The 72,089-nt window shown below is 41.2% G+C and overlaps 2 pseudogenes; one reads left to right on the forward strand and one right to left on the reverse strand.

The window, feature by feature from the left end:
* Nucleotides 1-5,064: 5,064 nt before the first annotated feature.
* LOC127190063 (squalene synthase-like) lies at nucleotides 5,065-6,301 on the reverse strand (annotated as a pseudogene).
* A 26,611-nt stretch (nucleotides 6,302-32,912) lies between these two features.
* On the forward strand, nucleotides 32,913-33,834 carry LOC127189853 (calponin-2-like; annotated as a pseudogene).
* Nucleotides 33,835-72,089: the final 38,255 nt, after the last annotated feature.

Genomic DNA, 72,089 nt, shown 5'->3' on the forward strand with positions numbered 1-72,089 from the left:
TCTTGGGACATTCTTGGAGATCTATTAACTATATTGCTTCAAAATCCAGGATCCATTTTTTGGGAAGATAATTCAAAGTGGGAAAAAAGGTTTAAGACCATATTACCTAACCCTGAGGACAAATACTGGCATTTTGCATAGTTTTCTCATTTAAAAACAAAGTAACCCCCAAAGCTACTGTGAACTTCACTTGTTGGAGAGTCTCTTCCTGCCAAGCTTCTACTTATGTAAACCAAAGGATTGTTTTTCTTTTTCTGATACATAGCACATGAAGACTGCATCCTGCTAGAACACCCACGCCCTTTGCGTTCTAATCATAGATTACTACGAACAGGGCAGACACACCCTATCTGTCCTCTTGCCACCTAGGACTTGGGTCCCCTCTACTAGGTTGCACATTAACCAAGCCCCACCCCCATCTAATAAAGAGTGATGCCTGTAGTCTAGGTCACAAGTACCCTGTTACCCACCTTCTGTTACATAGCATAGGTCACAGATTGACGAAGCCTCTTTCCTTGCAATCCAGAACCCCTCTTCTCTCAGGCTGTGTCTGGCAGGACCTAAGCCCTTTCTTCAGAACCACACTTTGTCGTGCTGCCTGTCTGCCTGCCAGTGTTCATAAAAGTTTTCTGTGAAGGGCGATCCAATTCCTGTGGAGCTTGTTTCTTTTCTCCCTCTCCAAACTGACATGCCCCGTGCGGCCATCATTGCCCATCAGCAGACAGAGCACATGCTGGGGGAGTTGGATGTTTAATTTAAGCAAATCACCTCTTTTGTGGTCTACATCAGCATGAACAAACATCAGTGTGAGGCCTGCAGGTCAGGACCTATGCTAAAGATAAATGTTGTGGCTAGTATCCCAGCAGCTGAGGACAGACAGAGGCAAGGGGCTTATCACAAGTTCCAGACCAGCCAGGAATCCATGGTGAGACTCTGTCTCAACAAACAAAAATGAACAAGCAAAAAAGGGCTTAGATCATCGCTACTTTGAATGTGTGCCTCCACTTCCTTGAGACCACAGCCACCAGTTACGACTACAAGTAACAGCCACCACCATCTCCACAGGTTGTTGCTTAGACCGGATTTGGGCAAGAAGAGGGAAATAAAGTGGATTTCATTGAAGTTTCTTTTGTTATGAAACTGCACACACACATGTGTACAGACATGCACATATATGTTCACAAACACCCATACATACACATGCACATAAACGTATACATATGCAGGCACATACAAACACTCACATACCAATATATATGTGCATGTACATACCTACACATGCATGCACATTCACAAATATAAACACACACAAATACAATAATGTCCATGTTTTTTCTTTTTTCTTTTCATAATATTTTTATTGATATTTTACATCTTGAACCCTGATCACTTCCCAGACCCTTGTGACCACCCAAAAAAGAGAAAAGAGGAAGAAGAACGAGGAGGAGGAGGAGGAGGAGGAGGAGGAGGAGGAGGAGGAGGAGCAGAATGATGCTGCTGCTGCTGATAATAATAATAGTAATAAGCAGCAGCAGCAGCAGTAGCATCAGCAAAATAAGCCAAATTTGTTTTGTTCATATACTCACTGGAGCATGGTCAAACTCCCAGTGGCCAGCCCCTTAGAGAAAACTGAATCCTTGCCCACCCTCACCCACATCCAGGAGCTATCAGTTGGGGAGAGCTACACTTTAGCATCCTTATCAGAATTAAAAAAAAAATATTTATTTATTTATTTATTACATAGTCAGTGTTCTTCCTACATTATGCCTGCAGGTCAGAAGAGGACACCAAATCTCATTATAGATGGTTATGAGCCACTGTGTGGTTGCTGGGAATTGAACTCAGGACCTCTGGAAGAGCAGACAGTGCTCTTAACTGCTGAGCCATCTCTCCATCCCCACCTTATCAGAATTTTTATTATTTCTTTTGCATGGCTTTCTCTCTAGGCTGTTACTGTTTGGGGGGCGGTGTGGTGAGGGTAAGGTTGTCATACAGGCCTTCTATGTCCATGTTTCTCAACTGTGTCTACAGTAATCAATACCATGGCAAAAGCACATCTATATATTTTTTTTTAGATGTCAAGACAAACTATATTTTTAATACATTTTTCCTTTTGAGGATTGGTTTATGATAAAATTAGTCTGAATTTTTTAAAATTAATGGTGAATTTTTTTTCCAGATGAGTTAAAGTGTATAGGAAAACTGAGCAGAAGGTTTATAGTCCCTACTTATTCCAAATTCCCAAACACAGAACTGCTGGACTCCTCATCAACATCCTGCTCCAGGGCAGACCTACACTGGTGCATCATGGTTGCCCAAAGCTGTATGTACTTTTCCTTTGGCTCTGCTTTGGCCATCTATGTCCTACAGATTTTGATGAATATAAAATGACAGATAGCCATCATTATCATATCGTACAGAATAGTGCACTGTCTTACAGACACTCTGTGCTCTGCCAGCTCATCTCTCTGTTTTAGTTTCCTGTGTTTTGCTTTTTTCCAGAACATCACAGAACTGGACAGGTGTGTATGCAGCCTTTTCAGCTGCACATTGCTTAGTGAGATACAGTCTAGCTTCTTTAGTCTTTTCAGGGCTGGGTTTCTTTTTATATGAAGATAGTGAAAACAGAAGTTAGCTTGCAGGAGGGTGGACTGTGTGGTCTCTGGTCACAGGCTCCATGCTAACACACCTTAGGTTTTAATAGTCTACCAACATGCTAGTTACTTTAATTCTGTTTTGTCATTGTGATATTCACATTTGTTTGATGTTCCTCTATTGCTTTTTATTTTAGTAAGTAATGATTATTTTGGGTGGGTTGTTGTTAAAAGAGGGGTTTTATTTATTTCCACTAACACACACACACACACACACACACACACACACACACACACACACACACACAGACACACATCAAGTATCACAGGAGTGCTTTTCTTTTTTCTGCTCAGACTATTCTTTTTCTATCTAATTCTGGCTTTCTGTTTCAGCAGAGGGCACTCTGACCTAGTCTAGAACCTAGTGGTTTTTTTCATTTGGCCAGCTGTGGAAAGTAGCTAGCATCTTTTAGTCCTTTAGAAAGCAGTGGTCATACATAAAACTCTGGCACTCCAGACTCAGGATGAGTTGTCCCTGTGTAATGCTGAAGCCCTTGTTTCCCTTTCCCCCTACAAGGGCTACTGTTCTCCACTGTAATTTTGCACATAGTCTTTCTGACTAGCCTAGGAGCTCTTCTGGCTTAGAGTCCCTCTTTCTCACTTAGGGTGTAGCACAGGGCGTGACAGACACTATCTACTCAGGAAAGGTCTGCTGACTAGTTGGAAGCTGGGGAAGGGGTTGGGTCTGACTTGTTGCAACGGACAAAAGAAAGCTTCTATGTCTGTTCATGTTTCTGTAGCAGCCACCACTCTGCCATAGGTACTTACATCCATGCTGGGCATTGCTTTTTGCTAGATGGCAAAAACGGTATCTGCCTTAACTTCAGACCAGAAGAGAGCAGCCTGTCACCCCACTATGTGGTATTGTGTTGGAAGCCCAAAGCAGGCTAGATATGACACACTGTATAAGTGTGTAAAGGTGCAGACACAGATTCAAATCAAATCTAGCTAACTGACTTACACTTTCCTGATCTTAAAGCTCTTTTCTCCATCTCCAAATATTGAAATCCTCACTAATATTCAATCACCAGCTACTATAGTACTTTAGTAGCTCAGCCAACAGGCCACAGTGACCGCTTTTTCCGGTCCCATTTTTCTTTTTTTAACTCCCTGAGTTAAGATCTGGCCATATATTTTAGGTTGGCCTTGAACTTGACATAAGCCCAGCTGGGCGTTGAACATTCATTCCTTCTACCGTCACTTCTGAGTTGTTGGAATGTCACATGTTTATATCCATAGCTAATCTTGCACATCTTATCTTCTGGGATGTTTCTCCCTTTAGGAAAGTACTTGTCATTCTTGAGTGGCTGTTATATGCGTCATTTCACCTAGCTTGTACAGCGTCTCCCTAGGAGTTGTTTCCACCCTCGTCATGCTCACAGGACACTGGAACTCAGAGATGTCAAAGATCCTAATTATTATTAGCCAACTGGCAAGTGATTAATGGCCATTGTAGAATCAATTTGGCCAGGGGCCAGGTCCTTGTTTTCGCTATTATGTGACACTGCCAAAGGGCAGGATCCAGTAGTGCCATGAGATGGCTGCATTCTGCACAATGTGGGAAAGTTAGAGCCCCTTTAATTTGCTTTGCTTGTAGGCTTTCAATGTTAATATGCTTTTCTTGATAACCTACCGAAGACAACCTGGTCATAAAGGAGAATCTATGAATCATAAATTCATATTGCAACAGTTTTAAGGTTTTAGAATTGATATATACATTACAGTAAGGTTCCAAAGTTTGTGTATGTGTGTTTGGGGGGGGGGGTGGCAACTTGGTGACGTTTCACTATCAAATGAGAAAGACTGAATGTGACTGCCATCCTTAGGAAGACATACTGGCAGGGTTGGTCCTTGACTTGTGTCTGGGGCTTGGAATTTCAGGAGGGTTCCTGCTGGTAATAATGGCTTATGGTATGTTCTTCCAGACAGTATAGTTATGCTGAACACTGTCTTTCCAGAAGTCTCAAATGTTGGTACCTGCTAGACAGAGGCTGCCCATATGACTGGCTCTCAGTGAAAACCTTGCCAATGGGTTTCTTTTTAAATTTTTTTTAAAGTCACTTCACTTTCTATTATGATAGGTATTCAAAGGCTGTTTCAAGTTAAATAAATTCAGTCAGCGCTCTAGCCAGGTTCACTAGATCTTGTGACCATCCCTGTGGCCACTCCATCTAAAGTGCAGCAGTGGGTTAGCATGCTGCCAGTGGCTACAAGAGACAGAGGGATCACAACTCAGCAAGCACAAGGCTGCTGAGGGCAAGGCATCCTTTTCTCTGCACAGTTCCTAAAGGTTCCATGCACAGTTCTCTGAAAGATGAAAGCAGGAAGGAAAACGAAAGTGAAGTCAAAATTCAGCTGGAGGCAAAGGAAAACCCATTTTATTTGAACTTCGGCTTCCGGCTAAACAAAATCAGTGTTCTATCTGGACATAGTCTTCTGTGACCTGGCATTTGGTGTTCAGGGACTGCCAGCTCAGGGCAGCCAAAAGCATGACAAACGACAGGTAAATGGGGGTGTAGTGGCTTCAGGAGATGAGCTGGCAGTTGGGAAGGTTCTGAGTACTGATGGTGAAGATAATATGCTATGGGTCTGAGATGGGGATATAGTGATAACTCTCTTCTATATACTGGTATATGATAGTTTTGACAGCTGGCATGTTGGTGGTATCCATCACGAGGGTAACTGCTGGCCCCTTCCAAATCTTCACTACCCCTTTGAATGCCTGATGATTATTGTAGCAGGCAGCCAGTGTAGCAATGGCCATCACCTGTGGAATAGCACAGAAGTTAAACACACTTTGGTTCTGGAGCCTTGACAGGTAGGTGATGACGTGGGGGATGTGTTTCAAGCCATTGGTTATGAGTTCGTTCAAGTACTGCATGGCCACATCTATGCTCTCTGGCTTAGCCAAGTCTTTGGGCTTCTTAACATACCTGCCCCACATTTCTTGAGGCCAAAACTCTCTTCCTTCTTGATGGTCTTCCAGATAATCATGAATGATATTTGCTTTCTGCAGGAATAGACCCATTGAGTTGGCACCCTCTGTGTCTTCACCAAGTAAGGGATCTTCAAATTCTGAGGCCCAGAACAGATAAGAAAGGCCGATTCCCACCAGCCCAGCAACGTAGTGACAATGCTTTCTTGTCCCACTCCTGTTCGGAGGTCACATGCTTGTCCACAAATTTTGCCATCCCATATCCCATTTTGTGGCAGATGTCAGTAATCACTTTGATATTTCTCAGCCAAATTTCTAAACTCCAGGGAGATCGTGGGGAAGTCCTCTAGCACTTGGCGGTCCTTCTCCTTGCTCTCTGTGAACTGCCACTCTGGCTCATAGAGGAAAGTGTGAAAGTTATGCAGCAGAGGGATCTTTTCTACGCTGATAGTCATGTCATCCTCCACAGTGTCCAGAGCCCGGAGAACCAGATAAAACACACACACACCACATGGCGCATTTCCCCATCCAGGGCCTGGATAACAGCAGCGAAGCTGCAACTGGTCTGATTCAGACACTTGTAGCAGGTCTTCAAGTTGCTGCTGAGCGAGTCCTGATCTATCTTGGGTATGAACTTCCGCTGGCCTCCCATGCAGAATCGCAGCAGGTTATAGAACTCCTCCGGGTGGCCTAGGCATTTCACAAACTCCATCCTGGTGACTGTCAGGTATGGGGTTCACCTGTTGGGATCTCCCATTCCCATGGGTGTCTAGATGCTGGAAACCCTCAGAACAAGGAAGCGGGGCCAGCACCAATGTGCTTCTAACATTAGTTTTCTGAGAAGCCAACACTTGACATGTCACAACTCCTTGCTGTAGGAATTAGCATCCTGTGTACATCACTAAGACAAGAAGTTTGTCTACTTTATACAAATTTGGCTCACTCACTTTTCTCTTTATTTTACTTTGTATTTTTTTTTTCTTTGTTGTTTTGTTTTTTGAGACAGGGTTTCTCTATGTTATCTTGGCTGTCCTGGATTCACTTTGTAGACCAGGCTGTCCTTGAACTCACACCGATCCGCCTGCCTCTGCCCACCTCCCCCCTCGAGAGCTGGGTTTAAAGGCATGTGCCACCGTGCCCGGCTTACTTTGTAATTTTTATGTACTAAATTATAGCTACTGATATGATTGTTTTCTGATATGACTGTATATTGAGCCTCATGAATCTTTTTGTAAGGCACCATACATGGGCATGGTCTTATGAATTCCTTACATGGCTTGAATGTGGTTTATCATTTCAGAAACTCTTACTGAAGTCCAATGTCCATTTCACAACATTACAAGGATGCAATTTAATCCCAATATAGTGTTTGGACATATGGACTTGGAAGGTGATTATGGCTAGATAAAATCATCAGCATGGAGCCCCAGTGCAGATTTGGATTATTGGTGGCTTTGGTAGAACTGCAAAGGGGAACAATGACAGATTTCTATCCTCAAAGTTCTTCCATTATCCCATGTGCTGTCCTGTGCTGCCGGGGAATCTACCAGCAAGGAGGTCATCACAAGATGCGGCCTCTCTTTTCTCTAATTAGTAAATTCCCACCCAAGTTCATACCAGCAATTTTAATAAAACTCAGTGGGTCATACACAAAAATAACTCATGAAAATAAGGAGGGGCCATTTTTGGAAAGAAGAAGGGTTCAAGGAGGGCATGAGGGTGATAAAGGGTAAATTACTAAATAACTAATATGTATGAAATGGTCAAATAATACAATTATTAAAAATGAAATCTCTCCCCAACTTTTGACAATCACTCTGAATGTGCTTGTTCTTGACTGACCCTGCATACGGGAGAAACTTCTCATTGTATAATAAACACTACTTACAGTTTATAACAACAACCACAACCACAACCACAACAGATGTGGCTTCTTGGCCTTAGACCCAGACCGTGAGCTAACTTAAAAAAAAAACTCAGCTGGTATGTGGCAACAGAAAATGAACTAATGTGACCCCCAACTCAGGTAAGTACACACCAGTGTAATCACATTGCAGATCTTGTGTAGAACATTTCTATCATTCTATAAAGTTGCTTTGTATCCCAGTAAATCTTCTCACTTCTAAAAGAGGTAACCATCCTTCTGAATTGTGTTGGCATATACATATTTTTGATGTTTGGTTTATTTTTGAAATTTGTTTTAGTTTCTGTTATTAAGTTTTTGAGGGTCTTAATAGGTAGCCCAAGTGAGACTCAAATACATCCTTTCCTTTCATCTCTGACTTCTGAGTGCTGGGATCCTAGAAACTCACTGTCATATTTAGCTCAAAGTTCTTTAAAAAAAAAAAAAACCCATGGCCTGTGGCTGCTAACAAGCATTTTAACCACAAACCATACCTCTAGTCCATAGGCTGTCATCCCCTCACCCCACTTGAAGACTTCAGAACATTATGGTAATAAAGCTATGAGCTCAGGTCTATTTCTTTCTCTCCATATATTTTCAAGATTAATGTATAATATAGTATATTCGAAATTGGTAAGTGTAGGCTTGGGCTATTGTAAATGAAAGCCATGAAGAAGATTCTTATACATAAACCTTTGAGAGGTTTCTCTAGAAAACTATTTAGAGGTCAAATTGTTGGATTGTAGATGCATACCCACCATCCCACACATTTGTTTTGCCTTCTAATGACTATTGATACTGAGCATCTGTCCACATTTTTTTTGGAGCATGTAGATACTTTCTTCTGGGAAGTGATTCATATTAGATTTCGAATTTTTTTTTTATTTAAAATCTCAAATTCTTGCTTTTGTTTATCTCATACTCAAGTTTTTTCTTCCTAATTCTGATTCATCTTTTTCTTTCATATAATGCACTGTGTAAACTTTTCATTAGTTTATTTTAAATTATTAAGTTGGCATGGCATGGTGGCCCAGCACTGGTTGCACAGTCTTGATGACCTGAGTTCAATTCCTAGATTTCATGGTTAGGAAAGAATGAACTCTCTTTTAATGTTTTTTCTTTGCTCTGTACATTTAGTGTTTTTGATTATTATGTGATGGGAGGATTTTCTTTTCTGGTCTACTCTACTTGGTGTTCTGTAGGCCTCTTGTATGTTTATAGGCATCTCTTTCTTTAAGTTGGAGAACTTTTCTTCTATGATTTTGTTGAAAATATTTTCTGGGCCTCAGAGTTGGCAATTTTTTCTTTCCACAATTCCTATTATTCTTAGGTTTCATCTTTGCATGGTGTCCTTGATTTCTTTTTGTGTCGGTAATTTTTTAGATTTAACAGTTTCTTTGATGGTTGCATCAAATTCTTCCATTGACTCTTCTATGCCAGAGATTCGTTCTTCCATCTCTTGTATTCTGTTGAAGATGCTCCCCTCTGTAGTTCCTGTTTTCTTGTCTAAATTCTCTCTTTCCAGGATTTCCTCAGTTTGTGTTTTATGGTTTCCATTTTCATCTTCAGATCTTGAACTATTTTATTGATTTCCTTCACCTGTTTGTTTTCCCCTGAATTTCTTCCAAATATTTATTCATTTTCCTTCTATAGGCCTCTGTCATGGCCTCTCTCAACCTGTTTGACTGTATCTTCTTGTATTTCTTTACAGATTTTATTTGTTTCCTCCGTTACCATCTTCATAAGGATTCAAAGCCATTTTCTTGAGTTTCAGTTGAGTTAGTGTCCAGGTATAATTGCTTTGGGATAATTGTGTTCTGGAGATGCCATATTGCTTTGATGTTTGTGTTTTTATGCTGGCCTTAAGCCATCTGGCTGTCTCTGGCATTGTGTGGTAGTTTCTTGTGCCCTTCACTGGTCATTGGAAGCAGCCCATAGGTGAGGGGCTATAAGCTGAGACCTGGAGACTGCTGGGATCAGGGAACCCTTCTGTGGACCAGCTGGGTGACCTGAGGTTAGAACCACCTGTGTTCCACACCATGGTGATTCCTGTCAGCAGAGAGACTCAGCCCCTGGTGTTCTGTGACCTGCAGTTCAGTCTGAGACACTGAGTGCAGTGTGCTGTGTGCCAGCATGTGTCTAGACACTGGAGACCTAGCCCATGCCTGTGTGGACCTGGGAACTCTCTGTGGATTAGCCGGGTGATCTGGGGACAGATCTACTTGTGTATAACACCATGGGGTCTCCTTTGGGCTAGGAGACACAGATACTGGTATTTTGTGGCCCACAGTTCAGTCTGAGACATTGAGAGCAGTGTGTTGTGCACCGGCATGTGGCTAGACACTGGAGACCACACACACACCTGGTAGGACCCAGGGACTTTTCTGTGGATTAGCCAGGTGACCCAAGGCCAGACCCACCTGTGTTCCATACCATGTGGTCCCCTCTCACCTGGGTTGGAACCCACAGTTTGGTCCTTCAGTCACTGTGCTGTCACTTTATCCTGTTTATCAGACACAGTAAGTGACTGGTACCTCCATCTTGGATGTCCTTAATAATATTCTATTAGTCACTAGAATTCCAGTTTTAGGATCACTCTTTTCATAAAGATCATTATAAAAAGTGTTTTTAGTTGGGTCTGCATATGCCTTTTACCCACTTCAGACCTCCTATTTACATTACAGAGTAGCAAATCTAATAGTTTATGGAAGAAATTAGTATTCATAAAAATTATTTTTAAAAGAATATATTTTTTATCCTTTGATAATTTATGCATTAATATAATATATCTTGACCATACTAAAATAAAAATTTATCATCTGAATACATTATACAAGGCAAGGCAAGCATTAGCCGGAAGCATGTGGGTTCTCTTATTTTACAACATTTACAGACACTGCAGTTGCTAGGTAGCACCCAGCACTCTTATTGAGTGGACCTTAAGACCAATTAGATGGCTGTTGATTGTCCCCAAGGTTCCACCCTTGAATGATATCTTGATATCGAACCCTTGGGAGATGACTTGCCATACTGGTCATTGCTGTAGTGCGTAGTAGGGTAGGACTACTCATTGCATTTCTCCCTTGGCAGTTTGCATAATATCTTCTGATACTCAGAGAGAAGGCTTCCTTATCGGTTTCTGATGGATTCCTATGTCCAAAATGTGTAGTGTTGTCAGCACTAGGATCTTATCTTCAAGTTGCGGGAAGCAGTCAGAAACAAGAACTCCCCTGAAATACAACTCAAAGCTTTGGGATTTTTGTTAAATAGTTTATGGCTCTTAAGGGTAGCAGTATCACCTCATTTTTTTTACTTTGTTTAAAAAATATTACACATAAATATATATATGCTTATATAATGTACTTATTTTAAGTAAACACAAAATAGTATTTCCCTATGACTTTCCCCAAAAGTCTTTAGCATTATTTATCCTTCTTTCCTCCCTCTCCCACCACACCTCACTTTAAGGTAAGAAGTGCACTGGTTTAAGTACAGTTTGTATCTTCTGTAATTATCTTCAAGTATAATTCCTATTGTGAGAGAGATGGAACCAGGTGGAAGCTTGAACAAATGATTATGCTTCTGTCCTTGTGTATGAATTAACAGGTAACAGTGCAGCCAATTGGGTGAATGGATTATTTTAATAGCAGTTTGTTATAAAAGCCAGTTTGACTAGGTCTCTAGTGCATTCTCTGTCTCCTAACACATGGATTCCTATGCTGATCCAGGACTCTGCCAGCAAAGCAGCCACTGTCAGCTGCAGCCCTTGGCTTTAGGTCATGACTGTGCTCCAAAAGGAAAACCCTTTCTTTATAACTTACATTCTAAGTGGAGGTGTAGCATTAGCAACAATAAAGGACTAAGATAAAGGGCTGAGGAAGAACACATACCTCTATTTTTAGTTCTTTTCCATGCTTTTAAAGATTTCTAAAAAGTATCCAGCCTTGCTTCTACTTGCTTTCAATGCCTTGATTTGAATTCCCAGGTGTGTGTTTTGCTGGCTCCTTATGTAAGCTGTAGCTTTACGGAAGGATCTCTGCACTTCTCCCCACCCCCTTCCGTTCCCCAAAGAGACTATTGGCAAGTGTCTGGATCTCAATTCACATGTCCAGTGGCACTCAGAGAGACTGAGATCATTGCATAATGAAATTTCCCCAGGGTCACATGGATGCTTCAATGTGCCCCTAGGACTCCTTCCCTGCTGAATTTGGATCATTGGACTTTTGGGGAGGGGTTAATTTTTTTCTTCTTTTGTGAGTTGGTGACTAATTTTAAGTACACCAACTAGAGTAACCACATAATGAGATATTTCCCCTGCATAGTCTTGCTAAAAATCGCCTGGGTGGGCTCTGAGTCGCATAAATGAGAGGTTAGAACTAAACCTTGTAGTCTAGGCCCAGGAATCTGTGTTGGATACGCATGGGATGCACATACATGTGCACTAAATGTAATGCAGTGTGGCTGCTTGGCCTAGGGACCACCACATGTTTAGATCTATTAGCAATTGCCAAAAGCATTTTTAGAGAGCAAATAAATCAATGAACTTTGATAACTATATTATCTACAATAGGCAGGAAGGTTTATGAAAGAAATGGTCTATTGTGAACATGCCATTTATCTGCTTTTTTTTTTTTTTTTTTTTTAAACGTAAAATTATCAGAATGTCTCAGGGTTTGGACCCGGTACTAGAGTTCTGAGGGGAATAATAGACAGACCCCAACTTCATGGCTAATAGGAAACTAGCATGCAGAGGAGCAGTTTCCACATGATCTATAGAAAGCAGCAACACACTTGGCACTCTTCAGAGGTGTATCGGCAACATTGAGGTTTGTTGTCTACCCCCCCGCCCCCCGTCCCCCGACAAGCCCCAGTGTGATCAAGAATGAAGAGTGACAATTTCAGCCAGACACAGACAAGGCTATGGCACTGTCCCTCTTATGACCAGACCTCACTACTCTAGTTTTGCTTTGTTCAGTAAAATCGTCTCTACCGGTCACAATTCTGGTCTAAGAGTATAAACCCACAGTTCTCGAAGTTTGTGTAAGCTTAAACTTGTGGTAGGAGAGTGCTTTTCTGTATTATCAAGTTTATCAAAACCCACATACCAGACCTTGCTGAGGCATGTCAGGAGAAGATCTGCTGTTGCCCATGTGTATCCGTCTCCCGAAGAGTGGTCCTTCCTCATGACCATGCTTTGCACCAAACAGCTTCAGAGGAGTATCTGTACTCCTCAGGAGAGTGATCAGTATGGCCATAAGGAGGCCCTCCATAAAGGACTTTGAGTGTTGAGGGTTAATGTGGGAAAGGGCAGGACATCCAGGCATATGGAGTGATATGGACAGTGTGGTGTGTGCTGGAGAGATGGCTCAGAGGTTAAGAGCACTGATTGCTCTTCCATAGGTCCTGAGTTCAATTCCAACAACCACATGGTGGCTCACAACCATGTATAATGTGATCTGATGCCCTCTTCTGGTCTGTGAGTGTATATGCAAGCAGAGCACTGTATACGTAATAATCAATCAATCTTTAAAAGAAGCCAGCATGCACATGCACACACACACACACACACACACACACACACACACGCACACACACACGCGCGCACGTGCGCACGTGCGCACACACAGAATCTGGAGACAGTGGAAACCAGATAAGTTCCTCCTTCCACTGTAGAGAAAACGAATGCAATGGAAAAGTTAAACCTCTTTTTAAGCGTAGAGGAAATAAAGACAGTTTCTGAGGCTCAAGGAAACAAACTGTGCCAACAGTTAGTAGGATGAAATATCTCAGAAACTTCAGTGAAGGTGGCTGGTTGACTTTCAGGGATGAGTGAGATACAGTTATTCTGGTCTTGAAGTAGATGATATTTAGAGCCACTGCCTAGGTCTCTGACTCTTTGATGTACAAAATATATTTAGTATTTGGGGCATGAAAAGGAAAACAAATACTCTGTGGACATTTCTTTATATGTAAAATAAATCTGAGTAGACTTTAAACACTAAGGAAAAAAAAAAAAAAAGGAAGAAAGAAAAGAAAAACCCAAAACCCTGTATTTCTGGCTGTAAGTTCAACATACACTGTAAGTCTGGAGCTATATTCCTTGACAAAGAGTCCTGCAATTACCCAGTTTCTCATTAAGTGAACTGCTGGAGAAGCCTTTGTTTTTTTGGGCAGCAAAGCTTGCTCTTGGTCAACAGATGTAATAATTGGGCATTCTCATTAGTGATGTCTCAGAGTTCACAGAAAGAAAACAGCACACGAGGAAAAACATCCACAGTGTGGCCCTGGTGGCTTCCAGGTCGCTGATCTTCATCTCTTTTCTCAGCAGGATGGATGAACTTTCTGGAAAGGAAAAAAATGAGAAGTACATTCAAAGAAAGCCAATCTGTGTGTTTCTGAAGAAAAACATAATGCCCATGATTACCAAAAACTTTTCTGATGAAAGACAAATTTTCCTGCTTTTTTTTTTTTATCCCTTTAATGGCTACCATGTAAGGCTGGATCCCAGAGTGTTTTCATGCTTAATAAAAAACCGAACTCCTCAACAGTGGCTAGCACAGAGCTGTGTATAAATAGCCCAGTGCACACTCTTCAGTTTTTAGCACAGGTTGACAGGGCAAACAGCCCTGCAGGTTCAGCTGCAGAGCAAAGCCAGGGGCTCTTTATTTGCTAAATTGCTTTGGTAAATGAATTTGTCACAGAAATCCTCTCTGAAAGGAGCAACTCAAATCCACTGGCTTTTCTTTATATATTTTATGTCATTAGGGATATAGTTTGATTCTGGTTCTTTCAGAGAGACCTCTCATAGTTTCTCTAGCCATCCATTTCTTTATGAAATTACACTGAAGGTCTACCATGTGCCAAGGTGCAGACTGGGAGCTAGCTGAAGACTTGTCTTGAGGACCCAGCCCCACCCCAGAAATTAGATAAGTAGACCACATTATCTCCCCCCCCCACAATTATCTTAAGGTGGAAAGGGTAGTTTAATGGGAAAAGTCTCCCAGGCAGAGCCACTGTGAGCTGACAGAGCATTCCTTAAGGTCAGGATGATCCCTTGAAGGAGAGGAGGGTACCTAGGTCAGGAAGTGAGAGCAATTGCAAACTCACAGGATTCCTATGACTTTACAAAAACATAGGGAACTTGGACTGGGCTTGAATTGGTCCAGGTGGTTCTGGGAGTTAAAGAAGGAGATGCAGGAATGGTCACACGGTGGCCTACTTACGGTGGCATGAGGAAAGCTCATGTCATGTCTTAAGAAGATCTGTGTTGATGCGTGGGCCTGTCATATCTACACCACACACTTCATTTGTGTAAAAACAACAAAAAATGTGCTTATATCATGGGATTTCTGTGAATACTAAATGAGACAATGAGTGCCAAGCGCTTAGCCTGCTCACGGGAATTTTCTATTGTCCTTACCTGTGGCACTGCAGTGGCAGTAGTGACAAAGGCTGTTCTCATTGGTTGTGTATCCCAGGGGATTTCTGGAAAGATGTTTTCTCTGTGTCTGTCAACAACTGTAGGAGACCTGAACAAGAAACTCAGAGAGTCCGTCATAACAGACTCAGGCCCATGACTGGAAGGGTGTGTTAAGTCCTGACTGGAGAGAAGCAGTGAATTCTGGGTCCTTTCTGTGAGCACGGGCTTGGGAGGAAGCTGGGACAAACCCTGCATCTTCAGTGGAGGACCATAAGGTTGATGGGAAAGGCAAGAACGAGGAAGTTAGTTTAGTCTCCAAGTCTTGCCCCAGCTGGCTTCGGTCCACCCTGACACTGCTCTGACAGCGCTCTCTAGTGGCCCATGGGAGTAGAACATTTCCCATGGCTAGAGTAGGATAGTATCTGTAGCCCAGAGAATACTACACAGTCATTTAGGGAATCAGCGAGAGTCATCCCAGCGGCCCTGGAGGAAGGTCTATGATGGACCAAAAGAGAAGCAGGATACAAAATCCTTTAAGAATCAGAACCTGTTCCTGTATGACAGCTGGTAAAGAAGGTATCCCATTATGAATGCCACATAGTTAGACTATAGGATTAGGTAGAATTATGCAGACACAATAATACATAAATGGGTATCAGCTAGGCTGTTGACGGGGAGTTATGGCTGATATATGTAGAAGGAAGAAAAGAAATTTCAAAAGTCAACCAAAACTGAAAAGAAAAGCTTCACATTGTGCAAAACTGTGTCTAAATATGTATATTTGAAATAATACCCATTTACAAGTAAAATTATCCAGATGATGAATGTTCTGAAAGCTTTCTCAGTAAAGGGAAATTTTAAGACCAACTATCTCTTCATATATATATTTATAGAGTATTAAAATGTGACTTTAAAAAATCTAAAATTACTCCTTGAAGAAACTATGTTTTTACAAAAGTTCAATGCACATAATAAGATTTGTAGAGCCCTTTCAGAAGCCTTTATGGTACAAAGGCTGTTTTGGGAATTCTCAACTTTTTACCAGGGAACTTGGAAAGAATCACAGATCTGACCCTGACATTGCAATTGTTTCTACTGTTGAAACATTTTCTCGTGATCACACTTTCTGAAGGCTTGCTTGTCTTACTGGGATTTCATTTTAGTTCATGTGAACAGCAGTAATGGTCTAGCTGAAGCTTCTGGCTGAAATATGCAATGGTGCACTCTTTTCTTTTCCGTTACTATGACACCATACCACAGGTAGAGCAGCGTGTAAAGAAAAGATTTTTAAAACTCACAGTATCAATGCTATGGAAACTGATTGGAGTCTACCAGGGTGACCCCTATTAGTAATGGAGGATAGAGAGCCTGAACCAGCCATCTTATATATACATAGCCAGGCAAGGCTTCCAGTGGGAAGACTGGGTCACTAACCAGTCACAAGACTTCGACCTACAATCCCTGCAAGATGTGCTGGGAAAATGATGATGCAGAACTCTTTGGGTCGGCCAACCAATGATTGGACACTATGAGAGGGAGCCCATATCTGACACTGCCTGGATGGTCAGGAATAAGAGTCTGGATAGTCCAGAGATCTAGGATTAAAAAAAAAAAAAAGGGAAATGAAATGATTCTTAACAATATTCTGCTGTACTTATAGACTGGTGCCTAGCCCAACATTCATCAGAGAGGCTTCATCTAGCAACTGATGGCAGCAATGCAGAGACCCACGGTCAAAGATTAGGTGGAGCTTGGGGAACCCTGAACCAGTGGGGTCAAGAACATCATGAGAATATGGCCCGCAGAATCAACCAGCCAGGGCTCCTCGGTGCTCACTCACAGAGCCTGTGTGAGTCTGAGTTAGGTGTTGGGCATACATGATATGGCTGTGTAGCTTGGTGTTCTTGTGAGACTCCAAACAGTGGGAGTAGGAATTGTTTCTGACTCTTTTCCTTGCTCTCGGGACCCTTTTCCTCCACCTCCTAGGTTGCCTCATGCAGCTTTGGTATGAACACTTGTGCCTAGTCTTATTGTAGCTTGCTATTCAGAGTTCAGTTGACATCCCTGGAGGCCTGCTCTTTTCTGAAGGGGAACTGAGGAGGAGTGGATCTGGACGGAGGATAGGTGGATGGGGAACTGGAAGGAGTAGAGGGAGAGGAGGCTGCAGCCAGGATGTAATGGATGAGAAAATAATAATAGGGGCTGGAGAGATGGCTCAGAGGTTAAGAGCACTGTCTGTTCTTCCAGAGGTCCTGAGTTCAATTCCCAGCAACCACATGGTGGCTCACAACCATCTATAATGAGGTCTGATGCCCTCGTCTGTCATGTGGGCAGAATACTGTATAAATAATAAGTAAATAAATCTTTTTTTTTTTTTTGGTGGCACAACATATCTTTAATTTCAGCACTTGATAGGCAGAGGTAGCTTGAACTTTATGAGTTTGATCCCAGCCTGGTCAACAGAGTGAATTCCAGGACAATCAGGGATACACAGAGAAATCCTGTTTTTAAAAAAATGTAATTACTACTACTACTACTACTACTACTACTAATAATAATAATAAATATCAATTGTATTATCTTATAAGATACTATTAATATGAGCATATATATATATATATATATATATATTTAGCAAGGAGAACAATCCAAGCATATACGTATGCATGAATTGATGTAAATAAATCTTTTTAAAAAAGAAAGAAAATAATAATAAAATAGTCATGATGATGATGATGATGATGATTCCCAGATAGGCAATTGCACTAGTTTGGCCTGTAGTGTGGTTCTTCTGGCTGTATGGTAACATGATGAAAGATTTGGTGGGGGTCTGTGGAAGTGTGAGCAGAACCTGGTAAAACAGGAAGCAAGGGAACAAATTCTCTGAGATTGTCAAGAGAACTTACTCCACAAGAGCAGCATTGATTCCTTCAGGCATGGCCCTCCCAGGACCCAATTCCCTCTTATGGTCCCACTTCTTCAATACCTCTGCACTGGGAATCAAGATTGTATAACAGAAAGCTTGGGAAACAAGCTTAAACTTCCTAAAGCCCACAGGAGGTCAGGTGACACATCGGGAAGAGATTCTATATCCTTAACCCATTTCTGAATGCTGCAAGAGCCAATTGATACAGAGGGTGTGTGTGTGTGTGTGTGTGTGTGTGTGTGTGTGTGTGTGTGTGTGTGTGTGTGTGACTTACTTCTATTATATCTAAACACAGTAGAGGCTTATACAGCACAGTGGAATGGGACATGCTTGGGCCACTTCCAACTGCAGCAGAGGACCACATGACACCAGGGGAGGATCCTGATTTTCTTAGGACACTCTTCATTATCCACGCTTGCATCGTGGGGATACTATGGAACAGAAGTCACTGGCTTGCAAAAACTGATAAAAGAAAGATTTGGCACGATTCCAGACACAGTGTAGCTAGTCATTTCTTCCTTCACAGTAGTTGTGGGCTTTTGTGCTGTGTACTAGGGATATGAAGAGAGAGAGAGAGAGAGAGAGAGAGAGAGAGAGAGAGAGAGAGAGAGAGAGAGAGAGAGAGATCTGTGCAGCTTCAGCTAGCCTGCCAGCTAATAGAGAGAGAAAATTCGAATGGCTGCACAGTGAATAATCAAAAATTGAGCTGTGTGCAAGGACAAACATCTGTATGTATCAAGCAACGAGCATGCCTGGTGGCCTGGAGTCAGGGACAGAATCTCTGTGATGAGGCTGAGTCTGTAGGGTAAGTTACCAGTGAAGCAAAGACTGAATTGAAGACCATCTCCCAGTTGGAGGAGCTGGGCTAAGTGGAGCCCATAGGAGAGAGACATTCCTCAAATGTCTGTTGCTGGTACCTTAGCCAATCTCATTCCTCAGTTTAGGACAACACAAATTTTGTGGTCTGCAAAGGTCAAATTATATCCGCTTACTAGTGTGATGAGAATTAAATATGAAAACTTCTGATGGGTGTTATCCTTTACATAATAGCTATAGATTAAATGTCTCTAATATCTAGTTTTTATGGGCAAGAAACTTAACTGGTTGTTTAATTATTAACGATTCATGTAAAACAAGGATTGCAGGTGGTGTCATTATCTTCCGGCTAATTGTTTGGCGTATTTATGGCCACCAACTGCTCCATCCTAGCCATTGTGTGGGTGTCCAGTTCTGCCTCTGGGAATATGCCTTTGCTTGTGAACGGCAGAGATGGCCACCAATGGAACCTTAATCTTCTCTGTTTTATTTCAAAAGCTTAGGTTCCCTTTGCTGAAGTCCCAGAAGTTGGCTTGTGTAAGGAAAATAAAATTGGTACAATGACTCTAACACTCTATTGCTGTGTATCTTTCAGGCAATTTTCAAGTCTAGGTAGGACGATAATCAGGCAGCAATTCAAATTCACTGGAAATTAACATATGGTGACTCATCTATACTGGGCATTTAACTAGTTAGTGGGTAATGAAAAATTATTAAAACAGAATCAGAGAGAGAGAGAGAGAGAGAGAGAGAGAGAGAGAGAGAGAGAGAGAGAGAGAGAGAGAGAGAGAGAGAGTCCTTTATATCATGAAATTCATGTTTATTAGGACTTGCCTCTCCTGGAGGGCAGGTAGTTAATGAAACTTGGATGGTAAAGGTAGACAGTGGGGCTGCCTGGGCAGATGCTCTCCCTGGCTAAAGAGCAGCCTTGGTGCCATTACCTTCCTATAATGTTCCCTGCTTAACCCTAACAGTCCAAGCTGTAGCATTTGGCTTCAGGTACTGGTTCTCCTGCCTTGGGGACTGGCCCTCCGGACCATAGTAATGCCTGCACCTGCTGCTCTTGACCTCTGTTCTCTTCTTCCTTACTCCCTCCCTCTTCTGGGTCTGTATAAATGTATCTTCTTGGTGGAACATAGGTCACATGGAAAACCCCAACTGCTAACAATTCTTAGAAACACATTTTTACTTTCTGGTTCAGAGGTTCTCAACTTTCATAATGCTGTGACCCTTTAATACAGTTCCTCGTATTATGGTGACCCTGAGCCATAAGATCGTTTTGTTGCTACTTTGTAAGTATACTCTTGCCAGGGTTATGAACTGTAATGTAAACATATGATATAAAGGATATCTAATATAGAAGCCTAAGGGGTCATGACCCACAGGTTGAGGACCACTGTTCTAGTTCCTTCTCTACAGGAATGCACAGGAAAAAGGGGTTTGGGTTAGGAGTTGAGTGAGCTAGTTTTCACCTGCCTCTTGGCTGGGTCTGCACAAATCTGTAATTCAAGTCTAAAACAATATGGCAAAAGAAATGTTTTCCTGCAAAATTGAATGCAACTGTTTTTTACTGCCGTCTCAAAGGGAGGAATCAAGGTCCCAATAGTTACCATGAGTATTCTGATGTAGATTTACTGCCTACTCTGTGGGCTGACAAACTACAGGTTCAAAGTCAAGTCCAGCCCACCACCTACTTTTAAAAATGCATTCCTTTGCAGGTTCAGTTGTTGCCATAACATCCGTGGCTGCTTTCGTGGTCAGTGGCAGAGCTGACCGGTGCAAATGCCATGTGAAAACACAAAGCTAAGCCTATTCACTTCAGGACCTTCTTCAAAAAAATATCTACTGACCTCTATGCTGGTTCATCAGAATCCTGGCTTGATCTCCTATAAATAGATTATTATGTTATTCTCCATTAGCGCACACTATAGGAAATAGCAAGGGGCAGAGAAGACAATTTTCTTCTTTTCTATCTTCTCTCCAACTCCCTCAGGTTCTTCCCTCATTCTCTTTCAAATTCACACACACACACACACACACACACACACACACACACACACACACACTAACACAGACACAGTCTGTGTATGCATATTTTCAAGGCTGAAATGAGAATTGTATAAGCAATTTGTGTGCTCTTCTCAGCATTGCTTAGTTGCCTCTAGTTGTTTGACTGTGGTTGAGGCCTTGTGAGCTTTCCTCTTTCCATGTTAGCACATCTATTGGTGTTTTAGTTGCTTAGGTCATGTTTAGGCACTGTGAAAGTTGAGACTTCATGGGCTTGGCTTTAGGACACATGTTGCTAAAGAAAAGGCTAAGTAAGGCATTAGAACAAGGGAGAGCATTGGGTATTCTTTCTTCATGTCTGTCACTCTGTATCCCTCAGTCAGTTTGTAACACCCTGGTAAGCTAGAGTGCTATATGCCTCCCAGAAGCTTGGGGACAATATGACACTATTGGGAAGTAGTGGAAGGTCATTGGGCTATTGAAGTCTGAACTGGAGGGGGATCGTGAGAGCCTGGATTTCCCCTCTTTCTGTTTCTATGCTTTACTTCTTGGCTCACGGCATAAACAATATTCTGTCATGTTCTCCCAGTATGTGCTGCTTTGCTGGAGACTCAAAATAATGTAGCCACTTGACCATGAATTGGAATCTTCAGAACCATGAACCAAACTGAACCTTTTCTATTTAAGTAAATTGCCCCAGGACTTGGTTGCAGTGATAGAAAGTTGACTGATGTCATACTTTTCCTCCTCTAGAACTGAGCTCATAGGCTTGCCTTTGTGTAGACCATGAGCATTGGATATGGCAGTATTCCGAAAGGACCGAATGGGCGAAAGCACTGGCTTCCAGTGATGTGCCTCTCTGCTTAGTCTGTTAAGCTAAGATCTTCTTTCTCTTAGACTATTTTAAGCCATCTCAACCATATGGTATTCCTTCATTTTTATTCTCATACATTCAGAGTATTGAAGGTATGAACATCAAAATGACCATGGTCCCCAATTAAGAGTATACTTGGCTGCTGGTTCCAGCCTTGCTTTCTGTTCAGGCCTGCCATCACACGAACAATTTCAGGCACATGTACCCACCCGGGTGAGCTGAATTGCTCTATCATGTCTTTTTTGGTGTAGTGGATGAAATACTTTAAAACCATGAGCCAACTCACAGCCTTTCTCCCTTCAGCTGCTTCTGTCAAAGATTGCATGAGTTTAATACCAAACACAAAACGTCTTCAGTCATGAGGTACATGAAGGACACGTGTGTCTACAGTTCAGTAGTGATTCTAGTTTACCACATGAACCCCAGATCTTATAGTCATTTAGAATGACATTGGCCATCTTCTCAGGCTTCAAGAACAAGGCTGAAACCATTTTTAGAAAAGCAGCTATTTACTTAGGGGATCAATTTTTTAAATTCTAAAGGACTGTTCATATTACGAAAGAGTCCCTGAATAATATCCTGATTTGTGAGAGATACTTAGACTGTTGACAGTGACTCTGTAATATTGGGTTGGTGGCAGGTCCATTGAGTCCTTAAGGCCAACTGGCAGCTTTGTTTGCTTTGCGTCTCCAGAGCTGAGAGCTGACTCTTATTGTGCACATTAAAGCCCACATCTTTACGTAGTACTCACATGAATGTAGGAAACATGTCAAAGTCAGGTACCTGTTACCCCATCAGGAAGTTTACTGTAGTGACAGATTGGTGTAGTTCCGTGGAACTCAATTCCAATGCTCCATTTTATAGTGTCTAGCATACTTGCAATTCAGCTATACTGCTGTTGTTCATGTAGCAATCATGGTATTCTGGGAAATGATAAGATAACCAAAGGGATTTTACCAGTAATGGTGGTGACCTCCCAAGAGTAGATGGAGCTCTAGGGGAGAGAAGGCCTTATTGGTGAAAACAACCTGCTTCTGGGGTTTTCTAAGGAATGGAATAAAAACGACTGTTACCCAGGCAGGGAGTTGTGGATCACGCTTCAAGTTTCATGCAATTTTTTTCACTAGTCTAAAATGGAAATTGCAGCAGTAACTGGAATTAACATCTGACTAAAATTTTAAAGAGACTGTTGTTATTCATTAGAAAACAACCGTCTGCTATAAATGGTAAATAGCTGGGTTAAATTAATGCTATTATTAGTATCTCTCTTACTCTTTTCTTACATCTTTTCTTACAGGTATAATTGTTTTAAAGAGCTTATTATTTGGGAACATTTGCTCTGTGGATCAGGAAGCCATTGTGAGCTGGTTCATGTCAATTTTCTGGTGTTTATTTTATTTAAAAATGCAGGGATCAGGGAAATGACCACAACGTGGGATCCAAGATCCTGCAACCCAATACAGAGCTAGAACCATCTGGCCCACAGAGATGCCTCCTATGGAGCTGGTGACAGTGACACCCAGACCCCTCCCAGGTTAACATCGGTATTATTCATTTTCCCAGTTGTCAGAGTGTTGCCTCCAACTACACCCCGGACAAAGGGCCACAGCTAATATACGCAGTTTAGTAACCTCAAGGTTACTGGGACTCTTCTTCAGTTAAGGGGCGCTGCTGCTATGAAATGATTCAAGTGGAAAGAGTGTATCATTCTAGTGCTTAGGCCCACAGTTTTCCTTGTTATGAGCATTTCTTGAAAATTAGTTAGCTGCCAATCATGTTTTATCTAAGGGATTACAATACTTATAAGTCACTGTCGAAGGTTATGAGCATTGGATCTATATATGCGAAAAGAACATGTGATTTTTGTCTTTCTGAGTCTGAGTTAAATTGTTTAATATAATACTTGCCACGTTGCTGCAAATTTCATTTGACTTTGTGGCTGAATATAATTCTATTGTGTATACATACCTTTTATTATCTATTGCACTGTTGATGGACAGCTAGGCTAATGTGAATGATGCTGTAATACCACGGACGTGCAGGCATTTCTGTCATAAGATATAGAGTGTTGGGTTGTGTACCCAGTGGTGGTATAGCTGAATATATAATATGGTGTCTTCTGTGTTTAAGTTTTTGAGCAACCCTCACACTGACTTTCATAATGAGTGTACTAGGTTATATCCCCACCAGAACCGAATGAAGATTTCTCTTTTCCCCACATCCTCACCAACTTTGGTGTTGTCTCCTTCTTGGTGATAGCTATTCTAACTGGAGTGATAGAATCCCAGAGTCATTTTGATTTGCCTTTCCCTGGTGACTAAGGCTATTGACTAAGGCTTTAAAGAACTTACAATGCAATTTGTGTTTCTTCTTTTGAGAACTATCTGTCTATCTCATTAGCCCATTTAGTGATAATGTGTATTTTTTTGGCATTTAACTTAATATATTATAGATAGTAATTTGTCTTGCCATTTAGTGGGAGTTTTTTTCTCTCACTGTGTATGCTCCCTTTTTGTTTTGCTGATAACTTATTGGACATGCAGAAACTTTAATTTCATATAGTTCATTTGTTAGTTCCTTGTATCAGAGTTCTTGTCAATAGCGTTCTTGCCTATACATATAGCTTTAAAACTGCATTTATATGTATTTGTTTTGCATATGTAGATGAGGGATACATGTGTGGCAGGGGTGTGTGTCACAATGCAAGTGCTGAGGTAGTTTGCTCCTTCCTGCCTTGTGGGTCCTCGGATCACCTTGTACATTAGGCTTCATTACAGAGACATGTACATTAGTTGAACTTGGTTTTATAACTGTGGTTTATTATCGATTTATTGATTTATTTTTAATTGAAATAACATACTGTTAGTGTGAAACTCTGGCTTGAAATCAAGTATAGTGTTTTTGAAATGAAATTGGACATGTCTAAGTCTGGTGCATATAATTTAGAATTATAATGCCTCCTGGTTTTTCCTTCCTATCTTGACCACATCCTTATTTACCTCTTCTTACTACTTTTGGCTTAGGGCCTACCCTGTCCGACATTCAGGTACTGCCCTCTGTTTGTTTCTAGGTCCCATTTTCTTGGAACAGCCCCCCCAACACATGTCCTTTTACTCTAAGTTGTTGTCTGTCTTGGAAGGCAAAGTGTATTTCTTGTAGACAATATAAAGATGGATCTTGTTTCTTAATCCCTTCAACTAGCGGTGACTCTTGATTGGGAAGTTGAGACTATTGTGATTTCAGGTTATGATTGAGAACTGTGTGTTGGATTGATTTCTGCTATGTGGTTGCTCTTATTCACTGTTCCTGTTCCTTGTCTTATTCTGCATCTCAATGATACTAGTGTTATTTGTTTTCTTTCTGAAGCCACTTTATAAATTTGTCATTAATTAATTTCATTAGAATACAACTACATAACTTCCCCCATTTCTTTTTCCAGTTTGTTTCCTCTCTCCAGCCTCTCTCATCCCTGTCCAAATACCTCTCAGATTTATTTCCGCTCTTTTTCATATTATTATTGTTTGATTATATGTGTGTGTCTCTATAAATATATAAATAGAACCCAATGAGGCCATTTCATGTTGACTATATGTATATATTTATGTTTTCAGGGCTGACCACTGGATTTTGAATAATCTATTAGGCAGACTTATCCCTGGGAAAGATAATTCTCCTTTTCCCAGCATTCTTCAGTTGCCTGTAGTTCTCTCTTCTGCCCCCCCAACATAATATTTTTGTTTATTTGGGAATTTTATACAATGCATTCCAAACACACTGGCTTCTCATCCCTCCTAGGTATACCCTCCCACTCTTGTACCCTCTTCAAAAAATGTAAACAAAACAGACAAAAACCAATAAGCAAACACAAAAATGCTTAAACTCCTAGTGGTTAGCTCTTAAAGAAAACTGAGCTCTACTGTCCTTAGTCATCAGGGGGATGCAAATTAAAACATCTTATGCCTGTCGGAATGGCTAAGATCAAAAACTCAAATGACAACACACGCTGGAGAGGATGTGGAGAAAGGGAACACTCCTCCATTGCTGGTGGGGGTGCACACTTGTACAACCACTGTGGAAATCTATCTGGAGGTTTCTCAGAAAATTGGAGGCTAGAGGCTCCCGGCAGCCTGAGGAGCAGCCCCACTTGGCAATGACATGATACTTCTGTCTGCCACCACACTTCCACACCTGTTACTGCCACAACATCTCTAGTTCTGCTTTTCTCCTCAGCACGCTATTCCATTCCACCATCTTCCTTTCCAATTGCATGAAACTACTTTTTAAAGTCATCTTCCCATAAGACCTATCTTTTTTTCTTTTCCATCCCTTTTCTTTTTTCAAAGTTGTTCCAGAGATGCTGGGTACTCTGCAAGCTCATCCTTGGATGTTCTGTCTTCTCTGTGAAGCCTCTGTGGGTCTCCCAGGCTTTTTGGAGTGGCCCTGTGGCCCAGTGGTACTGGCAGCCCCTGCCATCTTGAACTCAGTTGCCTGTAGTTCATCGTCTAGGGGTAGAGTTCTATGAAAATTTCCCCTTCTCCATTAGCATGTCTATTGGTGTCACCTTTGTTCAGGTCTTGGTTAGTCAGCCATAATGTTGAGCCATGGTGGGAGCAGCTTCCTTAGTACTTCTAGGAGCCACAATATCATGGCAGCCCTGACAATGCTTGTTCCTTTAAAGTATTGATTCTAGTATTCTCTGTAGAGCTAGTTTTGTAGACACAAACTCTTTTAGTGTTTACATCATGGAAGGTTTTTTTCTCCTACAACTTAATAGTTTTACTGGGTAAAGCAGTCTGGGTTGGCATCGGTGGTCTTTAAGGACTTGGGCTAGATTGCTTCAAGCTCTTTTGGTTTCAACGTTTCTATTGAGAAACCAGCTGTTATTCTCTTGGGTTTTCCCTTATATATGACTTATATTCTTTCTCTTTCAACTTTCAATAGGCGTTCTTTTGTGTATTTAGTTCATTAACTATGGCGCACCACAGTTTGTTTCTCTTTTGGTCCTGTCTATTTGGTGTTCTATGTGCGTGCATCTTGTATGTAAAGGATATGCTTCCTTTAGTTGGAGAAGTTTTCTTCTATGACCCTGTTGACGATCTGGTCTATACCACTGACCTGGGCTTCTTTGTCTTCTTCTATCTTATAATTAATAGATTTTTATCTTTATATGGTATCCCAAAGTTCCTGCAATACTCCTTTATATATTTAAAAAAAAATTTTTTTTAAATCATTTTTCTTTGCTTGAGTGGTCCTTCAGTTGGATATTCTATCTTCTACTTAATCTTCTCTGCAGCTAACACTTTCTACTGAGTTTTCTAGTTAGGTTATTGAATTTTTCATTTCAAACTTGATTTAAGTTTGAGTTATCGTTAACATTTTTCTACCTTTCATGTCTCAAGTTCTCTTCATTATATCACTCAGGTGTGTGTATTTTCTTGCACTTGAGCCTCTTGTCCTTTTAAAGATCATTTGGTTGCTTGTGCTCTCTTTAAACTTGAATTCTTTGGTATGTTTAAAATTGTTCTTTTAAAATATATGTCCCGAGATTCATCTATATAACTTCCATGGGTGAATGTTTCTATAGGACTGCTATTTTTTTTGGCGGCGGGGGGAGGGGAGAGCCATACTATTTCTATCTTATATATTGTTTGTGCTTTTGCAATGGGACTTGGACAGGTGGAGTCTGTTTGTTTGTTTTCTTTCTGATGTGAGTTTCTGTCCACCTATGCTGAGTGGGAGTTTGGTTCTGTTTTGCTGTTAGCAAAGCTTGGTTTATTTTAGATACCATGCAAGGAGCTTTCAGTTTATTCCTTCAGATATTGTCAATTTCAAGGTTAGTGGAGTGTTGCTGGGGGTCTTACTGGCAGTGTGTGCAATTGTGTGTGTGAGGTTCTAGGACAGGGGTGGTGTGTAATCAAGGATATGTGGTACAGTGCTTGGGCAAGGTCCTATGGCCAGGGGAGGGGAGAGAGCAAGGCCAATGGGACAACTCAGAGATGCACCACTGGCCTAGAAAAGCAATGTAGGGTCTGAGGGAAGGGTCTTTGGGTCTTACCTAGAAAGTTCACATGTGTAGTTCCTTGGTGTGTGTGTGTGTGTGTGTGTGTGTGTGTGTGTGTGTGTATGTCTTTGTGGAATGGGGTGAGAGGCTTTGGGGGATTCACTAAGAGAGCCCACAAGTTGCAGAGCTCTTTCCTGGGCTTGAGCTAGGGGAAAGCTGCTGTGGGCTGAGAACCTAAGCACCAAGACAGCACATGACTGTGACTCCTGGCTTGCCTGGTTCGAGAAAGTTGGAGCAGGCTAAGGGACTGGAGTGTTGAAGCTTTTAGTCTAAGATCTTTGATTTGCTTTGAACTGACTTTTGCCTAAGATGCAAATTGCCAATCTAGGTTTCTCTTCTACGTGTGGGTGGATATTCACCCTTTCCACCACTATTTGTTGAATAGACCGACTGCCTTTTCCCTAATGTATGTTTTGATGAATTTGGCAGTTCTGATGAATAAGGTGGCTGTAGATATGTGGGTTTACTTAGGGATTCTTTGTTCTGTTCCATTGGTTATATATCTTTTCATGCCAGTACCATGCTGTCTTTGTCATTATAGCCCTATTGTATAGTTTGAAGTCTGGTATTATGATACTTCCAGAAATGTTCGTTCATTCATTCTTTCTTTCTTTCTTTCTTTCTTTCTTTCTTTCTTTCTTTTTCCTTCCTTCCTCCTTTCTTTAGCAATGTTCTTTCTATTAAGGATTATTTTGGTATTTTTGGCCCTTTCTGTTTCCACTTGTGTTTTTAGGTGCACTTTTATAGTTCTGTGAACAGTGTCATTGAAACTTTGGTGAGAATTGTATTGGACACATTATTACTTCCGCCAGTCCAGGAGTATAGCAATTTCTTTTATCCTCTAATGTCTTTATTCTCTCTCCCATATGGGTCTTGGTGTCTAATGTTTACATGTTATTAAGTTTAAGAGTAAATGCAGGGATAGGCTATGAAATTAGAAAAGAGAACACAAGATGGGAAATAGGCATCAAGAAAGTGAGGGAGCAAAATAGATCACACAGGATGTGAAAGTAGAAAGAAAGTTTTGGCAGGGTACAAGGTACACTGTAGAAAGGGACAAGACAGTGGGCACTAAGGAGGATGAAAGAGAGGAGGGAGAATCAGCAACAGCTGACTTTTCTTGAAACCTATTCTGATTAAAAATTTAGAATTCAAGCTGGACATGGTAGCACATGACTTTTATTCAAGCACTCAAGAGGCAGGGGCAGGTGGATCTTGAGTTCAAGGCCAGCCTGGTCTACATAGTGAATTCTAGGACAGCCAGGGCTATACAAACAAACCCTGTCTTTGAAAAAAAAAATCAAATTAAAAAATAAATAAAATAAAATGTAAAAAAGACTTAAATCAATCATTTCATTCTGACAGTCACTTAAAACTGTTGTCTACCCTGATGGCCATTACCACCCTGTATCTTATACAGAGTTAAGATGTTACTTGGTCAATGCCACTCAAGAGCTTATGGTTGCTACTGAAATTAGAAAATGTTTTAAGGACTGCACTTTTGGCCCACAACGGACAGACTCTCATCAGAAAATGTTTTAAGGACTGCACTTTTGGCCCACAATGGACAGACTCTAGAGTACTTCAAAACAGTCCTGGTACTTTTTTCATCAGTGGGAGGACATCTAGTAAGTCCATTTAACATTCCCACACACGCAATCTCTAGGTTCCCTCATTTCATCAAGAAACTTTTGCCACCAGCTTTCAGTTCAGCCCAATTAAGGGTGAGTTTTGTTAATTAGCTCAACACCCAGAGCCATTGCTAATGACTCAGACAGCAGTGTGAATCCAGAGTCTGTTCAGTACACTCATATAAAAATACCAGCCCCATAAATTACCTCTCCCCTCAAAGCTGTTTATATCAGCTGAATCCGTTTCCACACATACCCCTGAGGATATGTGATATAAATTTATACCATCTTGCAGTTCTCTTGGCATGTCAAGCCTTTCCTCCTGGGGTTGAAACAGACCTCCTGAAACATGCAGGAATCTTACTTTTGTTACAGGTTTGCAAACAATAAGGAGATGATGGATAAAGAATGAGAGTTGACAACTCTTAAAGTAACAATATAAGGTTTTCAAGTTAGACAGTGGAAGTCTTCTCAAAGAGAAGATTCCTTTGGCTAATAAAGGGGGCTCCATGAAGTTTGAGAGACTCAGTTATTTAAAGATTTCTGAATTCTACAAATTTACCTCTTTTTGTTCATGAGGTCCAACTCTTTCCAAATTAATAACCCCAGATTTGCCGTAAAACTTTTAGGTGAGGCTGGAATTCAACTTCCATCATATTTTTAGAAACCCCTAGGAGTAGACCCTGCAGACTCTGTCTTGGGACACCTGCCCAGCAGCTACAAAAAAAATAGTGTTTACATTGAAAACTCTGATTATATGGTGGCCAAGGATCTAAGACTTCCCCAAGTTTCCTCCCTCCTTTTCTCCTTCTCTCATTCTCTCATTCTTGACTTAGAAGAAGATTTTTTTCCACTCAGTATCATGTTGGCTACAGGGTTAGCATGTAGCTTTTATTATGCTGACGTATGTTTTATTCTGTCCTTGTTTCTCCAAAGCTTTTTCTCATGATGGGATGTTGAATTTTCACAAAACTGTTTTCTACATCTAGACAGATGATAATATCATCTTTGCTCTGGAGTCCATTTATGGAATGAACCACATTTACTTAATTTTATTTGTTAAATAATTCTTGTACCCCTGAAATGGAACCAAGTTGGCTATGGTGTCTGGTTTTGAAGTCTGCTGTTGAATTTACAACCATTTTATTGAGAACATTTATACCCATGTTAACCACAGAAATTCATTTACAATTTTCTTTTTGTGTGTATGTTTGTATCAAATTCTGGTATCAGGATAGTGCTAGCTTCAGAAGAGTTTGTGCAGTGTTCTTTTCCTTTCTATTTTATGCAACAACTTGGGGAACATTAGCCTTCGTTCACGTTTACATGTTGGTAGGGCTTGGCAGCTGATCTATTTATTTCTGAGACTTTTGTTACTGCTTCAATATCTTCATTTATTATATAGGTTTGTTAAGATTTTTAGAGCCTCTTGTTTAAATTTTAGTAGAATATGTGTACTTAGAAAATTGTCTATTTCTTCTATATTTTTTAATTTAATGGAGCTTGGGTTTTCAAAGTATTCTCTAATTATACTTTGAATTTCATTGGTTGCTATGATGTCCCCATTTTCTCTTTAATTTCACTCATTGGGTCTTTTCTCTTTATTGTGGTTAGTTTGGCTAAAGATTTGTCAATTTTGTGTGTGTGTATTTTTATATATTTATATTTATGTTTTAACATACATTTTAATACTTATATTTATTTCATATATTTTATATTTGTTCCAGTCACTATTTATATTGTTCTCTTAAATGCAATTTCATGAACTTCTGCTATGATTTTGTTATTTATTTCCACCTAGTAATTTTAGGTTTGTCTTGTTTGTGTGTTTCTACAGCCCTGAGGTTCTTTGCCATTTATTTCAGGATTTGTTGATTTTTTTTATGCCAATTCTCATAGCTGCGAACTTCCCTTTTAGAGCAGATCTTAGCTATATCCAAATGCCCTGATAAATTGTGTTTTCATTTTAATTTGACTATATGTATTTAATTTCCTGTCATATTCTTCAATAATCTACCAAACATCCAAGAGTTTATTGTTCAATCCCCATGCATTTGTTAAATTTCTATGTTTTTTTTGTTAAGAGTTTCAGTCTTATTTATAATATGGTAAGATACATAAAATTACTTTAATTCATCTATATTTTTTAAGACTTGACTTTATGATTCACATGGAGAATGTTCCATGGGCTGCTGAGTAAAATGTACATCCTGCAGCTTTTGAGTGGAACACCGTGTAGGTGTCTGTTAAGTCCATTTGTTCTAAAATAAAAACTGTACTTTATTTGTTCTTTTGGTGTGTGTTCTAATAAAGCTTTAGTTACAACACACAGACCATGTTTTCTGGTGTGTGTTGTAATAAAGCTTTACTTATAACAGAGAGACCACTGGCAGAACAGAGGATAATGGAGAATAGCTTTTGGACTTCTCTGCAGTTGCCATCAGTTCTTGCTAATTATTTAGCTGTTGTTAAACTCAGAAGCGATTTTCCCACTGAGACCTTAATTGCTATACTATCATTTTGTGGGTTGCGGGTGGACTGCATCCTCCTGAAAAATGAGGTCTGCAACCTTGAGTGGGGCATTTTCCAGTGTTGGGAAAAACAATGGCACATGCCTGCCTTAATGTCTTCCCTGGGGTCTCCATCACTAACATGAGATATGCTCTCTTTCCTGTTTTCCTGTGACCTCTAACAGAGAGGCTAGGCTCGGTTGGATTTGGGACACAGGATGCGGCAATGGATCTTGATTAATGTCCTGATGTATGCGCTGTGGCATGGCTAAACATTAAGTATATGTGTGTGTGTGTGTGTGTGTGTGTGTGTGTGTGTGTGTGTGTGTGTGAGCAAAACAAGCTCACAACAAAATCTATGGTCGTAAAATATAACCATTCCCATCCAGAGCAGGCTCATAACAGAGGCAGGTGGTTTCTTCTAACAATAGGCTTCAGGCTTCATGTTCCCAGCTTTATAGAGCCCTGCATGATGTTGGGGCACATCATCATAATTCTTGCACTTCATGTTCAACTGCCCTGTGATGTCTGGAAAACACTATTTGGATGTACTCATTTGCCTTCGGCTTTTTACAACCTTTACATCTTTTTCTTTTCCCATAATCTCAAAGTCAACTCTATGAAACTGGAATTTAGTCAGAGGAAATGTTCTGGTACTTAACTGTTTAAGTTTGTGTGAGTAGACTGTGTATTTGCACAGTGATACAGTCAACTAATGACGCATGCTGTAGAATGAGTCCTCAGTGCAAAGTCACATAGCTCTATCTGCAGGATCAACCCTGAGCTCCACTTGCTTGTTTCTTCTTGTATCTGCGTCCCATGCATGAACTAATTGGAATTTTGAAAGCCTGTGCTCCCAGAAGCTGCATGAAGATCAGCATACCCTTTATGGAGCTGAGTGCATATACCACATTTTCTCAACTTGTAAAATACTCATGACTGGCGTAATACTTTTTATACCAGTCAGATCACAAGTACTTGGATTTGTTTTATCTCTATCCATTAAAAAGTCTTTTTATTAATTCTTTGAGGATTCCATACAATGTATTTTGATCATATTCATTCTGACTCTACATTCTAAATCTTCCCAGATTGAATCTACTTTCCTACCCCAAAATTCATGTCCTTAAACCACCAACAACAGAATAACCTTGCAGTCCCTCTGATCTGCCTGTCCCGCACCGGGGTCCCTCTCCATAAACTCCATGCAGTTCAGTAAGGGTCCTTGAGACTGGCTCTTGGCTGACGTAAAAAACTGGCTCCTGTTCAGATATGACGCCCAGAAGGAAGCTGAACTCCGAAGCTGGATAGAGGAACTCATGGGCCTCTCCATTGGCCCTGACTTCCAGAAGGTCTGAAAGATGGGTAATCCTATGCACTCTCGTTAACAAGTTGTATCTAGGCTCTGTCCCCAAGATCAACCATTCAGTGCAGAACTGGCACCAGCTAGAAAACCTCTCCAACTTCATCAAGGCCATGGTCAGCTACAGCATGAACTCTGTGGACCTGTTCGAAGCCAGTGACCTGTTCAAGAGTGGGAATATGACCCAGGTGAAAGTGTCTCTACTTGTGCTGGCGGGAAAGGCCAAGACCAAAAGGCTGCAGAATGGTGTGGACACAGGAGGCAAATACTCCGAGAAACAAGAGAGGAACTTCGATGATCATGAAGGCCAGCCAGTGCACCATCAGGCTGTAGATGGACACCAACAAATGTGCCAGTCAGTCTGGCATGACAGCCTATGGAACAAGGCAACATCTCTATGACTCCAAGAACCATATTCTGCCTCTCATAGACCACTGTGCCATCAGCCTTCAGACGGGCACCAATAAATGTGCCAGCCAGATGGGCATGATGGCTCCAGGAACACGAGATGCATCTACGACACCACGTTGGGCACCTACAACTCTTCCATGTCTCTGCAAATGGGCTACATGCAGGGTCCCAACCAGAACAGCCAGGTCTTCGGGCTGGGGCAGCAGATATATGACCCCAAGTATTGCCCACAGGGCCCAGCAGCTGACGGGGCTCCCGATGAGGGTGACAGCCAGAGTGAAGGGCCTGAGTACCTGGCCTGCTGCCAGGAGGCAGGCTACTGAGCACCCAAGGGTGCCAGCTCCACGCACCAGCATCTCTGTGTGGGTTTCCGGGTTTTTCTGTATTTTCATTGCGTTTTGTGTTTTTAAACTGGACCTTACTTTGTAGCCCTCTCTGGCCTGGAACTCATTGAAGTCCTCCTGTCTCAGCTTCCTGAGGACTGGGATGACAGGTCTTTGTTATCTATGCTCCCTCCTCACCCATCAGGCCTTGGTTCTTTTCCAGGATTGACTTACTAGACAGGATCCTTGCTAGGATAGCCAGGCTGTGGCTATCCCAGTGGGCTGTGAGAGAGGCTGACCCCTCAAAATTTCCAGTTTCTTCATCTCTTCCACAGCAGTTTGTGGTGTGTGAACCCGTGGAAATTGCAGCAGTTTCAACAAAACAACAACAACAACAACAACCAACCAACCAGCCAAGGCCAAGGGGTTTTGTATTTTGTTTGTGTCCCTCCCACCCCCGCCCAGAGAAAGATATTAGGGAGAGGGAGGAGACGGGTGCAATGCACCTTAAAATACTGCGGGCATTCTGAGGGACTGCATTTGCTTTCCCAAGACCCTCAGACCTCACCCTCCAGTGCTGGGGCAGGGGAGGGGGTGCAACTGAAGCCTGGAATTGAGGCAAACTAGACAAGACCACACCTGCAGCCCTCCTGGTTCCTCTGCGTTTTGAAGGTCCCAATTCTCCCTGCACACGCCTGATTAGCTGTGCTGGGCCCCTCCTGCCTCCAAAAGTGCTGCAAGGGACCCATAGGGACCCCTGTGCTGCTAGATAATGCGAAATTTTCCAAAACCAATAAAAACCTCCATTTCTAAGAAAACAACCCCCTCAAATCTAGTTTGTGCTGCCCATATAATATATACTCCTAGGCGTGGGGCTGTCCACTGCAGTGTGGCCAATCTACTGACGACCACATCTTTAAAAAGAACTGACTCTCCCCTCTCCCAGAAGCTACCAATTACCATAGCTCCCACCAAGGAATAGGATGTCATTCCTCATTTTCCCTATTCATGATGGAGTTTGGTTTGATTGATCTTGTGCAGGTCTTGTGCATGCGGTTACAACCACTTTGAGTTTATATGTTCAGCTGCTCTTTTGTGTATGGAAAATACTATTTATACGTTTTTTATACTATTTATGCCGGCTCTTATAGTCTCTCTTGCCCGGTCTTATTCAATGATCCCTGAACCTTAGGAGGAAAGAGTGTGATACGGATGTCCTAACAAGGGTTAAGAACTTTGCATTTCACCTTTATCAACCGCAGGTCTCTGTATTAATCACCATCTCATGCAAAAACAGCTTTTTAAAGAAATGAATGCTGAGAGCTGTACTAATCTATGGGTATATCAGTAAATTGTTAGGAATTGGTTTAATACTATTCCCACTTAGAAGAACATTAGTAGCATATTCTTCCCCAAGGCCTAAGACCTGTCTAGACACAGGCTTTTAGCCCCAGCAATAGTACTAGGCATGGGTTGTTTCATCTTGTAGAGCAAGCCTTAAATCCAATTAGGGCCTAGGGACACTGGGGTCACAGCTGGACTCTGGGCTAAGAGCTGCGAGTTGTAGGGAAGAGTTTGGGGATGGAATAGGGGGTGTAAGGGATCTTCAGGAGCTCCATAAGGAGACTATCAAGGCTGGCAGATCTGGACCCAGGTGGGCCTGCGCAAAGTGATGCACCAACCAAGGACACTGCAAGCAAAGAGCCTGGACCCCTGTTTAGATGTAGCCAATGGACAGCTCATTCTCCACATGGAGCTGGGGAGGGGAGAGTGGGGGACTGCCTCTGACATGAACTCTGGTGCCTATGATTTAATCACTGCCCCTTGCCAGAGAGGCTCTACAGGAACACAGAGGAAGGGGATGCAGGCTATCCAGGTGAGATCTGATAGGCTGTGTTCAGACCGTGGGGGAGGAGGAATCCACCTGTCAGAGGTCCGTGAGAGGAGAATAGGACAGAAGAAGGAGGGAGGGTGGGAACAGGAAGCTAAGAGTGATGGAATTACAATTGGGATGTAATATGAATAAATTATAATAAAAAAATTAAAAGAGAAAGTAGCTAGTTACTCTTGCAACACTCATGCCACCATTGCACCAGGAAGCAGATCTCATCAGTTCAGATATTGTAGCTGGCATGTTTCCCAGATGGGTATTATTAATAGTTATTTTTCTCCTTTGGCAGCATGCATAGCACCTTTTTCCGTGGAAACTAGCCAGTAGGAGTGGAATGTTCAGGTGAGTCCCAGCATGATTTCTCCACATTCGAAGAATCAAGTCTATAGCATCTTCAGGAGTAGGGCGTTTCTATCAAGTTCTGGAGGAAAGCAAAGAGCCATCAATGACAACAGGCTGTAATGTTTGGGGTAATGCACTTTGCAACTGCACTGACTAACCTTCCAAAAGAAGTACTCCATTTCTGACACTGAGAATATTTATTTGACAGTCCATGGTATTTAGAGTCAATGTCAATCTGCTATAGGTGACTCAATTTGAGCTCATTTTATATAAGTGTTTGTGTATATTTCAGGAAGCATCTATGGTAGTATTTTTCCATGAGAAAATTTCCAAGGTTTTCAGGATTAATTTTTCCTCTCTCATCTCTCCCCCTACTGCCCTTCCACTCCACATCATGAAATCCTTCTTGCTCCATTGTTCTCTATTCCGCCTGTATACCACCTTCATTTTATTCCCTCCCCCTTAAAATCCTCTCCTCCATAGTCTCTTAGTGGTTTCCTGGCCTTTATGGACACCCAAGTTTAAACACACATGAAAATACAAAGCTCACATCCACATATAAGAGTGAGTATACAATGTTAATCTTTCTGGATCTGGGTCACCTTACTCAGATAATTTTGAGCCCCAATCCATTTACCTGCAGATTTCATTTTTTAAAAAAATTGTTTTTGTTTTTGGAGACAGGGTTTCCCTGTGTATCCCTGGCTGTCCTGGGAACTCTCTCTGTAAACTAGGCTAAGCCTCAAACTCAGAGATCAGCCTGCCTCTGCCTCCTGAGTGCAGGTATTAAAGGGGTGCGCCACCACTACCCGGCCAGATTCACAGTCGAACAATGTTCTCTGATGTAAATGTGCCACATTTTCATTATCTGGCCTGTTTCCATATCCTGGATAGTGTGAACAGAGCGGTAATGAACATGGATGAGCAAGTAGCTCTGTAATCTGATATAGAATCCGTGGGGTGTGTGTCCAAGCTGGATCACGTGGTGGATTTAGTTCTAGCTATTTGAGGAAATCTCACATGGATTGCCACATCATCTGCACCAGTTTAGACCCAACAAGTGGTAAATAAATGTTCTTTCCCACGTCCACACCAGCATTTGTTGCCTATGTATATATATGTATATATATTAATTTTAGCCAGTTAACTGGGATAAGATGAACTTTCCAGATAGTTTTAATTTGCATTTCCTCATGGCTAAGGATATTGAATATTTAAAAAGATTCTCATTTATTTGTATTTCCTCTTTTGAGAACTCGCTATTTAGTTCCATGTCCCAGTTTTTAATGGAGTATTTTGTTTTCTTGATGTTTAGCTTTTTGTTCTCTTTGTACATTCTAGATATTAACTAACCCTCTGTCATATGTGTAGCTGGTTTCCACCTCCATCCTCCCAGTTAACTAACCCTTTGTCATATGTGTAGCTGGTTCCCACCCCCTCCTCCCAGTTAACTAACCCTCTGTCATATGTATAGCTGGTTTCCACGCCCCTCCTCCCAGTTCTGTAGGCTGTCTCTTCACTCAAATGATGGTGTCCTAGCTATTCAGAAGGTTTTAGTTTTACGAGGTTCCATTCATCAATTGTTGACCTTAATGCCTGATCTATTAGGGTCTTGTTCATAAAGTCCTTCCCTGTGCCTCTAACTTCAAGCTTGTTTCCTATTTTCTCCACTGTCAGATTGAAGGTAATAAGTCTTATGTTGAGGTCCTTGATCCATTTAATATTTTGTGCAAGGTAAGAGATAAAGATATAATTTCTTCTACACACAGCTATACAGTTTGACTGGCACTATTTGTCGAATTTACTGTCTTTTTCCCATGTGTATTTTTGTCTCTTTGTCAAAAGGGAGCATGGGTTTGCATGTGGGTCTTCAATTCTATTCCACTTATCTGAATTTATTTTTATATAATAATAATAATAATAATAATAATAATAATAATAATAATAATAATAATAATAATAGCTATAGGCTATAGGAGCATGGGTTTGCATGTGGGTCTTCAATTCTATTCCACTGATCTGAATTTATTTTTATTTAAAAAAAATAATTATTATTATTGTTATTTTTGTTTTTTTGAGATAGAGTTTCTCTTGCTCTGTAGACCAGGCTGGCCTCGAACTCACAGAGATCCTCCTGCTTGCTCCATCACCATTTACATTTTAAAGGCAGTACAATGCTGGATTTTTAAAATTGTTTTGCCTATTAGCACAGTAGTATAAGTTGAAACCTAGGACAATGATGCTTCCAACACTTTTTTTTTTTTTTTTTTTTTTTTTTTTTTTAGTTATCTGACTTTTTTCTTTTTGGCTATACTGAGTCTTCTGTATTTCCATATGAAATTTAAGAATACTGTTTCAACTTCTGTGAAGAACTGTGTTGGATATGTAGAATCTGTAAGTTGCTTATAGTAAAATGGCCGGTTTCACAGTATTAACTCACCAATCAACAAGCATTCGAAATCTCTTCCATTTTTCTTCAATGTCTTAAAGTTTTCATCATGCAAATCTTTCAGTTCCATGGTTGTATTGATTCCAAAATATTTTATTTCTTTAAGCCTATTGTGAATAATGGGACCATTCGCTCAATGTATTTGTGATTTCCTGGTGGGGTTTTTGGGCTCTATTAATAAAAGCCATCATCTGCAAACACATATACTTCTCCTTTTTTACCTGTAGCCCTTCATCTGCTTCATCTTTTTCTGCTTCACCATGTTATTGCTCTAGCTAACCCTTCAAGCATTAATACGAACAGGGATGGAGATGGAGGAAGGACCTCTTCATCTTGTTCCTGATTTTGATGGATGTGCTGCATAATGTTCTGTGGGCTGGTTGTGTATTGCTTCTTCATGCTGAGGTATGTCTTCCATATTTATAGAGTCTCTAGAACTCTTATTATGAAAGAGTATTGGATTTTGTCAAAGGACTTTTTTTTTTCATCTAATGAGATGATCATGTGGTTTTTGTCTTTGAGTCTCTTTATGTGAGGGGTTATATCTATTGAGTTATATATGTTAAACCATCTTTGCACCCCTGGGATAGAACAAACTTGACTGTGGTGGATCATCTTCTTGATGTCTTCATGAATTTTTTTTTATTTTATTGAGAATATTCACATCTTTCTTCATCAGAGATATTGGCCAATGTATTTTTTTTTCTGGTTGGGTCTTTGGGTTTTATTTATTTTTTAAACCAGGATAATACTGGCTTTGGGAAAATAATTTGGACATGTTCCTGGGAATCTTCTCTTTCTTTTATACCAGTGATTTATGTATTTTTTAAAAGAGTCCCAGAGTTCCTGCAAGTTCTGTTCATGGATTTAGTATAGTATTTAGATTTTCTATTTTCTATAACTGAGTGATCCAATCCCTCTAACTTGTCTACACACCCATATATTCTCTCTTAAATTTGAGGCTTTTCATTGAACATTTTATTTGGCTCACTGATGTTTTCACTTTAATTTTTTTCAATTTGTCTTTTCCCCCAAAGTCCTATCTCTTTATTAAGTTTGATTTTCAAGTATTAGCTTTTTTATTTCATTCTCCTCTTTGTATTTCACAGTCATCATTCTAGTCTTTCTCCTTATCCTTTTTTAGTTGATTTATCATATATAAAAATACACATATATATTCCTCCATATATTGCAATTTTGAAGTTGTCTTATGTGTCATCTAAGTTGCTTTACTTAGGGAATATTACTGTGTGAGTTTTAAGTTTTAGAGGAGGCATATTGTCTTAGTTATTTATGGTGTGTGTGTGTGTGTGTGTGTGTGTGTGTGTGTGTGTGTGTGTGTGTGTGTGTTATGGGGCCTAGGCATCTGAAGTTAGGTCATTGAAAATGTTTCTAGGTATAGATATCTGGTATTGTTTTTACTGTGTGGGTGTTTAGATCTCTGCTTGTTACTATATCAACTTGTCACATTATAGACAGTTATGTGCAATGGGATGCCTGAAGTGGTTCTAGTTCACCAGGTACAGGTGCTGAGCCAAGGAGCAAACCTTCTGTGGAATTAGATGGTTTTCATTGCTGAGTCGTCAGAAGTCTGTGAAAGGTTCATTGGGTTCCACAGGTAGTTCTTAGATGGTAGGGGGTAGAGTCCAGGTGGTGTGTGTAGTGCTACCTGAGGGAGGTGAGCAGGACTTAGAGTCCTCAACACGGTGGCAAGTGTGTAGAGTGACTGTGGCTGGGATGGGAATCTGTACCTGGAGGCAGGGGCACAGGATACCTGTCGGGCAGCAGGCTTGTGTGGAGTGGCTGATAGCTTAGTGGGTATTTCTTCCTGGAGGTATGGAATGCAGGGCATCAAGAAAGCCTCCTGCTAACAATATTTATCTTTAGTATCTAATGATGAGAGTGGAGTATGGAAGTCACCCACTATTACTGTATCTGTAGTTATCTGTCTTTGTATCTAATACTGTTTGTTTTATGAAATTAGGTGTGCCAACGTTTGTTACAAATACATATGTTTACAATTGTTGTAACTTCCTGATAGACTGCGCCCTTCATTAAGGTATAGTGTCCTTGGGTTAATGTCTGCTTTATTGAATATAACAGTGGGCACTCTTGCCTGTTTCCTGCTCTATGTGTTTGGTACTCCATCCTTTGACATTCAGTCTATGTAAGCCCTTTCTCCCATTTATTTATTTATTTATTTATTATTTACTTTACAGCCTGATCTCAGCCCCCTCTCTTCTCTCCTCTCAGTCACACACTCATGCTCCCTTCCCCCCTTCCTACCTTTCTTCTGCTCAAAGAAGGGCAGGCCCTCCAAGGGGTACCAACCCACCTTGGCATCTCAAGTCACAACAGGACTAAATGTATCCTCTTCCACTGAGGCCTATCAAGATAGCACAGCTAGGGGAAAGAGATTCAAAGGCAAGCAGGTAACAGAGTCAGAGACAGCCCTACTTCCTCTCTAAGGGGCTCACATGACGGCAAAGCTGCACATCTGCTTCCTAGGGGTCTAGGTCCAGCCTGTGCAAGTTCTGTGGTCGGTGGTTCCATCTCTGACCCAGGTTATCTTACTCTGTAGGACTTTTTGTGGTGTCCTTGGCCCCTCCAGCTCACTCAATGGAGTGACACTCTTCCACATGACTCCCGAAGTTCTGCCTATTGTTCGGCTGTGGCTCTCTGCATCTGTTTCCCTCAATTGCTGGAGGAAGCCTCTTAAAAGAGGCTGGGAGCATAGTGAAATATCACTAATAGTGACAGGGTTTGGATGTCTCCCATGGGGTGAATCTCAAGTTGGGCTAGTCATTGGTTTGCCATTCCCTCAATATCTGCTCCACCTTTGTTTCTGCATATCTTGTAGGCAAGACAAATTTTGGCTTGAAGGTTTTATGGGTGGGTTGCTGTTCCCCTCCCTTTACTGGAAGTCCCACTTGGCTACAGGAGTTGGTGGCTTCAGGCTCCTTAAGCCCCCAATCCTAGGTGTCTCAGCTAGGGTCATCCTCATAGACTCCTGGAGCCTCCTCTGTCCTGAGATGCCCACCTCCAATACTGATTTCTGTTTTTTCTCCCAGTCTTCCCCTCACCCTCCCATCTCTGCTCTCCCCACACCTGATACTCAGCCCCATTACCCCATGCACATAGGGAGGGTACATAAGCCCTTTTAAGTAATGATATTATTAAGAAATATTTAGTGATTCTTGTAACTTTATTGATTATTTTTTGTGGTTTAAATGTTGTTTGCTCTTTTTCTTTTATGGGTCTTAGGGGTTTGTTTGTTTTTATTGAGTTGGGCATATTTGATTCTTAGTTTTCATTAGCTATCATTTTCCATTTGTACTTATCTCAAAGCTCTTTATTTCTCTATCAGTTAAAAATAACTCCACTGGATATAGTAATTTTGGTTGACAGTTATATACCGAAAGGGCTTGAATATGCCACTTTGTGTGTTTCTTGTTTCTGGGTTTTAGCTGGAAGGTCTAATGTTATTCTAATAAGTTTTCCTGTGTATGTACATTGACAGTTTTTCTAACTTTTAATATAGTTTGTTGTTTTTATTCTGTAGTTTGAATATTTTACTGATGGTGTATCATGGAGAGGTTCTTTCCAGGTCATGTCTCTTTGGGGTGTAAAATGCTTTTTATAGTTACTTAGCCATATCTTTCCTTTGATTTGGGAAATGTTCTGCTATTATTTTATTGAACAGTTTTTCTGCGACTTTGATTTTGATCTCAGTTCCTTCCACCCTACCTATTATAGGTTTTTCTCTTCAACATATACTAGAGTTCTTGGATGTTATTCTTTGTTTGGCTGATTTTTTGGTTTTTGTTTGTTCGTTTGTTTGTGTTTTGAGACAGGGTTTCTCTTGTAGTCCTGGCTGTCCTGGACTCGCTTTGTATTCTTATGTTTCACTTTTTTTGTTGTTGTCTGAGGGCTGTAGTTCATCTACATTGTCTTCCATGCCTGATGTTCTTTTCAGGGCTTCATCTAGTGTGTTGATAAAGCTTCAATTCACTGCCCTTACTTTCTTTTTAATCCTTGTCAGCTTCCTTCTTGCTCTGCTTCCCCACCTAGGGTTAACTTTATTAAATTTCTATACAGAAAACTCTTGGATTAAAGTGTGTACTAGGGCTGAGCTATACCATAATCACCTGTTCACAATAAACAGAAAGGTATATGTTAGGTTTGGACTACACCAAAAAAGAAATAGGTTTCCAGTTCACAATCTCAGGGTTCACAATGAGATCAAACATCCAGCAAAAATGCCCAGTCAGTTTCCTTCCTCATCTTGCTTGTTTTGGGGTACTTATTTGCATTTAAACTGACACTCTATCTTGAGAATGCAATGTGCAGTTACTGGGTCTCCATTGAGAATCCATCCATCAGCCTAGACCCATCCTGTGAGAATCATGGCACAAAAGACGTTTCATGCTACTGCTTTAATGAACAACCCGTTAGAACCATGCAATTGGCCCTGGTTGTCTAATTTCCTAAGTATAGCCAGGCTTTCTTTGTGAGGGTGCTTCAGGGAGGAGGGCTGCCCATGGATCAGGGAGGAGGGCTGCCTGTGAATCAGGGAGGAGGGCTGCCCATGGATCAGGGAGGAGGGCTGCTCAATGGATCAGGGAGGAGGGCTGCCCATGGAGGAGAGAGTCAAGTTGAAACTCCAGCTCTTCTTTTAAAATGTTACTCGTGGTTGGAGTCCCATGTGTATGTTTTTCAGCTCCCAGGGATAGGGCTTTGTTGTTGCTGTCACAGCATGGAGAATGTTTCAGCATAGGTTGGGGCGACTGTCTCCTTCTGAGGTCCTCCAGATTTTGCTTTTCCTGCTGGATGTCAATTATTTTTAATGCTCCTCACGTTACACGGTGCTTAGTAAGAAAGACTGTTTTCTAGGAATCTTTCATATTTCATGAACAAGACATTTGTCTTCAAATAATAAAGTTCAAGAACTCATGTCTTCTATGTGCTATTTGCTCACATTCTTCTAAGGCTTGACTGTTCAAAAAACTCTGTAATACTTTTATAAAGTAATATAAAATATATCTCTAAAATCTGTAGTGTCAGTAGGAGAGGTGTAGCCCTTGGCCAAGGAAGATCTTATGCTTGTGTCTAAGAGAGCTTAGAGGAAAGAAAAAGATATCCTTAAAACTTACTCGGGAACACTGTACAGAAAGTGAAGAAAAACTGTGCGAATTATTCTTTAATGAGAAACATTCTACCAAAGAGATATATTTGTACAAAAAATTGCTAAGGGGTTAAGAATGGTTAGGCTTTGCAAGAAACAGGATGTATATTGTTTTTTAACTTTAAAGAATAATCTTAGAGAATTGAACTTTAGAACAAAGATTTTTCCATTTATTTATTTATTTATTTATTCATTCATTCATTCATTTACTTCATGTCCTGATTGCAGCCCCCTTCCCTCCTTTTCTCCCAGCCCTACTCTTACCCTCTCCTCCCTGCCATTTCCCCATTCCCTTCTCCTCAGAGAAGCGGAGGCCCTTCGTGGGTACCAACCTACCCTTGCATCTCAAGCCAAATCAGGACTAAGTGCATCCTCAGCACTACTGTGTGCAATCCTCCTTTGTTTTTTTTTAACTTTATCAGATTGACCCGTGGGCGTGTTTGTAGGGCCATTTTCTTACCTGCTAATTGATGAAAGAAGACCCAGTCCACTGTGGGCAGTGACATTCCTAGGCAGGTGGTTCTGGGTTGTATAAGTAAAGCAGCTGAACAAGCCAGCAGGAAGCATTCATGTGTGCACCCCGGTTCCAGTTTATGCCTTGGCTTTCTTTGATGATGGATGGCAGCTTATGCACCAGATAAATTCTTTCTTTCCTAGGTTGGTAATTGTTTAATCACAGCAATAAAAAGCAAGGTAGGACACTTGGCTCTGTTTTATAATCTTATCAGATTGTAAACTTGTCCTGTCATTGTATATTTCTTTTCTCAGCTGTGTTACCTCCAGCTGGATTAATGAACTGTCTATTATTCCATTTGTCTCCGTATTCCTTAGTAATGTGTTTCTCTGCTCTTCCTTTATTAGTTGCTTAGACATAACAAAATGTGCCGCTGCTTGTTAGAGCATAATAGAAATGATATTTTAGTATATTCAAGAGAGTGTGAGAAACTTTGAAGCGCTATCACCTCTGGCTATTTCTTTGAGTTGGCCTGTTTCAGCCCCTGAAGACAGTTATAAGCTTTCAAAAATCTTACAAGTGTGGATAGTTTGAAATAGGCCTTGGTAGGCATATTTCTTCTACAGAGATGGAAAATAATAAAATCAGGATTTTTTTGAATTTTTTTGGGGCAAATTAATTGTTTACTAGTACATTATTGCCACCTTCTCCACTTATATTTCTGTTTCTATGTATATTATTTATTTCTTTATTTATCTCTATATGGTCTATGCATGCATGTGGTGTGTAATGTTAGTATATGATGTGTGTGTGTGTGTGTGTGTGTGTGTGTGTGTGTGTGCAAGTTCACTTCATCATCCATATGTGTACAGAGGTAGAGAAAAGATGCCGAGTGTCTTTCCCCATTGGTTTCAGCCCTATTGAGCTGAGATGGTCTCTGATGGGTTTGGAAGCTCTTCATTTCAGCTACACTGGCTGGCCAATAAGACCCAAGATCCACCTGTTTCTGCTCCTCAATGCTGGGTTATGGGCATGAGCAGTCATGCCTGAGTTTCTCACATGGTGTTAGGGATTTGAACTCATGTCTTCATGCTTGTGCAGCAAGTGCTTTTCCTCACAAAAACATCTTCCCAGAGTTATATTTCCATATGTATTTTGTTTTTATTCATTAATTTATGCATTTGTATCCCAATTACATATCCCTTTTTTCTCTCCCCAGGCCAACCCTCACATATCCCTGCCCCATCCCTCCTCTATTTCTTCTCTGAGAAGGAAAGTCCCCCCACCCTCAGTTGGGTACCAAGACACCTGCCGCATCAAGTTGTAGCAGGATTCGGTGCATCCTCTCTGACTAAGGCCAGACATGGCATCCCAGCTAGGAGAAAGGGATCCAAAGGCAGGCAACAGAGTCAGAGACAGCCCCTGCTTCCAATAATTAGGGGGCCCACATGATGACCAAGCTGTGCATCTATTCTATATGTGCGGGAGGCCTAGGTGTAGCCCATACATGCTCTTTGTGTGGTGGTTCAGTCTCTATGAGTCCCCATGGGCCCAGGTTATTTGACTTTGTAGGACTTCTTGTGGTGTCCTTAACACCTCTGGCTTTCTCGATCCTTTCACTCTTCCACATATTGCCTTGAACTCAGCCTATTGCTTGGCTGTGGGTCTCTGCATCTGTTTCCATTATCTGCTAGATGAAGCCTCTCAGAAGATAGCTATACTAGGCTCCTGTCTGTAAGCATAGCAGAGAATAATTAACAGTGTCAGGGACTGGCTGTCTCCCAGGTGGTAGGTTAGCCATCCCTCAATCTCTGCTCTGGCTTTATCCCTACACATCTTGTAGGTAGGACAAATTTTGGGTCAAAGCTTTTGTGGGTGGGTTGGTGTCCCTCCCTCCACTTGAAGTCCCACCTAGCTACAGGATGTGGCCACTTCAGCCTCTAGATCCCCCACTGATTGGAGTCTCAGGTAGGGTCACCCCATAGACTCCCCTGGAGTCTCCCTATCCCAGGTCTCCATCTCATCCTCAATATTGTCCCCCTTTTTTCTCTTTTCTCTTAGCCCTCTCACTCTGACACCTGATCCCCACCTCTATTCCCCTCCCAAACCCATCTCCTGCCCAGTTCTCTTGCTCCTCCCCTTCTGAATTAGATCAAAGCTGCTCCCTTGGGCCCACCTTGTTACATAGCTTCTTTGGGTCTGTGGATTGTAGCATGGTTAGTACATACTATGCGTGTCTTTCTGAGTCTGTGTTATCTCACTCAGGATATTTTCACTTTGATCCATTTGCCTGAAAATTGCATAGTTTCCTTGTTTCTAATAGCTGAGAAACATTCCATTGTGTAAATGTGTCACATTTGCTTTATCTATTCTTTGGTTGAGGGGCATCTAGGTTGTTTTCAGTTTCTGGCTATTATGAATAAAGATGTTATGAACATAGTTGAACAAATGTCCTTGTTGTATGGTGGAGAACCTCTTGGGCATATACCCAGGAGTGGTATAGTTGGGTCTTGAGGTACAGCTATTCCCAATTTTCTAAGAAACTGCTAGATTGATTTCCAAAGTGGTTGTATAAGTTTGCACTTCCTCCAGCAATGGAGTAGTATTCCCCTTTCTCCATATCCTTGCCAGCAAGTGCTGTCACTTGAGTTCTTGATCTTAGCTATTCTGATTGGTATAAAATCAAATCTCAGAGTTGTTTTGGTTTTCATTTCCCTGATGATTAAGGATATTGAACATTTCTTTAAGTGCTTCTTGGCCATTAGAGATTCTTCTGTTGAGAATTCTCTGTTATTCCTATATGCCATTTAAAAAAATTATTTAGATTACATCCTAATTGTCATCCCCTCACTTGTATCCTCCTGTTCCTCCCTCTTTCACCCTATTCCCCCTTTTAAATTGAGTTATTTGGTTTGTTGGTGTTTAGTTTCTTGAGTTCTTTATATATTTTGGATATCAACCATCTATTGGATGCTGGGTCTGTGAAGATCTTTTCTCATTCTGCAGGCTGTCATTTTGTGCTATTGACAGGGTCCTTTGCCTTACAGAAGCTTTTAGTTTCATGAGAGCCCATTTATTGATTCTTGATGCTTCCATATATTTTAGTACATACATTTTAATATACATAAGCTAATATATAATTACATATATAGTCTTCACAATATTTTAATATTACCTTGTATGGACAGTATTAATATTGAGTGGAATCCTAGATCTCTGATAAAACTTCTTAACTGTATTTTAAAGTATTTAAAAATATTTTTAATTGTGTATGTGTACATCTCTATGTGGGTATATGTCTGTGTGTACCAATGGAGGTCATAAGGTTGATGTAGCCCCTTGCCTGGACTTACAGGTGGTTGTGAGCCATCTGATGTGGGTTCTTGGAACCAAACTTGGATTCTCTGCAAGTGCAGTATGTGCTCTTAATGTCTGAGTCATCTCTATAACCCTACAATGATATTTGTTATTACCGTGCATTGGGGCTAGCATGATGGCTCAGCTTATATATTGCCTGTTGTATTAGTAGGAGGACCTCAGTGCAGATCCCTAGAACTTATATAAAAAAGTTTGGCATAGCTACACGCATTTGGTACTCCAGCCCCGGGATGATAGAGAAAGGTGGATCCGTAGAGCTAAACAGACAGCCAGTGTAGCCAATCAGGGAACGCCAGGTTCAGTGAGAGGTTCTCTGTTGGGGAGCAAGTGTGGGAGACACCTGATATTTACCTCTGGTCCCTACAAGCATGCTCATATGTGTGTGCCCACTTGTATGTACACATGAATGCTCACACATTACACTACATTACACACACACACACACACACACACACACACACACACACACACACACACACATACATACACACACCATACACATGCACATTTTCCACAGCACAAAGGAGTGGAGCACAAATAAATAATTATTTTACCTGTGAAATAATTGGGCATAGTCGTTGCCTGATTTTGATTTCCATTCATGTTAGCAAGTCAAGTGAAAATTTGAATTTTAAATTTTAGTTGTTTTCCTAGACATTCTGTCTAGTGCTTGTTGGCTTTTTTTTTTTTTTTAAGGCATTCTATCTAGTGCCTGTTGGATAAATGACAGAATTAATAAACATATGATGTATGCTGTTTTAAATGTTATCTTTGGTGCAGCTACTGTTGCTGTGCAGTAAAATAAAGAAGGGAATTCCTTTTACTCTGTATCCGAAACCTTGTGTGCATTCGATAAATACCTGTGCAATTGGTGAACATGGGATAACCAGCTTCCACCAAGTACTTATTCCTACCATCACTACCTTCCCTGGGAATGTTATGCCAATTCTAGTCATTATTTGGGCTTCCACTCTATCTGAAAAGCTTTCTCTGGTTGTTGAAGTTCAGGTTGCTGCTCAGTTGTGCTCCTATACCATCGTGGGCTTACTCCAGCATTCCACAGCCACAGAGCATTGCAATTGTTTGCTTAATTGCTCACCAGCCTCACCATTCATTCTTTGTGCTCTTGGAAAGCAAGGATTGGGTTGCTGGTGTCACGTGATCTATTCTAAGCATATTTAATGCTAATGCATGGACGGCACATTTTCAAGGGCATGAGTTAAGGCTCCTCTATCTGTTTTTATTTTGCCACGGAGGCATGGTACCACTTTGCCACTTGGTTCTCTCTTAATGCTGCTTTATCTGAACTCACCACTCTCCCTTTAACCATATGCTCAGAGAGAGAGAAACTGTTGTTAATATTAAGTTGGCTGAAACATAGGAAGTTAAGCCTGGCTTACACAGTTATATAACAATACTTCAGGTATTTTCCATTTTTGCTCCTCCCCTGCAGCCTAGGTGACTAAGCCCAGTTAGCATTTCCAAAAGGGGAAAGCAATGAAGCAGTGCCCCTCGACTGGAGCTCTTCCAAGCATTTCAGATGATATTATTGGGTGGTGATATTTAGCAAAACTGGAATGGGACTGAGCCAAACACTATTTCAGAATCAAAGTCAAGAGTTTCCATTCCATTGCCAGTTTCATGGCCGAATAACTGTCCGATTTGCTCGGTGGCACAATGGTACAGCAACTGCTGTGCCCTGTACAGCCAGCGCTGTGATCCCCGCCATACCCAGTCAGAACTCAGCTGTCTCAATCCAGACAATATTCTTCCACAAGCCTTGGGCTCCATTGCATAACTGCCTCAGCCAGAATAAAAATTCTTTCTTTCCTCTGTCAGCGCATATTGTGAAAGTTTAGAATTATGTATTTGGCTCTGTACAAAGTTTACAGAACTCCCTAGACAGGGCCATCGGCTCAGAACCAACTGGCAGCTTTACTTGGTTAAAAAAGTCAGTTACGTTTATAGTGGTTTTAGTTCTTAGAAAATCATACTGTAGGAAACCCCCCTGCCCCCAACTCTCAAAGTTGGCTTGGATAAGGCTAACCATGTCATTTGTCCTGAATTTAAAGAAGTTGGAAATGAAGAAGTTATATGTCATTTTTAAAAATGATTTAATGTTTTCCATTGCCTGACTGCTTTTGGCAACATATTCATGTGCCAAATGACACATAGTGAGTTTTCATGTCCAAATGATGAGATTTCTCTTTACTTTCCTTGCTAATTATAGCCTGGCTTTTTTGGATCTTCTCTTTGTGTTACTAACACAAATCTGAAGCAGAATTCCCTCAAGGGAGATTCTTCTTTGGGTTCAGTCATGACACATTTTTTTTTCTACTTATCAGGTCACTTTTAGTCATTGAAACTAGCAGATGGCCTCTAGTGTAGTTCTGAGAACTAACTTAATTTCTTTGAAAAAAAAAAAAGTACAGAAAATTGAAAAGAGATGAAGGCTGGGTAGAGGTGGTGTGTCCACTAGAACAAGTTGGAAGATTGTCTGCAAAAAAGTTTTACATCACAGCATATATATTTTTTTTTTGGTTGTTGTTCTTTTTTTTTTTTCCCCTCTTCCCCAAGACAGAGTTTCTCTTTGTAATGGAGCCCTGGCTGTCCTGGAGTTCACTCTATAATCCAGGCTGGCCATGAAATCACAGATATCTGCCTGCCTCTGCCTCCTGAGTGCTGGGATTAAATGCATGTGCCACAGCATTTTCTTAATTACTATTTCTTTGTGTTTGCTGTTCAAGTACTGTTATCTTCCACTCACATATGCAACTGTGTGTGTGCATTTCTTTTATGTATTGTATAGAATCTTAAAAAATTTAAAGCAGTGCCGTGTGTGCTTGTTTTGGCAATGCCTATATTGAGAGAAAAGGACTAGGGACAGTGAAAAAAGTTCACTTCAGAGTCATCAGGTTGAGAAGGGAGGGCCAGTCAAATAGACTGTGATCATCTCCTCTTCCCTGTGCCACTGTTCTGCAGGGAGCCTCCAGCTGGGGCTCTTCCTCTATGCTGACTTAACCGCTTCTGGCCCCCCTGGCCAGCTCTGCCTTAGAGCCACAGGATGGCACAGAATTCAGATAATTGAGAATGAAAACATATCCACTTAATTCTTTCTCCTCAAAAAGAAAGGCCCATCACACACATCACCGAAATGTGAACTAATGCAGAGTGGGAGTTACTATTGATCTCCACTGAGTGACTATGAGCCTTGAGGGTCTTTTGTTCCTCTAAGCGGATCAGGCTACTTGAGGTTTTTTTGTTTCTAGCAGTATCACAGGCCAGCTGTTAACTCAAGATCCGCAGCCTCCTGTTTCAACCATCTCATGTTCCCCATCGTTGTTCATTCGCTTTCCTTTGCTAAACTCGAAAACAATGCAGTCCATTAATAGAGAACCTTTATGACAGTCTTCATTTGTAGATTTCTTTTTCAGGACTATTCTCTACGCTTTTATTATTTTTACTCTTTTCAATTTTCCTTCCTTCTTCCTCCTCCACCCTCTCTTCCTCCTTCCTTCTAAATGATACTAAGTAACCTTGATGCTAATATTACTTTTCACAGTCCAGAAGTAATGAGGTTTAGAATAAAATTCAGAAAAAAAACAAAACCAAAACCAAAACCAAAAGTAGTGCTCAAGTCCCACTGATATCTGGTACTCCTATCTGATTAGAGCTGACACAGTGTCCTCAGGATGTTTGTGCCCCACCGTCATCACTGATGTACTGTTAGGACTAACCTCCTGCTTCTGTGAATCATCCATATGTGAATGCTTTGAATTCTCACTTATTTTAGCTTAAAAGTTGATACCGTGGTTATGAACTCTGTTGCTGTTGAAGTAATTTATCCTGAAGTATGACTGAATTTCGGGAGCTCAACCCCTTTTTTGAACACAAATATGAGGAGGGAAGAGGATAAGTGTGTAGCTAGCCAGTGCTGGAAGATCAACAGTGCATAAGGGAGAGGGTTAAAGTGGCCAGTGTTCGGGCTTGATGGGCAGGGCGATGGTTTAATCACAGTTTCCCCAGGCAGTTTCCAATGGGAGCACAGATAAGAGGAGGAAGAGGTCAATTCTCCCACTTTATGGGTGAGATCTAGTTAGGAGCTTGGGAGTGGACTAGCACAGTACACTTGAAACGAAGAGAGATCTCTTTACCAGTTAGTGCATGACTGGCAGCAGGCAGATGCTACCCAGGCGCTAATTCACTGTCAGAAGCACAGCTGAGGAGACAGTGGAGGAGATGCTCCAGCGTCCTGCCTCCAGCCTCCTTTCCACCTCAGAACCATGTGTGGGACAATGGCAGGTGCGAAGAGGATTAGTAGAGCCTGCAGGATCGTGACTATCACCAGGATAAGTAGTTCTTGTCCTGTTCCTTTTCAGCAGGTATGAGAATCAGGACAAGAAGCCGAAACTGTAGCCCATGAGTTCTCATGTGTTATCATGAGATTGTATTATATGAGATTGAATAACATTGTATTATTATTATTATTATTATTATTATTTCCTATAAGGCTGCCTGAGCTCTTATTTCTCAATAAAATCACAAGAAGAAGGGAAGTAAACTATTTTAATTTTGAGAAACAAATTATTTTATTTGTGTCTGATTATTGAAAAATGGCAGGTAGACTATAAAAGAAAACCCACAAGGTAAAAGGAAAGCATCTTTTGAGTTTTGATGTGTAACCTTCAATAGCCACTTTAAAAAAAAGCTTTCTCTAAAGTTCACTTACTGGAAGTGCACGAGGCCAGCCTACTGGGTATGCACTCACAGATGCCAAGCCTGGTCCATCTCTTTAATCATTGGCAGTCTGTTGTTTATTTGCATTTCTTTGATTACTAGTGAGGCTGACCATCTGTTCATATATTTACTGCCCCCATTTTTTTTTTGATTGTTGATTCCTTTCCTTTCATTATTTTTCTTTCTCTCTGCATTGCAACTATTTTTCTTTTTGTTAGTGACTTTGTTACAAATCTTTTCTTCCAAGTGTTATTTGTCTTTTACTTTGATTACAACATTTTTGGTATTTAAAAAACAACTTCCCATTTGGAGTGGGAGAGATGGCTCAATGGTTAAGAATGTATACTATTCCTGCAGAGGACCTGAGTCCAGTTCTCAGCATCTACCTGGGTCAGCTCAGAACTATTTATAAGTCTACCTCTAAGGTATCCAGAACCATCTTCTGGCATCCAAGGGCACCTGTACACACAAACATAATAAAAATAATAACAAATATTTTAAAAACTTTTATATGTTTAAGTTTGTTAATTGTTTCATTATTATTATTATTATTATTATTATTATTATTATTATTATTATTATTATTATTATTATTATTTTTGCTTTTTTACCATGCATGGAAAAATCTTTTTAAGAAAAGGTACAAAACTGTTCCTTTATATTTTGTCTAAATAGCATTTATTGAATAACTATGTGTGTCAGGAACTTTACGTATTTTTATGCATATATTATTTCATTTAAAATTTACAGCAATCTGGTGTAGTAGGTTTTGACATTATTTCTGTTTTAAAGAAGTGATATCACAATTTATTCATGGTCACCTGGTAGTGGAATGGTTGACCTATGACTTTCAGTCAGGTCTCTAACTCCATAGAATACAAAGTGCTTACATATCTCATAGTCTAGAGGGGACCCTGCTGCAATATTTAATTTAAATAAATTAATAAATTAGAATAAATTACAAGTGCTTTCCCTAGAGACGTATTCAGCCCTAGAGAATTACTTTAGCTCTTTATTTAGGTTGATGATTTAAAAAAAAGTCTTGAGAATGTGGCCAAGAATATCAAGTTATTCTTGAATCAAAATGTATTAATTTCCATAATGCATGTAAATGGGATGTTTTGGTTATGCAAATTTCCTAGGGAAGCTCCAGAGTGACATCACCATGAGCCAAGGAATGGAGATTATCAGATCCTTCTTGGCTCTTTCTAACAATCTGATGAAAATGAATTCATATTATGATTCCTATGATGATAGCCACTTACTAGGGACAGTACTTTATACCTACCATCTTTGTATATTTCATCCATTGGTATATTTTTATGGTCAAGCTAGGTTTCATGTCTAAGGAAATGAGATGTTTTAAAATTTCATGGAAAAGAAAATAATTTCCCTTTGAAAACTTTATCTCACAGAAAAAAATCATACTTAAAATTATTTAGTTAGTTAAGGATGATTTCCAATAAAAATACACTAGATGATATATTAGTGAAAAGGAGATTGCTCAAACTAGAATAGTACTATAAAATATTGTAGAAATAACTTAATCTCATTTTCTGATGAAATTTAACTTTCTTATGAAAACCCAAGGAAAGCTTTGTTGTTTTTTTTGTTTGTTTGTTTTGGAAAAGGTCTGGAGTTTAAAACACTTAGGTTAGCTGGATGTGGTGGCTGTAATCCCAGCACTGAGGGAGGCAGAAGCAGGAGGATCTCTGTGAGTTCGAGGCCAGCCTGGTCTACAAAGAGAGTCCAGGAAAGCTATGCAGAGAAACTGTGTCTCGAAAAAACCAAACCAAACCATCACCACCACCAACAAAAATGACATCTCAATATTTGTGAAAAAGAAAGTTCACAGGCCAATTATCTACCCCCCCCACCCCTGCCCCCAGAGAGGGTCCAGGGAAAGGGTCAAAGGGCATTCTGATTAGAAAAAGCTGGAAGAATTTTTCTCAATAAGTCGCCCTATATCCTTTATATTTAGAAATGAGGAGGGAGGGGTAGTGAAAGAGGGACCAGTTTGAAATGGGGTAGGGCATGAGAAAGGGACTAATTTTGCCTTAATGGGTGATAAATTAGTCTTCTGGCATAGACTATTTTTAATTGAGGAATAGTTCTGTGGAACAGGAAGAATATTATGACCTGAGTCATCATACAGGGACTGGTTTTCCGTTTCCTTAGATGAGGCACGAGGAGAGAGATATGTAAGACTGGTTGTGCTAAAGTGATCAGGACCAAGATCCGGATCCAGAGGTCAGAGTTCATCCTCCACGGGCGCCCACTGCAGCACTATGGTGTGACTAGACCCTTCGGGAACAGTATTCTTTCACCTCAGCTTTAGCCCATGGCCAAGTGAAATGACTGAAGTGGTGGTAGTGCTAGGGATTGTGTTTAATTTCTTGCCATGGTTTCTGCATCACTTCTTCCTGAAGGACAGAGATGAACCAATAGCTTGGAATGTGACATTCTGCTGTATGTGGCTGCCCTGCTAACAATGTCCCACTGATGTCATGCTCTCTTTTCAGTTTAATCTTCCAGACCCATGCTGCTGACAGGTTGCAATGCTGTGATTCTTCCCCCCCCCCACCTTTCCTTATGGGTCAGACTGACCTGACCAGATAGTGGCAGCTCAGAGTACAGCTTTGAAGCTTAATCTAGTCTTTCTGTTGGCTGCCTCTGTTCTTCCGTTTCTGAACTGACAAGACAGCCCTCTGGTTCTGGTCCATGTGGCTAAGTGGATCCGGGGTTGCCTGTTTCAATGAAACCTTTACTTGAGGTTTAGTGATAGTCAGGGCCCATGGATAGAAAGCTGGTAGTCCCACCATGACCTCAATCATACACTGGTGTGTCTCAATTCAGCTTTTACTATAGCTCTTTTCTGTTGGTGCTATCAATAAACAACGTGCTTTATTTGGTTTGGCTAGTGATCCTTGTGTGCACACTTCATTGGCCACGGCCTTGAAAAGGAGGAGGAAGAGTGGCTGTTCAACTCTCCAAAGGCTCTTATGTACTGTGAGAGAAAAGGAGACACTGGGAGATCATATTGTTTCCTTTGTTTTCACTTTAAAAGTTGCCTTGAAGTGTGTTTTTATTTTTTGTCAGTTTCATATACATATATAATGAATCCTAGTCATTTTTCATTCTCCCACCAAAACCCCTCTTATTTCAGCAATTTCCTCTTCTATGCTCATGGTGTGTGTGTTTGTGTGTGTGTATACGCACATGTGCGAGCACGCATGCATGCATGCACATCTGCCCCTCTGAGCTTAATTAGGGTTGTTTGCATCAGTGTGGTTGGGGGGAGGAGGTTATTTGTTGGAACACAAGTGGTTGAAGAAAATGACATCCTCTCCCTCAGCGACCATTAACTGCCAATAGACTCTCAGGAGGAGTGGGCCTCACAGGCTCTTTCCCCATTCATGATGAACTGGTGTAGGGGACCAATCTGGAGCAAGTCCTGTGTAGATAGCCACAGCTTCAGTGAGTGTATAAGGGCCATGGTTATAGCATCTCCACACGATGCTGAATATCTCCTCATCCTCTGGCTTTTATATCATTTTGGCATACTTCTTCTTGGCTACTCCCTGAGCTTTGGAGAAGGTTGTTCCCCCGCCCCCTTTGTAATTTAACAAACAGGAATCTTTATTACTCCTTGAGTCACACGGAACTGACCAACTCCGCAGCCCCATGTACGTCATCACTGACTCCTCTGGCAGCCTAGACACTAGTCTATAGTTTTCATTGCTGTGACAGAATGCCTGATATAAACGAAGTAAAGAAATGTTTATCTCATCTCAAGCATTCAGAAGTTTCAGTCCAGCATGGCAGGGGCCTGTGGCAGAGCTGAGGAACTCACACCATGGCAACCAGGAAGAGGAGAAAGAGAAATGCTTACCCTTCAGCCTTCTGTCTTCCTCTACTCACCTGGTACCCACAGCCTGTGGGATGGTGCTGCCCATCTTCACGGCCGATTTTCTACTGTTGGTTAATGCTCTCGGGAGATGTCCGCACAGGCACATAGATGGGGTTAATAATCTGAGTCCAATAGAATTGACAGTCACATTAACCATCAGACACAGGAATGAAGCAAACATGGATCTGTCTTGTAAGGACTTGCAAACCATTCTGTTCTCAGTCACTCAAGAAACTGTCTAGGGACAGGAAAGTATAAAGTTGAAAGTCTAAGGCAGGGGCTGAGGAGCTGGGTGCAAAGGGAGAGGAAAAACCAGTGTGACCAAGTCCAGAAGGGAACTTACTCCCCTGTTACACACACACACACACACACACACACACACACACACACACACACACTGAATGCCTGCTGTTTGTGAAGGTTTATGAGAGGTACTAAGTTACGGTGGTCCACAGTATAGCCTTTGACCTCCTCCAACCATCCATGGCTGGGAGGATGATGTTGGGTGAGAGAGCAGGTGATACATTACAATGAATATCATGTTGGGCCATTGCTTCAGCCATGAATGTTCATGTCTGGAGTAGGTCTTGTAAGAGATAATGGAAGGCGATAGTGATTCACATGGTGGTATGGAGGTGCGCACATAATGATGCCCATAACTGGGGTCCTTCTGAAGCAGGAAAGTCACAGTTCCCCCAAACACACAAAGCTCAAGTGCTTCAGTATGAATGGATAGTTATTTCAGTCTGAACATAGTCCCAACTGTTCTATTAATCAACAAAATAGCTAAACACTATGACTTTTCAGCCTACCATCTGAATATGCTCTCGAGTTCTGCCTGGCAAGGCTCTTTCCCTTCAGAAGCTGTCTGCTTTTCATACTTAAGCCCATCTGAAAAGCTAATTTGTGAAGCGATGAGGGTGAAAGCCAACACAGATGCTGTTCCCAAGTAGCTGGGACACACTGCAGCCAGGGACGTTTGTGAAGACACATGTCACTTTGCTGCCCTGCTTCTGGAAAGCCATATGCTCTGCTCCTCCACATTTAGAGTCTGGATTTCTGCACAGTTTCAGCTCTGTGGTGCTGTGCCTCACTGATGTGTAGGGAGGTAGGAACATCAGAGGTGTACTGTCTGGGTTGCCAATAAGGAGACTTGCTTGGGCAAGGGCTGAACCAGACTGGGCTTAAGCTGTTTAGCTGCAGGGTTCGTTATGTCACAATATGGCCATGGGCTACTGGTTTACCATAAATTTTGATCCATTAAAAAAGAAACAAAAACAAGTTTTCCTCGAGTTTCATGTGGGCATTGGTAGACGTAAAATAACCAGGGTAGCTATTTGAAGGATTCCATCCTGCTGTGTGCACTCAGAGCCAGCTTTCTATCACTGTGACAAAACAGCTGAGGTAGTCAATTTTTAAGGATAAAATGTTTAATTTGACTTAGAGTTTTGCATGTTTCTGTCCATGGTGCATGGGTCCTGTTGCCTTTGGGTCTGTGGTGAGGCAGAGTATCATAGTTGGGCATGTATGGTGGAGGAAGCTGTTCATCTGATGGCGACCATGGAGCCATGAAATGAGGTGAGGGGGAGTTAAGAACATTACTGTTCTTGAAGAGTACCTGGGTTTAGTTCCCAGCACCCACATAGGAGTTTACAACTGCCTAGAACTCTGATTCCAGGAGATCTTACACCCTCTTCAGGCCTGTAATTTACCCTTCAATGCATGTGGTAAAGAGTCATGTAGGCACACATTCATAGATAAAAACAATAAGTAAATAAACCTATCTTTTTTAAAAAGCAAAAGAAGGGACTAGATTCCAAATATTCTCTTGAAGAGCATGCCCCAGTGACCTAACTTCTTTCCAATGGACCCCGTCTCTTAAAGCTTCGATCAACCGCATTCTAACAGGGCTGCAAACTGGGATGATTATTCTTGGCTGTCAACTTAACTACATGTGGAATAACTAAAACCCAGGCAGGTGGGTCCACCAGTAGGGGATTTTTCTTAACTAAGTCATTTGAATTGGGCAGAAGCACCGTTCATCTGGGTTCCTTGAGGTGGGAAGATCCAGCTTTAATGTGAGCCACATCTGCTGATGGTAGCCTACACAAGGGACACGAAGAAGGAAGTGTTTTGCTCTGTGCCTGCTTACTGTCACTCTGGCTGGCAAGTCCATATCTTCACTGGCATTAGAGCTTCAGGGTTCCAGAGTATAGTGAAGACTAGCTGAGACTGATGAATTATTGGATTCTTAGATCTTCTGTTGGTAAACGGTCGCTGTTGGACTGGCTGGACCACAGACTGTAAGCCATTCTAATAAACCCCCCTTCTTTCTACATACAGAGTCATTCTATCATTTCTGTTCCCCTGGAGAACCCTGACTAGTACAGTACCATGTCTTTATCACATAGGTGTTTGTGGGACACTTATCCAGACCATATGAAAGATTCTGGGAGAACACGGTATGGTATCCTAACCTGGGCCAAATGATGTAGGCAGAGGGATGTCCAGGTTTGGGAACTATAGAGTTATAGAGATTTAATAAAAAAAATTTGCCTATCAAAGTTAGTAAATACATGATAGGATGGGGGTAGGGCTGAGAGGGTGGTTCAGTGGATAAAGTACTTGCTGTGCTATTATAAGGGCTTGAGTTTAGATCTTCAGCACCTACATACAAAGCTGCATGTTGTGGTGCGAACCAACAGTCCTGGTGATGGGTAGCAGAGACAAGAGGATGCTGGGCCTTACCTAGACAGGCAGTCTAGCAAATCAGTGAAGTCCAGATTCAGTGATGCTGGGTGTTAACTGCTAGGATGCACACACACACACACACACACACACACACACACACACACACACACACACACACACACACTCACACACACACACCCCTGTCTGTCTGGGAACTGAATGGGATCATAGAACAATGCGCTCTCTGGTAATGGTACCACTGGGGCAAGACCACTGCTTTCTCAACCTAGCTAAAAGTTCTGGAGCTTCCCTCATCCTGAACAGAAGCATCCTGCAAGTTAGGTGAATTCTCATATCACATCCTATAAAACACTCAGGCAGGACTGAGGATAGATAACCAGAATGCTGAGTCCAGTAGAGCAAGGCCCTCGCCCATGAAAGTGTGTCCTTCCCTCCCTCCCTCCCTCCCTCCCTCCCTCCCTCCCTTCCTCTTTTCATCTCTCCCTCCCTTCCTCCTTTCTTCTTTCTACCCTCTTTCCTTCTTTCCCCTTTCTCCTTCCCTCTATCCCTCATTCCTTTCTTTTGGTACTTCTATATGGGTGTGGTATGTGTCAGAGAAACTTGCATTCTTATGGACAGTGTGTCCTCACTGTACCCGCAGGCTCACGAAGCTAAGGCCCACGCATTTGCCATGGCTACAATTGTGCTAGGTGTCTTCCCAACTCCAATCGCTCACACAGTTCTCCAAAGTGGGTATTGTAAGCCCCACTTCGACATGAGGACTCTGAGGCTTAGATACTTTGTAGCAGTTTCAGAGGATGGCCACCTGGGGTATTCTACATGTGATACAAATCTCCAGCAAACACTAAAAGCAGCTTCAAGGCTCGGTATATATAGCCTTAACACATCTGCCTCTGCTGACTTAATGTGGGAGCGAGAAGCTCTAGGGAGAGAAGTTAAGGGACAGAATAGGACAAAGCTATCTGCAGAGAGATTCTGTGCCCAAGCATCCACATCTCTGGGGGATGATTCATCCTGGAATCTAACCAGAAGAGGACCTTAATTTAAAGATGCAGGTAATTAATTAGATTAGTGGAATTAAGTAAAAAACAAACTTTGGCAACCTTCTTGCTTCTGTGTTGCTTTGTAAAGAGCACCGACAAGAGGTATAAGAACTGAAAACCCTTTCCTCTCTTCCCCCAACCTTCTCCTTCCTCTCTTCTTCCCCTCTCTTTTAATATACAGTGTCTTATATTGTTGTCCAGGGTGGCCATGAATCTACAGCAATCCTCCTGCCTCTGTTTCCATTCGTCCTTGCTTGTACTGCTGAGCTAACCAGAAAAATGACCAGCTTTCCACTATTCTTACTTAAGAAAAATAGGAGATTGTGTTTTTCATTCTTTAGCCCAGGGTCACTATTCAACTGGGCAGATTATTTATTGCCAGGAGTTTCTTGCCTGGTTAGCATCATTTTCTAGTTAGAAACACTCATGCTTACTAGGGTAGAAGTAGCTTGGATTCACCTGCGCACAGTGCTACTGTGTGTGTGTGTGTGTGTGTGTGTGTGTGTGTGTGTGTGTGTGTGTGTGTTAGATGGAGTGTAGGAACTACAAATGTGCATTGGTTCTCGGAAGATGTAAGTCCTTTCAAATTTTATTTTATTTTTTACTTTGGAGGAGAGGAAGGGAGCTTGATCTGCCTATGTAGCCCAGGGTACCTTGAATTTAGGATCTCTGCCTCATCCTCCTGAGTGCTGGGATTTCAGGTGTGTACTGCCAGGTGAGGTGGGGGTGGGAGTTATGCAAAGCCATGAGCTAGTGATGTATGGCCAGAGGCATTGTTTTAATATATTCTGTGGTTAGTATAGCAGGGAATAAGTCAAGCAACTATAGAATGACAGCAAGCCTACTTGTAAACTAACCAGAGGGAGTGAATCATCAGCTGGGTGTGAAAGCGATAAACACAATCTTCCTTAGTCCTCATTGTAAGTGTGTGATGGCAGGAGACTTTATCACAGCCCCGTTTACTGTTACTTCAGCTTTAAATAGACAGCTTAATTCTTTTATCACCCTCATCCTCACTCCCAAGGGAGAGACTCTTTCCGTTTTTTTTTTTTTTTTTAAACCCAAAGCCAGTACCTTAAATAGTACAATGGTGCCACAGGGATGTGTCTGTACCCTGCCTTGGGTACCTACACCCTTGACAGGAAGGAGATCTAAGTCATCCATTGTGGACTTCGCTGCTTCCCAGCTGTGGTGGTTTGCAAGAAAATGGCCTCCGTAGGCTCATAGGGAGTAGAACTATGAGGAGGTGTGTCCTTGTTGGAGTAGGAGTACCTACATGTGCCCTTGTTGGAGGAAATGTGTCAGTGGGGGTGGGTTTTGAGGTATCAGACGCTTAAGCTAGGCCCAGTGTGGCATTCTCTTCCTGCTGTCTGCTGATCCAGATGTAGAACTCCCAGCCACCTGTCCAGCACCAGGTGTGCCTCCATTCCTCCTACCACGACGACAATGAACTAACCTCTGAACTTTGAGCCATCCTCAATTAAATGCTTTTCTTTATAAGAGTTGCCTTGGTTATGGAGTGGCTTTACAGCATTAGAAACCCTAAGACACCATCTATGCCCATTAGTAAGTCGGCCTGTCTCAGTCTCTGGTGCTTGGGTGCTCAGACTTGTTATTGTGTGTAAGGAGTCAGTGTATCCGGATCCTTCCTCGGGGCTTCTGCATCAAAGCAAAGACGGTTTCTTTCTTCCTCACAGTACTGTATGCCTGTGTATACACATATTGGGATACAGCCACATCTCTCTCTCTTTTTTTTTTTTTTTTTTTCAGACAGGGTCTTTCTGTGTAGTCCTGGCTATGCTGGAACTCCCTATGTAGACTAGTCTGGCATGGCATTCATGGAGATGCTTCTGCCTCTGCTTCTGGAGTGCTGGGACTGAAAGTGAGGGCCAGCCTACCTGGCCTCCTCTGCTTTTTCAAAGCTCCACTTTAGCTGGGACTGTGCTTCTCCAGACTCCTTTCAGGAGAGTCGGACACAGCTGGAGCCATTCAGCAGCATCTGGTTTTCTAACTCTCATTTTGCCCTCCTAATTGAGTTACAGAATTGGCAATGTCTTTGAAGCTGCCTGTTTTTCATAGCACAAATCTTACGTTTTTTTGAACTGAAAACTCAGTGTTTGAGTTTCAGAAACTCCTTTACTGATGCAGTTCTCTGGCTCAGCTTCTAGAATTCTGCAAGGGAGGAGCCAAGGAACAACTATGCTCTGCCAACCTTGTGGGTGTTCCTTCCCCATGACATTGGGCCAGAGTCCCTACCTGAACCCTGTACATGGAGAGAAAGGAGCCCAGAGTCGTTAATGTGCAGCATGATGGCTAGTTAATAATGCTGCAGATCACACCAAAGGTTGATAAGGCAAAAAACTTTAGGAGGTCTCAGGAAATATGCATGTGTATCCTTTCTTTTTCTCTCTCTGTCTTTGAAATACACACACATATACACACATGTGCATGTATGCATGCATACATATATACACATGAGACAGAAAAGGGTAATCAATAGTAAATGGCTATACATTTTTCTTAAACATTTTGCTATGTACATATATATCACAACATAATATCTCCTTCAAGCATATTATATATATATGTATATATATATACACACATACATATGACATACACATGTCAATATTTAAAGCAATTATTGTCACAATATTGCTCCTCTAGATCTGGGCAGGTCTGGGAATGTCACGGTATGGGCTAGTTTAATGTCAACTTGATACAAGCTAAATTCATTAGAAAGGAGAGAACCTCAGTTGAGAAGCCAGGAACAGTGGTGCATGCCTGTAATCCCAGCACTAGGGGAGGCGTAGACAGACAGATCTCTGTGAGTTTGAGGCCAGCCTGATCTACAAAGCAAGTCCACGACAGCCAAGGTTACACAGAGAAACCTTGTCTTGGAATTCAAAAAGGAAAAGAAAAACAAAAACAAAAAGAAAAGGCCTCCATAAAATCAGGCTGTATACAAGCCTATAGGGCATTTTAAAAAATTAAATATTTTACTATTTTTTACATATACATTTATATTATTACACATATATGCAATAAAATACCTATAGCAAGAAGAACCACGACACAATCAGGAATTATATAAATGTTACATTCTTAGTATTTTGGTTATTTGTATTTGGCAGCCTTGAAGAAACCATCTTTCCTATCTTGGTGCATCTAAAATTCTGAATGTAAATCAATATATATATCATATCTTGTCATTATCAAATTAAACATAATTTTTTATAATTAGTCATTGGTGGGAGAGGGCCCAGCCCATTGTGGGTGGTACCACCCATTGTCTGGTGGTTCCTGCGTTCTATAAGAAAGCTGGATGAACAGGCCATGATGATCAAGCCAGTAAGCAGCACCCCTCCATGCCCTCTGTATCAGCTCCTGCTTCCAGGTTCCTGCCCGGCTTGAGTTCCTGGCCTGACTTCCTTTGATGACATGAAAGCATAAGTCAAATAATCCCTTTCCTCTCCATGTTTCTTCGGTCAAAGTGTTTCCTCATAACAATAGTAACCCCAACTAAGGCAGTCACCAACCACTGATAAGCAGCAAGCATAGGCAAATTATAGCTGAATTGAGGAAAGATAATTTATTAGGTACTTTTTTTTTTTCATGTTTGTGACAATACATGTGATGAATGCAATTCAAAGGAGGGAAGTTTACTTTTGCTCACATTTTGAGGATGCAGTGCACTATGGCAGGTAAGCCATGTTGACAGCACCATTGTCTTCTGTGTTAGGAAGCAGAAATTAATGCTAGCACTCTGCCTATTTTCTCACTGCTCTTTAGTCTGTAACCTCAGCCCCAGGGATGGTGTTGTCCACATGTGGAATGGGTCTTCCCTTCTCAGTAAAATCTTACTGAAAATTTCCACAAGGAAGTGCTTCTTATGGCCACCCACTGCTTCTAGACCCAGTCAGGTCAACAGTGTAGATCAACCTCAGAAATAATGCGCCTGCACAAAGTTAGGAAAGAAGGGAGAGGCGGTCATATTGGCCAACTCAGAGGCAGGGCAGAGCTCCCAAAAGTGAGCTACAGAAGTGTCCAGAGAAACATCATCATCCTGACAAGTGTGAGAAGAAGAGATAAATCCAAACAGTGTCTGTTTCATGTTTTGTTCTACCTGGAGGAAGTGTGGACAGCCTAGGCCATACTCTCTCTGCTTACATGATGCTGTTCACCTCAGTGTCACAGCTGGAAAGCAGGTCTAAGTGTGTCCTGGTCTTCCTCTCCTCTAAGAGTGTCTCTGTCTTCCAAGATGAATTCTAATCTGTTGCACTAACTATTCCGAAAACACAAATCCCTCCTAGATTTGAACTAGTGTAATGGCAGAGTTCAAGTTTGAAAATAGATTATGTTTCCAGCTTCTCCTGCTTTCAATGATATTTTGTTGAAAAAAAAAAAAATTGGAGTGTGTATGCTGGCACTGCAGCGCCAAACTAGATGCCTTCTTTTTATTTTGAACGGCATTTAACAATAGTACAGATCCTTTACTTGGAAATTATCAAAGGCATTTAGAATATTTTGGAAAAATGAGTTGTTTTTATGACTGAGTCACCAGTGTTATTGTAAGCCAAGATATCCATATTAAAATTTCTTTGAAAAATAGTTGAAAGTGGTAGAGATGATGAAAATATGAATGTGACTCTCACTCCCTCAGAAGCTACCAACTGATAATACAGCTTCTTATGTAGAGATGGGGCCTCAGGGCCTCCTCCCTCATCTGTGCTGGAATACTGGCTGGCTTGAGCTTGTCTGTTGTGTGTTTGTTTGTTTATTATTTTTCTCTTTGGAGGGACATTGCCAGTGGTAGGTTATCCATGCGCCACAGGATGGCCATGTACCCATGTGCAGATGGGCAGCACAAATTGGACTCAGCAAGTTATTAATAACAGGTTTTTGTTTTGTTGTTGTTGTTTATTTGCTTGTTTGTTTATTTATTTATTTGTTTGTTTGTTTTCAAGACAGGGTTTCTCTGTGTAGACTTGGCTGTCCTGGACTTGGTTTGTAGACCAGGTTGGCCTCGAACTCACAGAGATCGACCTGCCTATGCCTCCTTGAGTTCTGGGATTACAGGCATATACCACAGTGCTTGGCAATAGTTTAGTTTTAAAAAGACATGAAGTTGGGAGGGAGATTGGTGGCAGGGTAGTAGTAGGAGCTGGAAGGAGATAGTGTTGGGTGGATAGAAGCAATGTACAATGTAAATGTGGAAAACTTCCAAAAAATTAAAAAAAAAAAAAAAAAAAAAAGAATGTGGGACAAACCTTCCCAGTGTCTGTGCAGTGTGTCCACCATGCAGTTGTAAGGGATGGAAGTGTTTCCAGAGTTAGTGAGAGCAGATCTCTCAGAAGTGTGACCCTACAGTTAGTTAAATTCCATTACAGATCATGTACATCTGTATAAGATTTAACCTCTAAAGTCAAATTTGATAAAAGATCTGAAAGAGGGAGTAAGAGATAGCTTTCGTTTTCAGTGACATGGCTGCCTGGGCAACTGCATGAGGAGAAATTGGATGCTAGTGTTAGGGGTAGTGGCAGTAGGATGGTGCCGTGGTGTTCCTATCCTTGGTATAATACACCAGGAAAACATGAATAAAGAAAGAGAAACTACAGAAACTAAATAGATTGATCTAAAAAAATTCAAGATGTCTTTCTAACTTGACATATTAGCATTGTAAGGGGATGATGTGAAAAGCTTTGCACTATGGGGCAATGAGGAAAGAGCTATTGGATAGAGCTGGGATCCCTTCAGATCCATGGACACTCATGTCTGAAGCCGGAATGCCAAAAAGCAGTTACTTCTGATTAGGCAGAAAAAACTATTCACAGTGATTCTAATGCTTTTAAATCCAAATAGCCTCAGGATGATAAAGTGGAAACTTCCATTGCTGAGATCATATAAATGTATTTCCTGCCATACCTGTTCCATGATTGTATTGGGATATTTGAATTGTTGCATCAAGTTACTACAGGCTGACTAGTGTAAATATTTTTTTTCACAGTTCTGTGTGTGGGAAACCAAGTTTAGGATTCCTGCAGGGTTGGGCTTGGCAAGATTTCAGTTCTTAGGTGGTGGATAGTACCTTCTAACTCTGTCTTTCCACTCTCTTTTTGTTGTGCATACAGTGGAGTGATGGGGGCAGGGGTTTTCTGGTGTGTCTTCTCTTTTATAAGGACACAAGATCTATGGGATTAGAAGCCTGCCCTTATGATCTGATTTAATCTTCATTACTTCCTTGAAGGTCCTATCTCCAAATGCAGTCACTTTGGGACTCAAGGCTTCCATGTAAGGATATATATAGGGACACACAATTCAGCCTACAATGCTGATCTTTGTCTTCAGCTGCAGTTAATCTCTCAAAGGGCCTGGCACTTGAGCTATTTCCTGCGAGAGACAGAGCTATTTTCTCTAGGGTAGGGGAGCAGGGAAGTGCGCAGGGAGCTGAGGACTTATGACAGCAGCAGCCACAGCTCTGCACTACCTCTTCCCCATCTCATTATCTACTTCTTTTCAGCGGCTGTGTAGGCATCAGTCATGTTTTCAAACTGATTTAAGATAAGTAATACAGAGGAGTTTTAATGCAGCATCATAGGTACTCTGGCAAGGGAACACATCCAAAGACCTAGGTCTATGTCATCCAGCTGGAAGACAGACATGCCCTTTTTACACACCTTCGATCCTGAAGGACGGCACCTAATTGAAGGGGAGACAAAGTGATGAATCACAGAAAGATTTGACAGAATGAGTCAGAGAATAAACAGGAAAGAGAGGCTATTTGAGAGTAGTGCAGGGAGAGAGAGAGTGTGTGAATTTGGTTCAGTTGAGTTCATGCAGTTCTGTTCAGTTCATGCAGTTGGTGCGGTTCAGTTTATGGAATTCAGAGGCAGGTTTTCTTTTCTTTTTTTTTAAATTATAATTTATTCAGACTACATCCCAGTTGTTATCCCCTCACTATATCTTCCCATTCCCACCCTTCCTCCCTCTTTTGCCCTATTTCCCTACCCTAGACCTCTGATAGAAGAGGACCTCTTCCTCCACCATGTCCAAAGCCTATCAGATCTCATCCAGGTAGCCTGTTTCCCCTTCTTCTCCATTCCACCAGGCCTCCACACCAAGGGGAAGTTTTCAAAGTAGAGCAATTTAGTCAGAAGCTGAGAGAAGTTGGATTGAATCAGTCAGCTTGGAGAGGAGTTTTCTGCCTGAACAGCTGAGTTTAACCAGCCAGCCAGATTTCAGAAAAAGCTAGAAAGTAAATCTCAGAGGCAGAAAACATTCTAGGTCTAGGTTAGCAGTCAGAGGCTGGAAGATTAAGCCTTCAAGGTCTGGGTTTACAGAAGTTTATATTGTACAGGGACTAGAAGCTACCAGGCCTAGGACTAGGGATGGTTAGAACAGAGCTAGAAACACTCTGGGCTCAGTGCAAGCCATGTTATTTGTCAAGCTTGGATATAGCTCTTTTCTCATGCCTTTGTCTGAGGAAATAAAAACAACATTTACACTGATATTATGGCTACACTGTTTCAAAAATTTATTTTTACTTATGAATGTTTTGCCTCAATCTATGTATACATACTATATATGTGTCTGGTGCTTGTGGAAGCCAGACAAGTTTAAAAGCGTCCTAGAACCAGAATTAGAGATGGCTTTGAGATATTATGTGGGTGCTGGAAAATGAGTTTGTGTCCTTTGGGGAGTTCAAATGAAAGCAGCCCCTAAGGGCTCATATATTTTAATAACTGATCCCCTGTTGGAGGTACTGCTTGTGAAGGATTAGGAGGTATGGCTTTATTGGAGGTGTGTCACTGAAGGTGGCTTTGAAGTTTCAAAAGGCCTACATCATCCTCAGTGTATTCCTTTCTACTTCTTTGTAGACCAAGACACCTTTTGGCTGTTTCTTCCACCATGTCTTTGCTCTGTCATCTTGAACTCTAATCCCCTGAAATCATGGCCCAAATGAAATGTTTCCTTTCATGTATTGCCTTGGTTTTGGTGTTTTATCACAGCAATAAGATAGTAATTAAGACATATTATATAGCAGATTTTCACACTTTTAGGATGACTTTATTATATATATATATATATATATTATTAATGTATTCATATTACATCTAAATTGTTATCCCATCCCTTGTGTCCTCCCATTCCTTCCTCCCTCCCGCTTTCTCCCTACTCTTCTCACCTATGACTGTGATTGAGGGGGACCTCCTCCCTCTGTATATGCTCATAGGGTACCAAGTCTCTTCTTGGTAGCCTGCTATCCTTCCTCTGAGTGCCATCAGGCCTCCCCATGCAGGGGACGTGGTCAAATATGAGGTACCAGAGTTCGTGTGAAAGTCATACCCCACTCTCCACTCAACTGTGGAGAATGTCCTGTCCATTGGCTAGATCTGAGTAGGCGTTCTATGTTTACTGCCCATATTTCCTTGGCTGGTGCCATAGTTTGAGCAGGACCCCCGGGCCCCAGATCTGCCCATCATAATGTTCTTTTTGTTGGTTTCTAGGACCCTCTGGATCCTTGTATTTCCCCATTCTCCCACGTTTCTCTCACCTAGAGTCCCAATAGGATGTCTTCCCCTCTGTTCCAATTTCCCGGTAAGTGAAGATTTTCATGGGACATGCTCCTTGGGCTAGTGTCTAGATATAAGTGAGTATATACCATCTGACTCTTTCTGCTTCTGGGTGAACTCACTTATTATGATAATTTCTAGTTCAATCCATTTGTCCACAAATTTCAGGAATTTCTTGTTTTTAATAGCTGAGTAGTATTCCATAGTGTAAATGTACCACAGTTTCTTTATCCATTCTTCTACTGAGGGACACTTAGGCTGTTTCCATGATCTGGCTATTATGAATAAGGCCACTATGAACATGGGTGAGCATATGTCCTTGTTGTGTGCTGGAGCATCTTCTGGGTATATTCCAAAGAGTGCAATAGCTGGGTCTTTTTTTTTTTCAGTGTTTAAAAATTAATTTATTCTTGTTACATCTCAATGGTTATCCCATCCCTTGTATCCTCCCATTCTTCCCTCCCTCCCATTTTCCCTTCATTCCCCTCCCCTACGACTGTTCCTGAGGGGGATTACCTCCCCTGTATATGCTCATAGGGTATCAAGTCTCTTCTTGGTAACCTGCTGTCCTTCCTCTGAGTGCCACCAGGTCTCCCCCTCCAGGGGACATGGTCAAATGTGAGGCACCAGAGTACGTGAGAAAGTCATATCCCACTCTCCACTCAACTGTGGAGAATGTTCTGACCATTGGCTAGATCTGGGTAGGGGTTTAAAGTTTACCGCTTGTATCGTCCTTGGCTGGTGCCTTAGCTTGAGCGGGACCCCTGGGCCCAAATCTGCCTATCATAATGTTCTACTTGTAGGTTTCTAGGACCCTCTGGATCCTTCTATTTTGCTATTCTCCCATGCTTCTCTCATCTAGAGTCCCAGTAGGATGTCCTCCCCTCTGTCCCAGTTTCCTGGTAAGTGAAGGCTTTCGTGGGACATGCCCCTTGGGCTAGTATGCAGATATAAGTGAGTATATACTATTTGAGTCTTTCTGCTTCTGGATTAACTCACTCATTATGATAATTTCTAGCTCAATCCATTTATCCACAAATTTCGGAAATTCCTTGTTTTTAATAGCTGAGTAGTATTCCATAGTGTATATGTACCACAGTTTCTTTATCCATTCTTCTACTGATAGACACTTAGGCTGTTTCCATGTTCTGGCTATTATGAATAAGGCTGCTATGAACATGGTTGAGCAAATTTTCTTGTTGTGTGCTGGAGCATCTTCTGGGTATATTCCAAGGAGTGGAATAGCTGGGTCTTGAGGAAGCCCTATTCCCATTTTTCTGAGAAAGCACCAGATAGATGTCCAAAGTGGCTGTACAAGTTTGCATTCCCACCAGCAATGAAGGAGTGTTCCTCTTTCTCCACATCCTCGCCAGCATGTAGTGTCACTTGAATTTTTTATCTCAGCCATTCTGATGGGTGTAAGATAGAATCTCAGAGTCGTTTAGATTTGCATTTCTCTGATGACTAAAGATGTTGAGCATTTCTTTAAGTGTTTCTCAGCCATTTGATACTCCTCTGTTGAGAATTCTCTGTTTAGTTTCTGAGCTCCATTTCTCAATTGGGTTATTTGTTTTGGTGGTCTTTAATTTCTTGAGTTTTTTACATATTTTGGATATTAGACCTTTATCAGATGTAGGGTTGGTGAAGATCTTTTCCCAGTCTGTAGGCTGTCACTTTGTTCTCTTGACAGTGTCTCCTGCCTTACAGTAGCTTCTCAGCCTCATGAGGTCCCATTTATTAATTGTTGACCTTAAGGCCTGGGCTGTTGGTGTTCTGTTCAGGAAGTTGTCTCCTGTGCCAGTGTGTTCCAGGCTCTTCCCCACTTTTTCTTCTAACTGATTTAGTGTCTCTGGTTTTATGTTGAGGTCTTTGATCCACCTGGACTTGAGTTTTGTGCATTTATTTACATGTTGACATCCAGTTAGACTAGAACCATTTGTTGAAGACGCTATCCTTTTTCCATTGAATAGATTTGGCTTCTTTGTCAAAAATCAAGTGACCAAATGTGTGTAGATTCATTTCTGGGTCTTTTATTCGAGTCCATCGATTCCTATTGCTGTGCCAGTACCATGCTGTTTTAATTACTGTTGCTTTATAATACAGCTTGAGATTAGGTATGGAGATTCCTCCAGAGGATCTTTTATTGTACAGGATTATTTTAGCTAGTCTGGGTTTTTTGTTTTTCCGTATGAAGTTGAGAATTGAACTTTCAATGTCTTTAAAAACAAACCTGGCAGAGATATTAGGCCAGAAAGCTGAAGAAGAGGCTCCATCGTTATAAAGAGTATTGGGTGACTGGTCAGGCAGTAAACTGTCTTAAGTCAATTTGTACATTTTGGAAGCTGCTAACCCACACTGCTGGTTCACTCAGGAATTTAAGTTTTATTCCTTCTCAAGTCTCTGATGGGCATTGAAGACAAGATAGTATGGTTTTACAAGCAAGCTTAGTTGATTAGGGGACAAGAACGTCTTAGATTAAGTTAAAGAAGTTAAGCTATTAGAGTTGAAAAAGAATAGATACGGAATTTCATTCAGAAATTTAGACCCAACAAGACAGGAAAGACACTTCAAATGGGACGAATGCAGATGGCCAATTCACTATGAATGTAACATGTATAGCTTCATTATTCTCATGATTGTCACATGGTTCTCCTTGCTGTATGTAGTTTGTTTTACACATGTGTAATAAAATAAAACTATTAATAAAAATTGTGTAGGTATTTTGATAGGGATTGCATTGAATCTGTAAATTGCTTTTGATAAGATGGCCATTTTTACTATGTTAATTCTCCCGATCCATGAACAAGGGAGATCATTCCATCATCTCATGTCATCTTCAATCTCTTTCTTTAGAGTTTTGAAATTTGTTTCAAACAAGTCTTTCACTTGCTTGGTTTAGAGTAATGCCTAGATATTTTATATTGCTTGTGGCTAATGTTAAGGGTGTAGTTTTCCTAATTTGTTCCTTTGCATGATTGTCATTTGTATATAAGAAGGCTACTTACTTTTTGAGTTAATTTTATATCCAGCCAATTTGCTGAAGGTGTTTATCAGCTGTAGGAGTTCTCTGGTGGAATTTTGGGGGTCACTATGTACACTATCATATCATCTGCAAATAGGGATAATTTGGCTTCCTCCTTTCCTGTTTGGATCTCCTTGATCTCCTTCTGTTGTCTTATTGCTCTGGCTAGAACTTCCAGTACCATATTGAGAAGATATGGAGAGAGTGGGCAGCCTTGCCTTGCTCCTGATTTTAGAGGAATTTCCTTGAGTATCTCTCCATTTAATTTGATTTTGGCTATTGGCTTGCTGTATATAGCTTTTATTATGTTGAAGTATGTGCCTTATATCTCTGATCTTTCCAAAACTTTAAACATGAATAGGTGTTGGATTTTATCAAATGCTTTCTCTGCATCTAAGGAAATGATCATGTGGTTTTTTCTTTCAGTTTGTTTATATGGTGGATTACATTGTTGGATTTCTGTGTATTAAACTATCCCTGCATGCCTGGAATGAACCCTACCTGGTCATAGTGAATAATATCTTTGATGTGTTCTTGTAATCATTTTGAGAGTATTTTA

This window comes from Acomys russatus, chromosome 5 (assembly GCF_903995435.1).
Source record: "Acomys russatus chromosome 5, mAcoRus1.1, whole genome shotgun sequence".
NCBI lineage: Eukaryota > Metazoa > Chordata > Mammalia > Rodentia > Muridae > Acomys > Acomys russatus.